The sequence below is a fragment of the Rosa rugosa genome, chromosome 2, assembly GCF_958449725.1.
Source record: "Rosa rugosa chromosome 2, drRosRugo1.1, whole genome shotgun sequence".
Taxonomy (NCBI): Eukaryota; Viridiplantae; Streptophyta; class Magnoliopsida; order Rosales; family Rosaceae; genus Rosa; species Rosa rugosa.
In genome coordinates, this window is record NC_084821.1 from 25,255,524 (window position 1) to 25,324,355 (window position 68,832).

Here is a 68,832-nt window from a genome sequence, read left to right on the forward strand (position 1 = left end):
AGGAGCAGATAAAAGAGGCAGGGTACCATGGTTGAAGTCTTTTAGTCCTGACGAGATAACCCCTTTTCTGGATACCAAATTCATATATGGAGAGCAATGGCTTAGACTATAGTTTTGTAACTTTTTTCATAATTCTTTTTTCTTTTGTATCTTCCATTCTTTTATCCACCTCAGTGCCAGTAGGGTAGATAAACGACTTAATCTCAAGCAGCATCCAACAGGGAAATTTGTGTACTTATTTTTTCAATATTTAATTTGATTTCCTCATTTTTTATCCCTCAAGTATGAAAGACAGCATGACCATTAAGATTCGTGGAATCCGTTCAAACTTGAACAAGGGTTTAAATTTCATCGAAATTACTGAAATTTTCGCAACTTTATCTTATCAATATTCAAGATATCTTCAAAACTAGATATACATTTGAAATTTACATTTTTTTCAGAATTTGATGCACACGAGTACAAAAGGGAAAGTTTTCACCACTATTGTTGACCAAACAAAAAAAAAAGTTTTCACCACTATAATTTCCAGAACTGAATTCTCAGGTTTAAGTTCTACACAACATGGAGCCAAGAAAATAATTATTTAACATTACAAGAGACTTCTCATCTTTGATACAAGTTACAAGCAGTAATTAACAACAGCACTAAGGTGGAAGAACTGACTCATTCAGAAGGCACACGGTGAGCAAAGCATAAGAACCTGTACTTGGGATGGAAACAGCTGAAATCAGCTGCTAATCCATCGACCTCCCCCATCTTTCTCCAACCCAACAAGATTCTAATCTAAGGACCTGAATTCTGAGCTTCTAATTCTAAGTATCAGAATTCTAACAAGTCACTGAAAACCAGAACAAAACAATTATAGAACTCTACTCCCATTACTGTACATCCCTGAAGGCCACCAGCTCCAATTGCAGTGAGCTTCCCCCAACATCTGTGTAACTATTTACATAAATCCAAGTGAGACACTTTGAATATTAGCCAACAACAATAACTCATCAACTATCTACGGCAAAGTCGGACATATTATGATGTCACTGCCATGATTTCTACAGCTCTAGGACTCTTCCCTGGAGTTTCAAACACCTCCATGCCTTCTTGCCCCTCATCAACACCATTGTGGTCATCTTTGTCATCATCGTCATCATTACCTTGGACATGTATATCACCAGAACTGTCATTGCCATCAACACCTTCAGTACCAATGTCCTTTATTGATGGTGACTTCTTATCATTGACCAAGTCCATTTTTTCAGGAAAATGATCAGAACTGGGAGATGCGCCTAGTTCATCTTTTTCATGTCTAGAACTAGAAGGAAGTTCAGAACATGACAAAGTATTAGCACCACAATCAACATCCTCAACATCCTTGGCAATGTTGGATGACACAAAGGGCCTAGTGCAAGAGCTAATTGTTGAAGATATGGCTGAGAGGACATCAGGCTTCGCCTCAATATCAACCCACTGGTCCCCCAACCAATCTCTAGATATTCTTAGATCCTTTTTGTCCATGTTCAAGAGTAAGCTTTCCCCTAATAGCACCACAGTAATTATTAATAATATAGCCCAAAGGGAAAAAAAAGAAAGAAAAAAGGAAAAATATAACAGAAAGATTAACATAAAAAAGTAAAACCATATTCAATTCTACTCAGCATACCCGGAAAGTAAACTTGAAAATTATCATCACAGCTGCCAAATCCAGTTATAATCCCTTCCCACCAGCCATCGCTCCACCATGCATCAATTGCAGCTCCAACCTCAAGAGGAAGGTCCATTTGCACCTCAGGAGGGGCTGGCCGTATCATTGGACGGCCTAGATGCCGCATGCCAATCTTATCAGGCTTAGCCAGTCTAAAAGCAGGGATCCATTCCTACAAGTTAACAGAGTCAAGCCACAAAATAAACTTCACAAACCATAGGAAATCAAGATAACACAGAACAATTACTCAATAAAATACAGGACTTTAAGATCGAAATTTGCTGAATCACTCTCAATAGCTGCAAAACTGCCAAAGATGAGTTGAGATATAATTGCAATACGAATGTGAATGAGAGCTAATTAAAAAAGAATCTTGAATGGAAGTATTGTGTACCTAACTTACTCAAAATCCTGGTTACTTCTACTACTCATGAGTACTGACTTGCAGTTAAAAGTACAGGTCACCCAAAGAAACAAAAAAAAAGAGCATAAATCAGTGGTAAGAATACCTCAAGATTGCCACATCCTTCCTCATCTAGCAAATCATTGTATTGGACTCTAATCTGCTTTCGAGATGTCTGCAAGACTGTACACCTAAACCAGCAGCCCCGAATGCCACTATCTTGGCATAGCAATTCTATCTTTTCATCAACCTTAAACAGTGGGGTATACCAAGAAAGCAACCTCCTGTCCAGAAAACCAAAGTTTGAGTTTTGATTAGTTGGAACCCTCTGGCATGGCCTTCCATTTCTAGTCCTCTTAGTTCCCAGCTTTACATAGTCACTTGGGCCCAACTTATCTTCTTTTCCAATCAGACTACCACTTATACACTCTGAATTTGGTAAAAAGTTGGGACTCAAATAAGAGAGAATCGGCTGAACAAAATAGCCATGCATCTTACTCAAATCAAATGGCTTCACCCTTTTACTTTTAAACTGCCTGTAGCAAAGATGTACTTTGGCCAATAAAGCCTGAGGAAACACAAGTGCGCACTTTTCATAATGTTCACGAGTTAAAACTGTTGCAGGACCATCAACACACTCTGCACTAATGACCTGCACATATGGCGTGATGAAAACTTCCTTTGGGTGAGGATTTTGCAGAGGAATTACCCCCTTAACTTCCTGATTACGGTGAAACCACCTCACTTTGACCTTTTTTTGACCCCTTTTGTCTTCATACATATCTTCCATATAAGCAACATACCGATTTTCTCCCTTTGCCATGACGAATACAAAGGACTTAATCTGGATTGCAAGGGGAAGAGAAAACAATTAGAGTAATTACAATGACAGTAAAAATCTGAATAGCATGTTGATTATACCATTATAGAATGTAGGCATTAGTAGTTACACGAAAAGGTAATAACCTCGAGGCGGTCTTTAAACTAAATCTGTTGAGTTCATGCAACAATATGTCAACTCTGATAAGATGTACTTTCCTAGGGTATCAAGCATATCAGATATCCAATGCACTACGGGCATCAAGAGGCAGTTAGTGTATCGCATATGCGACCACGAGGTATGCTTAAGTATATATCAAAAGCAACCACTGTGCAACTTAATCTTCTAAACTGGAAATGAAGACTTGATTTAGCCAATGTAATGTCTTTGAAGTAACCATTTAGGAAATATACTGATAAAGTTCAAATTTAGGGTCAGGATCATAGGAAAAAGCTTTCACATAACTTCACTCTCTATTTAGCTCTTGGGTTTAATTACATCTAACAGTCTTAAATAAGAGATGAAGTGACAACCAGTAAACTACAAATGATTTGGCAATGACAACACAATGAACTTAATTAGTTTCAATTAAATTATATTTAAGAGAAAACATCCAAAGAAAACATCTTTATTCTGTAGGGCCTTTCTTTCCTTTTGCACCTGCAATCCCTCTGCTATAGAAGAAAATTTGAATGGCATGCAGGAGAGAAGAAAAAAGCAAACAAACAAACATAACATAACCTAAGGATTAACATGAAAGGAACAGAAGCAATAGTAATAAACCATGGTGGATTATTAATAATGATACCCGACTCCTCCCAATAGTAATATAACCCTAGGCCTATGCAAAAAAAATGCCAAACAGCCAGAGATAGTCCCAATCTTAATTAAAGAACCTAACAGTGATCCATGAAAATGCGACATGAATAGATGGGTTTAATGCCATTGAATTCTCCAATCTGCCAAGTAAAAAATCAAAATCAACACAAATTTGTGCCTAAATGTAGATGCTGGAGCATCCCTCACCTGAATTCCTTGGGAGGCATGCTGATATCTCGTGGAAGGTCTGGTAGTCAGACCAGTTCATTAGTAATCTGCCATGGCTAATTTGTACACCCACAATCTAATCTTTCCCGTTATGATCATGATCATAAATGTCACACTCCCCATTTCACTTGCACTCCTCCTTTACATCAAATTCCAAAACTACCCCTTCTCCCTTTGTCACTTATCCCACTCTTTCTCTGCTTTCTATCAACAAATCAGACCAAGATATGGAAACCGAATCCATTTCTGGCAAACTAGTACTCTCAGCTTTATCCTCGAATCTTATTTTTTCTTTATGAAATGTCTTTCTCATTAGCAAATTACCTAAAATTGTTTCTTCAGAAACTATTCCCAGTTACTATACCTGCTTCTTTCTCCCATGCAGACACTTCTACTGCCCGACAATAAAGTTTGCACTGTAAGTTGCTGACCCAAAATAAAGATTTATTGTTCATCACATTGACTTTTATTCAGCTTACTCTTGTTTCTTAATCTAGTGTATGCATGCAGTGAAGTAAATATGCTTCTAATTTTGAGTCAAATGATGTTATTAGCGTAAATATTTGAAAATCTGAAATCTATTAACCTACAGATAAGTACAGAAAGTCAGTGGAAGGACTTTTTTGTTAAAAAAAGGTGGCAAAAATAAGTACAAGGTACAGGCCATTTAAAAGGTCCACGTGCGAAAACGTTTTCCGCATGTTCTGCTTCCTCAAATGACTTTTTAGCCCAAAACAAAAATCTGTCATTCTTCTCCAAATCATAACCCAATGGTGAAGAAGTTTAGCTCAAGACTTGGAATCAATGGATCACAGAGTAATTATCAGTCGAGCAAATCCGATACGCCATGGGAGGACTAGTGGGACTACAACAATAACAAGCAGCGATGGCAGAACTGCAGTCAAGCGCAAGCCAAAGGTTGGTGAAGGCTTCAAGATGTCAAGAATGACCTTCCTCTAGCTACGGGTGGACAAAGATAAGTCCCACAACTTTCAATAAATGTTATAATTGATGATCATCTTGAATTTCTAGATTAATCCGCTGATTTAATTCGCCTCTGTACAAAACATGACTTGCATGCTTTTCATCTCATGAATCATTAATATCTAACTATTCTTCTGTTTCATGAATGATGATGAATGTCTTTGATTTCTGTTTGGTTTGCAGATCCTCATTTGATTTGGGGAAGAAAAGTAATAGAGAAGCTTAGATATGACAGAGGTGAGAACATATAAGTAAAAAAAAAAACTAAAAAGGACTGCAACTAGTAAAATGAGCAATCACTACCCTATTTTTTTGATTGAGAAAACTTTCATGTTAATCAAATTTCATTTATGGCAGAGGGGTTCCAGATGTCAGTCTAAAGAATATGGAGGACTTACAGAAGAAAAATAAGGAAGAATAATAGCTGTCCGTTTATTTATCAAAACTACCTTAATTGAAGTAAATTAATGTTATTGCCAGGTTCCTGGCAAATCATTAGCATTTCTTACATAACTTTCTTTTTAAAATTTGAAATTTTGAAACAGCAAGGAGAATTATACCATGCACAGCTCTACTGCATGCACATAAAAGTGAAACACCTCAGAAATGGATTAACTTTAATTACTAAATGCTTACCTCTATTTTAATCCCATTCCTACAGAATGCAGGAAAATGCTTGAGCTGTTTACCACATGTCCATGAAACACCTGACCAAACAATGTCTGGACTGTTCATCTTGAAGTTCTTTGCAAGATGACCCTGACAATATGTTTCAGCGTGACTCTCAGACAAAATTTGAAAAGCATACTCAAGAAAATAAGCAACTTAAAGGATAGCAACAGAAGAATACCGAGTATTTGGAAACTTGGATCTGGGGACCACTAATTGCATTAGTTGGATATTCGGGAGTACCTAAAGCTTGTGATGAATCATGTTGAAGTGACTCTGTTATCAAATACGTATTGAGATAACAACATTTAGTAACACATAATTGGCAGATCCTCATTGAGTAAGCTACTGCAAATGAATATTGGTTTCTTATCAAGTAACTTTGCACGGACACTCAGAAGTGGTAAATGATATCCTATTTCAATTATCAGTTACCAAAATTATTATCAATTCATACTAGGCTGTAAAGTCAAAATCTTTCCCTTACACGATCCATCATGGTTCTAACATCTCCAAAGCAATTTCAGAAATACCTTGACAACATTACATGCATACATATAAGGAACTTAAAATTACATAGAGGGCAACACATACCAAGCATATCTCCATGTAAATGCTGCTTGGACAGCATAGATGTAAGCCAATCCACGACCTCCCTTCTCGACCTCCATTTGTAGTTGGAATTAGCCGAGTTTTCCTTTCCGTGCACTAGCAAAAACTCCTCGGCAACAACATAGAACATGTGCCTAACACTCCTCTCCGTACCTATAACTGCAAGTATGGATTCTCCACCAGAATCCTTCAAGAAATAATGAACCACACGGTTGCCCCTCTCCTGTGAAACAAAGTGTTCTTTCCATTCTACGAAACAGTGCTCATTTCCAGACATTCTGGCCTAATGAAACACAACACACCTACTTGAATCTCTAATTACAAAGCCGAAAATGCCCCAAATGCTACAACCATAACCTATCTTACCCCATGAATAAGAAAATGGGTCTACGATAAAACAGACCACAACACCAGAAAGCTTAAGACTTGAAGACCTAGAGAGCCCTAGGAAGATCAAAGGTCCAAACTTTACAGCTAAAAAAATGCTCAGAAACCACACCCAACAGTTTCAATTATCTACAAACTCAGCAACCCAACATAAACAACACAATTTTGATGAAAACTAACTCTACCCTGAAATTTTCTGCTGCAGATGGAAAGACTTGAGCCACAAAGATCTGTGCTTTTGACGATCCAAAGGCAGATCAGAACCCCCTATACTCAAACACAACTCAGCCTCAGCTTCAAAGAGGAACAACCCATTGCCTTGACTAGAGTCATCGTAACAAGAAATTGAAAGGGCGTCTCAGTTTGGGCCAGAACAAAACGCTAAAGGTTTCGAAAAGGTCAAAGCTTTACAGAGAAGAGAGTAAGCGGTGTTGGTGGTGGAGGGTTTCAAGAGAAGGGTGAGAAGACAAAGGCTTGTGCTTGTTTTGGTGGGTGCAAGGAAGAGTAGAGAAAGAGAGGGAGTTGAGGTGGAGATGATGAAGGGAGAGGAAAGAAAAGAAGAGTTGTTGGAAAGGCCATGGACATGAAAACTGTGAGAGTTGCAGAGGAGGTCTGGAAATGTGTGTGCAGCTATTGAAACCAGTTCAACAAGAAAAAGGTGAACTATTTGTTGAATTTGTTTATTTACTATTAACAAGAAAAAGTCAAAAGGTTATAGATTGGACCTCCAAGTATGATAAAATTTACTTCTTCCTACATCTGAGGGTGGGTTGGTAAGATTAGACAGGGTGTGGTTGCTATAGTTTCACTAGTTTGGTATGTTAGGCAGACTGGCAGAGTTTGGTAGGTTCTTTTTTTTCTGTAAATATAAACTAATAAAATTGTAAAGTGAAAAAATAAAAATAAAAACCTAAATAAGTTTCATAGGAGCTGATATTTTTTTTTGAAAGGGGTTTGGAACCCAGCCTAGCTGGGAGGCATAGGAGCTGATATTAAATAAAATGGGTTTTGTCCATTTACTCCATTTTTAAGGATTTTTTTTCCCACTTACCCCATTAAGTATTTTTAATTCCCTCTTATCTAAAACACTCTAAGGAGGTCTTCCCTAATACCCCCATTAAATTTTTTTTTTTTTGTTTTTTAATTTTTTTTAGGATTAATTTCAGTTTATCTCCCTGAGGTTTGGGGGTGTCATCATTTCACCCCCTCTACTTTCAATTTTGATTTTTTACCCCCCAAACTTTCCAATTTCAATCAGCCGTGTCCAATTTCTCCTATTTCGTCCAAGTTGAGGACTAAAATGGTCATTTCAAGACAAAAAAAAAACTAAAAATAAAATAAAATAATAATAAAAAATTTAAAAATAAATTTTTTTCTTTTCTGTTTTTCATTTTTTTTTTTCTGTTTTATCTTTTTTTTTTTTTTTAAATTTTGTCTTCAACCTATACACCACAAGTTATAATAGGTTTATAAAAACAAAAAAAAATACTCTAGGTGGTTGAAAGCCGCTCGCTGGTCTACGATATTTGTGATATATCTCCGATAAAGTGAAGAATTTTAGGATATATCCCCAATAAAGTGAAGAAATATCTGTAAAAAATAATTTTACACTTTATCTATAAATAAATATCTGTGTAAAATCATTTTTGATCTACGATATTTGTGATATATCTCCAATAAAGTGAAGAAATATCTGTAAAAAATAATTTTACACTTTATCTGTAAATATCTGTATATCCCCAATACAGTGAAGAAATATCTGTGTAAAATCATTTTTTACAGATATTTATTTACAGATAAAGTGTGAAATTATTTTTTACAGATATTTCTTCACTTTATTGGGGATATATCCTAAAATTCTTCACTTTATCAGAGATATATCACAAATATCGTAGACCAGCAAGTGTGTAAAATGATTTTACACAGATATTTATTTATAGATAAAGTGTAAAATTATTTTTTACAGATATTTCTTCACTTTATTGGGGATATATCCTAAAATTCTTCACTTTATCGGAGATATATCACAAATATCGTAGACTAGCGAGCGGCTTTCAACCAACTAGAGTATTTTTTTTGTTTTTATAAACCTATTATAACTTGTGCTGTATAGGTTGAAGACAAAATTTTAAAAAAAAATTTAAAAACGAAAAAAACAGAAAAAAAAAAAAAAAAAAAAAAAAAAAGGAATTTTTTATTTATTTATTTATTATTATTTTTATTTTTTATTTATTTTTTTATCTTGAAATGACCATTTTAACTCTCAAAGGTCAGAGTTAACGTCCAATTTGGACGGAAAATGAGAAATTGGACACGGCTGATTGAAATTGGAAAGTTTGGGGGGTAAAAAATCAAAATTGAAAGTAGAAGGGGTGAAATGATGACACCCCCAAACCTCAGGGGGGTAAACTGAAATTAATCATTTTTTTTAATACCATTTTACTCTTACTCCTTTATTACTTAGAGAGAGAGAGAGAAAATGGAAGAGAGAAAAACCATAGGAGACTTCGCCGGAGCCGATCACCGGTCGCCGGCTGCCGCCCACAAGAATTTGCTGGAAATCTCACCGAAAAGGTCTTTTTTACCCCATAGACATCTATTGCCCCCCGGATGAGGTGTACATGAGCCTTGTGGTGCACATATATTAATTCTGGACTCGGGTTTGGGCCTATTCACTTAATGAATTGGATTAGTACTAAAACCGGGTTAACAACACTTAAGGCCTGTTTTACTTATAAATAGAAAATATATTTTATTTTATTTTCCAGAAAATAATTTTCACAGTATGGTTTTCTAAAACAAAAACAAAAAACGCATGATATGTGTTTTGTGAAATTCCTAAGCTCTGATACCATTTGTTAGCAAACAAGAAACACACAAGATCATATCACAAATCACATAACACACAACCTGCACAAGAAGCAAAAACAATTATGCAGCACACCAGAAGCATTCCTAGTCGGTTTAGGAATAACCACCTGGATTCACACTTTGGATCCCAACAGCCACAGCTTGTCCAAGAGCATTCATCGAGGCAGACATCTTCAAGGATTTGAAACGAGCAGCTGCACTATGGAGGAAGGTCTTCTATGCTTCAACACTTTATGCTTCAGAATGGGACTGAGAATATATGCAAAAGGCAGTGTTGAACTTAGGGACTTTCTTCTCCTTATATATTGGCCAAAAGCTCATCCCGGACTCATCCCATAAGGAGTCCTAGTTTTACTTCATGTTTATCAGATAGGAGACTTAAGCTTTATCACAATTCTTTATGTTAATCAGGTCTTTAACAATGAGAGTCCTACTCCTATCAAGAGATATACATCTCGATGGCTAACTGGTATTAGAATTACATTTACATATTTCTTGTTATTCATTTAGTTAAATCAATTGTTCTATTTACTTAATGCTTTTAGATAATGTTAAGTCCACTTTATTCCAACACAACACCCTAAAAATAACAAAGCACTACAAAACTCTCAAACTCTTGTCTTACAATCCTACAAAACACAGCTAATCAAAAGCCTAAAAAAATTGACTTTAAACTCAAACCCTAGTTTTCTTTCCCACAAATCAATCTTCTGCATAAATCCCAATAAACCCCTTAAGCAATTGAAACCCCTTAAAATAAAATAGACATCTGGGTTTTCTTGAATAAAAATTATAGAAAATTACATGTAAGTGTCATTTTGAGACTTATATTAGTCATAAAGCCACCTGCATTTTTTTGTACAAATAAGGCCATCTGCATCCACATATTATTTTGTTTGTGACGATTTTACCCTTCTACCCAATAAACTCAATTCCATCCTCATGATCGATCTGTAATCGCTCTCTCTCCTCAATCACAGTCTCTCTCTCTCATAGATCACAGGTCTTCACGTTCTGGTCTCCGCCTCCGATTCCGCCTCTGATTTCGGCGACCACCGGCACGGTGCTCCCCCGCCTCCCTCTCCCTCTCTCTCCTCGATCACAGTTCTTCACATCTCGGTCTCCGACTCCAATTCTGGATAGCACCGGCACGGTGCTCTCTCTCCTCGATCACATACAGATCTTCACGATGCTGGTTCACTCTAATTCCACCGCCTTATTTCGGTTGATGACTGGGAGGATGCAGCTCCGGCGACCGGAATTGGATTGGGGAATTTGAACAATTCGGCCGGAAGGACCCCGCTCTACCGTTTTTTGTTCGATCTGATGCTCTTCGATCTTCGTCGAGTTCAAATCTATGAGATTTTGTACAATTTTTTTGTTTGAATTCCCCTGAATTTCAGTCGTGCAGAAGACGACGGCGACGAACAAGCTCCGATTGGAGCTACCTTACTAGAGGCAAACTCGAACTCAGATCTCTCTGATTCACTACTCTACTCATATCTCGGCTATCGGAAAGTTGCAAGAGGTCCTTGCACTTAATTCCAGCGTGCACTTGTGCTCGGAAGAAGCGAGATTGTTGGAGAAGGAGACTGACAGTGAAAGACGACGGTAACAAAGCACCAATTTCAGAATTTCGATTTCAGTAGACGTTTGATTTGTGCATTTGTTCTCTTATATGTCTAGAAGTACTGGTTAATTTTGTGATTTGATTAGTTAGTTTCTTAAGTTCGACGATGAGGTGGAACAGAGTTATCAGATGCTATTTGCAATATGACGCTACTTGATTAATCTGCAAGTACAGTACCATTTCAAATCATGCTGAGCAATTGAGAGTTTGTAATATGATGCTACTGTAAACTTAATTTAGAGTTTTGTCAGACTTCTTATATGTTCTGGATGAAATTGGATCTTAATTGTATGCATCATTGTTCAATTTTGATGTTATGGTATCTATGTTTCTGATAGTGTTGTATTCTGGTTTGTGTCTTTGTTTTTTTGGTTGAATTCTGGCAATATTTGTCTTGCATCATTTCAGAAAGAGAGCAAGTGAAGCGGTTTTTAATGCTAGTGAGAATAGCTTTCGGAGTTGGTGAGAGTAGCTTTCGGTTTTGGTGAAAGTAGCTTTTTGTTGTTGGTGAGAAGAGTTTTTGATGTTGATGAGAGTATTTTTTGTTGTTGGTAAGAGTAACTTTTGGTGGTGGTGATTGTAGCATTTTGTGGTGATGATAGTTATTTTTGACGTTGGTGAGAGTAGCTTTTGTTGGCAGTAAATGTAGCTTTTGGTGATAGTAGCTTTTTACGGTGGTGATAGTAGCTTTTTGCGTCAGTGATAGTAGCTTTTGTTGATGGCTAGAGTAGCTTTTGATACTGGAGTAGCTCTCTAGTGTTAGTGAGAGTAGCTTTTGTTGGCAGTAAAGGTAGCTTTTGGTGATAGTAGCTTTTTACGGTGGTGATAGTAGCTTTTTGCGTCAGTGATAGTAGCTTTTGTTGATGGCTAGAGTAGCTTTTGATACTGGAGTAGCTCTCTAGTGTTAGTGAGAGTAGCTCTGTGGTGTTGGTGAGAGTAACTTTTGTCGTTGGTGAGAGTTGCTTTTGGTGTTGGTGAGAGTAGCTTTCGCTGTTGGTGAGAGTAGTTTTTTGTTGCTTGGGAAAGTAGCGTTTGTTTCTAGTGAGAGTAGCTTTTGGTGTTGGTGATAGTAGCTTTTGGTAGTGGGGATAGTAGCTTTTGGTTTTGGGGAGAATACGTTTTTTTTGGTAAGGAGTAGCTTTTGTTGCTAGTGATAGTAGCTTTTGTCATCTCACCGGAGGTTGCCAGAAATCTCACCAGAGTAGCTTTTGTTGCCAGCGACAGTAGCTTTTCATGTTAGTGACAGTAGCTTTTGTGGTCGCCGGAGTTGGCCGGAGGTCGACCGGAAGTTGACCAGAGTTCGCCGGAAGTTGGCCGAAGTTCGCCGGGGGTCGGCCGGAGACCCGTCGAAGTTGACCGGAGACCCGCCGGAGTTGGCCAGAGACCTCGCCGGAGAGGGATAGAAGATGATTGTTGACTTTTTACTCTAGTGGCATTGATGTAAATATGTTGATTTTTATATCCAAAATTTAACACATTTTTTAATCTACTGGCCTTATGAGGGAAAAAAATAGTTGGCGGCCTTATGACTAAAAAAAATTCAAATATGCACTTATATGTAATTAACCCTAAAAACTACAACCCCAATAAACAGATATTTAAACTTCTACAAACCCATAACTCACCACCAAATCAAACCCAAACCCAGAATTTTTTTTTACTTTCTTGAATGAAATAAAAAAATGGATTAAATTCAGTTTAGTCCCTCAAACTTTAAGCCTAAAATCACTTTGGTCCCTGACTTTTTTTTTTAATCAAGATGGTCCCTGCACTTCCAATTTCCATCAGCCTAGTCCAAAATTTGATTTTGACTCTAATCGTGACGTCATACGCTGAGTTGGCACCGACAAGCATGGCCCACTGTTCAGTTTTTTACTCTCAATTTGGACGAAATGTCCAAACTACCCTCTTCTCCTCTCTCCTCTCCTAAATCCCACAACCCTCTCTCTAACCCTAAAAACCCAGATCTCTTTGCAGCTCTGCTCAACCGCCTCCATAAGCGCAACCACATCCGCTCAACCGCCATCATGAGTGCAACCCAATCCTCCTCTCCTACCTCACTTCCTGCTCTCAATCCTCTTCACCATCAAAACCAGTCTCCGACTACACTATCTCTCTCTCTGTTCTCCCTCATCTTCCAATCTCCCCAAACCCACCATCTCTGTACTCTCCAGAGGCATTCCCACCACCACCCAAACCATCAAAACCATATTTCACTTCATCTTCGCCACCCAAAATCAAAATCGTAAAAAGCATCCAATCCAACCCGACCTTGTGATAAAACCCAGATGAGCCAGCTTCAAATCATTGCAAAATCCAGCAGCAGAAACCAGAAATCCACACCAGAAGAAAAAAAAAAAAAAAAAAAAACCTAGAAATTCACATCAAATCCGACAACCCTGTGATTGAAATTTCTGTAGTTCTTCGAAATGGTGGACGATCGCGACAACAACCTCTGCAGGCATCTCCACCTCATCACAAACACCCTCTCCCTTGTCACTTCTTAAACCCGTCAATTCACAAATCAAACACACACCCATCTCAGATTACCAAAAGCCCATCAAAAATTTCCAAGCTTTCAACAGACCTAACTCAGATTATCAAAAACCCATCAAGATTATCACATGAAATAAGAAAACAAAAAAACATACCTGAATTTTATGAGCAAAAAAAAAAAATCACAAAACTCACCAACCATACTAATAAAATTCAAAATAAAATAAAATCATGAATGAGTGAACCTCTATAATCAAAAGCAACCCAGCTCAAATCACAAGATGTAGCACCAAATTGGAGCTTGTTTTGCTGAAAATCAAAAAAAAAAGAAAAAAAAAAAGGGTTTTGGGATCGCAAAGGGTGAGGGGGAGAGAGAGAGAGAGATAGAGGCTTCTAGGCATCGCCAGACGACGTGGAGGCTGGGTTTGACTCGTCGGAGACCGGGGAGCATGGTTGTGGTGGAGGTGAGCGCTGTGGTGCTTAGAGACCAGCGGTGAAGGAGAGAGAATTCTAGATTTACTTTCTCTTTCCTCGAACTCTCTCTCATACAGAAACCCAGCAAAATTTGCTTCACAATCTGTTCTCTTCTTATCATTCTCCCGCTTCCCGGTGCATCTTCTGGGCGTCGTCGATGCTGCGCCTACCTACTTGAAGACAAGCGGTGGTGTTTGGGGATGTCTCGCTTCCTGAAGCCGCCGATATGAGTGGAGAGGTGGTGAGTACCGCTGTCGTAGTCGACGGAGACATGCTTCTGGAAAGAGGACATGGGTTGGAGTTATTGTGTCGTGATCTAAGGCCGAAGAGGACGTGGTGGAGGAGGGAGGGAAAGGGGGAGAGAGAGAGAGACAGAGAGACAGAGACAGAGAGAGAGAGGAGGAGCTCTCGGGTTTCAGGAAGAGAGATGAGCAAAAGAGTATTAAGGGGTAGTTTGGACATTTCATCCAAACTGAGAGTCAAAAACTGAACAGTGGGCCATGCTTGTCGGTGCCAACTCAGCGTATGACGTCACGATTAGAGGCAAAGTCAAATTTTAGACTAGGCTGATGAAAATTGGAAGTGCAGGGACCATCTTGATTAAAAAAAAAGTCAGGGACCAAAGTGATTTTAGGCCTAAAGTTCGAGGGACTAAACTGAATTTAATCCTAAAAAAATCAAATAGATTAAACCACTTGCAGATCAAAATGCTGGGCAGAGAAAATTGGGTGTTAGATTGAGAAAGAGATGGGAAATTTGGAAGGGAAATAGAAAAGGGTATGATGGGGGTTTGGCATTTATAGACAAAAAATGGTAAGAGATTAAAGAGCCATGCATGGAGAAATTACAGATGGGGAACGACGGTGGAGGAAGACAGAGAGTGTGGTGGGAGAGGGATTTACATTCAGAGTTTGGGTTGGCTTTTTTGAGGTGTTGGTTTAGGGTTTCAAGAGTGAGAAATCAAAGTAAGAGAGGTAGAGGCCGAGAAGCTGGCCAATCAATGGAGAAGAGAGAGACATGGATCAGAAACAGAGAGTGGACGAGGGAGAGAGGGGGTTGCACTTTTGGTAGATCTGGTTTTAATTTAGGTCTGACTCTCAAGTCTAAATTAGAGAGAGAGAGAGAGGAGTAAACTTAAGAATATGTGTGGGAAAAAGAAGTGGGAAGTTTAACTTTTGGCAAAAAAATTCGAGAAATTTTAAATACACACTCCAAATTACTTAATACACATCCCTATTATTTTATATTTCAAATTAGATTTTATAGGTAGATTAAATGACCAAAATAGACATCAATGTATTAGAAGAAAAATAATAATAATCATATCTTCCATATAGTATTCTATAATTATAAAACACAATGAATTTCTATACATGGCATCCTCATTTAAAACAAAAATGAAACCATCTAATTTAATTTTTTCTTAAATAAATTGTAATTAAATGGGGTGAGAGAACATATAATTTTGAATTTTGAAATTAATGGCATTAAATGTTTTTAAAACATATCGCTTTACTACCACTTTTTAGTTCATTTTTTTTTCTTTCTAAAAGTTATGATTAGTCAATTTCTTATCTAATATAAAACATCACAAGTATAAAACTTTGTAATTGTTAATTTGTTTGACCATCCAATGACAACTTCATAGTTCCGCCATTGTGGAGAAATTACTGATGCAATTTTGGTTGAATGTTTGACTCAAAATTTTATAGTTGATTAATAGGGTGTTTGGTGGATGAGAACTCAAATAATACAAAACATATTTCTAAGAATCTATTTGAAGGAACAATAATGAATCCTTATGGATTTCTCAATAACTAACACAAGTAAGGGTTTTCTCCTAGAGCCTAGAGGGGCGGTAGAATACCCTCCTTGGTTTTCTCCGATCTCCGTCTGAACTAGCAACGCTGCGGCTTCTCGTTGTGGGTGTTGGGCTACCGTTGTCGAGCGGTTTTAGTGTTTTCATTAATTTTCTTCTTCGCTTTGCTGGATTTGCAGAGAAGACCGTAGACCGGCGGTTTTCTAATCATCTAGCAGGGTAGTCAATCAAGTGCAGGCTCCGTTTATCGGGGTCGGTTTGTTGACAAGGTTTAGTGAGGAGGAGTTCATCCTTGGTTTCTCGAAAAGGTCGGCAGAATTGATTCTCGGGCTGTGGAATCGGGATTTTGATCGGAAATCAATTCTGGTGTTGTGGAATCAAGGAGCTGCTCGATCGGGTTTTTTCGCTGACTATTCGCGTCGGCGTCGATCGAGCTTAGTTGCAGAGGGGAAGCGACATTGATGCTGGGTTGGAAGGGCAGGCCACCGAAAAGCTTGCCGGCGGCAGCAATGGTTTGGCATGAGGGATTTAGGGCTTCTGCTCACTTAGCTCGGGTTTGGGTTTGGGCCATTGGGCCTGGGCCCATTCCGAGTCAGAAGAATGCAAACAAAAGCAAGAAGACCAACTTGTTGCCCAGGTTGTTGGCTGCTGAGGAGCCTGAAACTAGTACTAGCTCTAACCCTACGGGGAAAGAGACGGTACTTGCTTAAGGTACCAAATTTCAAGACATTCTGAACTTCAAGCCTTCTCAAGTGGGAGTGATTTCTATATACTTTCTAAGATGTTTCTAGTTGATATGTGTACCACAATTGAGTGCTGGCAGATTAGACTAGATGAATGATTTTGCTTTAGGAAGTGCGATTATTCTTGCTTAGTTTGTTGGCTTGCTGTTTCAGCGAGCGACCATTTAGATTTTAATGAGTTTAGGTGTGACTTAGATAGGACATCCAGTTTGTTCCGGCTCTTCTTATGTAAGTTCTGTTAGACTCTGGCCTGTTTGTTCATGGCTTTGATATCTAATAAAATCAAATCCTTTCAAAAAAAAAATAACTAACACAAGTAATTAATATGGTCAATTATATATACTAATCAAATTAAATAGTAGCCTTAATGTAGTTAAATAATAGTGTATTTCATGGTTTTTTAGTTTAAGGATATTTTGGGTAATTTGGGTTGTGTATTTAGTAAAATATTAGAATGAGAAATTAAATGGTAAGTGTATTGAGTAAGGAGTGTGTATTAAGTAATTAGGGGTGTGTATTTAAAACTTCTCAAAAAATTCAGCGAGGGCTCTTGTTTTTTTTTTTTTTTCTTTAGTCATCCTCATAAGGTTATTAGGACACTCAGATAAAAATGTGTTCTTATAGGGTGCTCTTGTAGCTAATATTAGTGTTTTGAATACTTTTGTACTTTCATTCATTTTTAAAAGTCTTAATTGAATACCCCTAGACTTTGATTTCGTGAAGTTTTTTTAAAATCCTGATTGAGTACCTTGAGACTTTCATGAACTGCTAAAAGTCTATATTGAATACACTCAGCCATGGATTTCTTTAAAAGTTCCACTAATTCCATATACAATAGACCCCCCCCTTAGATTGACTATTTAAACAATAAATTACATATATAAATCCCTAATACCCAACTCTTTCTTAATGACCCTATTTTCTTAAAATTATTGGACCGTTTTGCCCTTTTTATAACTGTCAGTGTACTAAATTGAAACAAAATTTGCCATTTTAGAGAAAGCAGCTATGCCATTTTAGAGAGAGAGAGAGAGAAGCTCTGTGATTTCTAGAGAGAGAAGTGTTCTATGATTATCACCATGGACAACGATCGAGCTCTTGTTTGTTTTCCGCCTTCATTGCGGTTTGATTCTTTCTTCTTTGATCTGTAATAATTTTTGTTTGATTTTAGCTCGGTTTTATCTGTTTGATTTGAATTTCTACAGTTTGTTAGTTTTGAATTGCTATGTTAACTTCAAACTGATTTTGGTGAATTTGAGCTTCATGTTAAGTTTGAACTAGATTTTTTTTTTTAAAATTTCATCTTTGATTCGTTTCGTTTTGCTGTCTTTTGGATGTATTTGTTGATTCTGTTTGTTCTGAAACACTTAGGGGGGTGTATTCATTTAAGAGTCTACAAGATTTTTTTGTATTTTGAAAGTCTATGGGTATTCAATTGAGATTTTAAATAATCCTTTAAAATCTTGATGTATTCAATTAATATTTAAAATTATCCATTCAAATCTGCAGATATTCAAAAGTATAAGGATTTTTAAGGATTTCATTACATGCTGGATTTTAGAGGATTTTATAGTGTTTTTTTATACATATCAAAACTCAAAAACAATCCAACCACTTTCCAAGAGATTTTGATGGATTCTTTCTCACTCAAAAAATGAAGAAGCTCTCCACCAAAAAACAAAAAAGAAGAAGAAGAAGCAGCTCTCAATAGGTGACACTCATTCATTTTGTCTTCCCACTATCCTCCTCTGCCTTTGCTCTCATCTAATAATTTTTTTATTTTTATCACTATAACTCTGGAAGCCTTAATCCTTCTAGCTAATTAAGCTCACTTTGAATGGTATTGTTAAGATGATACATACACACATGTTTTTTTTTTTTTTTTTGAATCAAACCCGAAGCCGGGTGCTGATATATATACATATATTCATCTAAAACCATAATAGGCCGTTACATACACACGTGTTTCTTTTGTAAATTAGATATGAAATAAATTATGTCATTAGTTTACTACTTTATTTTTTGTGTAACATTTTGTTGATTAGTTTTCTCTTATTATTCATATATCATTATACACAACATAAATAATGGTAGATTGCCACACACACACACACATACTTTTTTGTCACTGATATAGCATTATAGTTGGATCCATACATCCATTGCTTTTAAAGAAGAAGAAGAAGAAAAAAAATTAACCTACCAAAAACATCATAAGGACTTGTAAAATCTAAACAAATACTAGTAAATCAATCCATTAGAATCAATCAGAGTCCATATAGAACTTAAACAATCCTTGGATTAAGTAAATCTATGAATTATAAAAATTCAAACAAAATCTTTTAAAATCTGAATTGAATACACCCCCCTTAGATTCTATATTTTTTAGTTTTGATGAACTGTTACTTATTTTATTGGTGAGCAATAATAGTGAGTGTCAATGATGTTTTTCTTTGTGTTCAGAGTAATTTGTTACTGTTTTTGAAGTGGTTTGGTAGTTCTGACTATATTATTGGGGGCAATAATATAGTCAAATTATTATACATTGTCAATGATTATTGTTTAGTGATTTTTTGTTTCGTATCCACAGTAATTTTTTTTTTCTGTTCTTGAAGTGATTTGGTAGATTTGATTATTATTAGGGGCAAGAATATACCCAATAATATGGTTGAATTGTTATGCAATGTCAATGATTGTTGTTCAGTAGTATTCTGTTTCGTGTTTAGAGTAATTTTTTCTGCTTTTGAAGTGGTTTGGGATAGTTTTGACTTTATGATTGAGGGTAATAATATTTATTGGGGGCAATAATAGATTTGTTTTGTTATTTTTTGCAAGAATATGGATGGTTCTTTTGTTGTTAGGTGTAGTTATTCTGAAAAAGATTTTATGATTCATCTGAATCAATCTATGTGCTATTCTAACTTGTATGTTAGATTTTATGAAGACATTTTACAAAGATTCAAGTTTTTGGCAAGTGTTGTTATTGAGCTTTTGTATTCACTTCCTGGTTGTGAAGTTTGTTTTCTTCATTTTGATGGTGATTTCAGATGCACGTTGTTCTATGGTGTTAGGATATGTAAAGTTAGGCTGTGTTGAGATTTCTGTTTTGAAGATTTGTGGAAGTTGCAACCGAATGTGTTCAGTGGATAGTTGTTCGGGGGTATTTGATGAAGACGATTATTTGGGTGAAACATTTAGGACTGAAGTTTACAAGTCCTATTTTTTTGATGAGTGGAGTTCATATATTTATCATGTTGGGCAGAAATATCATGGTGCAGCTGAGTTTCGTGAGAAACTTAGTAAGTATGCAATTGAAGTTGGTTTCCGGTTTGTGTTTTTGAGAAATGATTTTGACCGTATTCATGCAGTTTGTTCGGATATTGGAATAGAATGTTGTCATTGCCATGTTCGTGCTCTTGCATATTATCTGCCAATGGATGCCTTTATATAAGAGAGTTGAATAATGTACGTAGTTGTAAAGGTGTATTTAGGACTCAAAAGCACAAAATTTTGAGATCCAGGGTTGTGAAGACATGCATTACTTCGGACGTTAGCTATAATCTTTCATTGAAGCCAAATGAAATTATGAATAAGTTCAAGTCAACATATGGGTTTGATATTTCCTACAAGGTTGCTTTGAAAGCAAAGTAAAGGGCTAAGGAAAGGATTTATATATATATGATTCTGATGCGGATTCATTCAACATGTTATCTAGGTATAAGGAAGTTGTTTTGGGGAGTAATCCAGGCTCTTCTTTTGTGTTGGAAGTTGATCCCTTTACTAATCTGTTTAAGAGGCTTTTCTTCGCTTATGGAGGCTGTGTTGAAGGCTTTCAATTCTGCTTGCCAGTATTGTATGTGGATGCGACATTTTCTAAGAGCATTTACAAGAGTCAGATTCTTACTGCAACTGGAAGAAATGGAAATCAAGGAAACTTCATGGGCAATAAAATCCCAATAAACTCTATTTAGTTTTTTTACTGCCCCCCAATAATTTTTTTCTTTTGGTTTCTTTTTCTTGTTTTAGGTTTTTTCATTGTTTTTTTTTTTCAAATTTAGGAGCAGCACGCTCCCTTTGGAGATACAATGACACGCAGCAATAATTTTTATTGCCCAATAACCTGACTTTCTTGTTTTCTGCTTTATGCAGGTTTCTACCTAGTCATGTGTGTTTGTGATTATGAGACAGATGCAAATTTGACATTCTTTTTCGAGCATTTGAAGAGTTTGCTTGAACCTTAAGAAAGAGTCATTACGTTTATTAGTGATCGGGGTAATGGACTCTAAAGTGCTTTTGATGAGGTATTTCCTGGTAATCCTCATCTGTTTTGCTACAAGCACTCGATGTTTAACCTTACCAATAGATACAGGGATCGAAGTAATTTTGTTTTGATAGAAGAGATTAGAAAGAAGTTTTTTAAGCTGGGCTTATTCCTCTGTTGAGACGGAATATCATTTTAATTATAGTTGCTTAGAGAAGATGGTGGTGCTGAGATTATTGACACTTTTCTTGCTGAAATTTCAGTAGAAAATTGGTGTCGTTCATTTTTTACCTGTTGCCGTTATGGAATTATGGCAAATGGGATTGTCGAATCATTTAATTCTTAGATTGCACTTGAGCGTTGGGTATATTGTCTGTTGAATCATACCAGAATAAAACAAATGCAGCAGATGGGGGAGAGGAGATAAGAGGCAGAAAGTTGGACCAAAAAAATTACTCCCAAAATGGAGGATAAACTGAAGGATGAGATGGAGAAATCCTGTCTTTTTTAGTGTTCATTACTCTAGTAATGGTGTTTATAAGGTTCTATCTGAATTTTCATATGAAGTTAATTAACATTTGTAATCATTCATGTTCATGTAGGAAATGGCAAATCAATTGCTTTCCTCCTTGTCCTCATGGCCTTGCTACAATACAAGCTGCCTCTGCAAATGTCTATGACTATATTGATAAGTATTTTCATGTTGATCAGTTCAAGAAGAGCTATGGATTTGTTATTCGTCCAATAACGAATGTTGATATGTCATCTTTTGAATCTTCTACTGACTTTATATTACCTCCTCTTACAAAGAGGCCACTTGGGAGGCCTAGGGTAAAACGGTTCAAGTCTAGTGGAGAGTGTGAAAAGAAGTCAACTCGTTGCGGTCGTTGTAGAAAAATGGGCAATCATAACAAGTTGACCTGCACAGAACTTCTTGGAGGCAGTAGTACATGTTTTTTTTTTTTTTTTTTTTTGGGGGGGGTGGGGTGTATGGCAGTAATAGGTTTGATAGATTTTATTGGGGGCCACTAATAAGTTTATTGGAGAGCAATAATTGTTTTTATTAGGCTCATTGAAACATTTTTATGTTGAGGATGATTGAGATTGACTTTTATTTTGTGTTTTGTTGTTTTTTGAGAAATGGATTAATTTTTGAACTTGACAGAGTTCTTGCTGATCATTTCACAAGGCTTTATTGGAGACTTAATTTTACCAAGTATTGAATTTGAATACACTAGGCCAAAAAACGAAACAGACGACTGGGGAAAAACATTGTGCCATATGGACAGTCTCCGTTGTGCATCGAAGCATTGTATGTAGAAAAATGGCACAACAGTACTGCACCGTTGTATGACATAAACACTCAACATTTTTTTGTTATCAGCGTTGTGCCTTCCCTTGGCAGATTCTAGGCACAACTGCCACGCATAGCAGGTGAATGCTTCAGATAACAAACCTTGTTTCCAAGCTATTGTTGGAAAGCATTTTCAGACAACATTTTTTAGAATTTCACTATCTTCTGATTTCTCCTCACACTTCAATTGTAGATTGTGGTTGTTGTGTGGCTTAATTTTAGACAACGTATTTCAATTTTTACAGTTGTGTGAGTGTAAATATATGAGAAGACATATTTTTTGTGAAACCATTGTGTGATATATAAGAATGCATTGTGTGAGTATCCAGATTTTGTGTATTGAGACAACGTGACATGGTTATTATATAAAATCAATTGTATGACAATTTTCATTTCCTGTATTTTGCACATTACTAATAATGCTCCATTAGACCTAATGAACAGTGATCAATTGAAAAGAAACCATATTGCACACTATCAAATGTGGAATCCAACCCATATTATAAACCTTAAGGCCTTGTTAATTTGTTTTCCTTCATATAAGGACTAGATAGGAAAACAAAAATCAAATCTGACCACTTCTCATGTTTTGAGGCCCAGATATGGTTGAGCCGGAAATCTTGTGTCCTATCAGAGATGGATAACAAATCCAGTTAGAATGGTATCATAAAACAAATCCAGCTTCTTATTTCTCTCTTTCGAATCATCCCGACAACTCAAAAAGCTCGAGACCTTCATCTTGCTAATCTCATCGTACCTGCTCCATCCCAATTTTCCGGCTATTTTCAACTGCTTCCAACCGTCTCCGATCTCATTCTGCTGTCTTTTAAGTAAATTTCTCTTTGATTTTAACTCTTGTTTGTGTTTCTCGATCTGTAGCTGCTATATATTTTCTCTATGAGATTCAATTTTAGTCATATGTAATGGATCTTTCTCTCTAATTTGCAATGTTCTAAAAAACGGCCGCCCAGGCCGCCTAGGCGCTGGGCGGCAGCAGGCCGACTCGAGTAATGGGTAATTGGAGGCATTGGGCGGACATGATTTAGGCGGGCGCCTGGGCGGGTTGGGCTGGCGGCCGAGGCGGCTAGGCGATTTTAGGCGTTGAAATTCATCAAATGATTTAGATCTGAGATCTCAATGATTTTCGAAGCAAATGGAATTCATCTTTACATCTACATTTGAGATCTCATTGAAACTCTGAATTCTGAAACACTTAATGACCTCATGTTTAATTGATCAAAAGATCTCAATTATCAATGCTTAGGATGATGAGGAGGAGGAGTTATCAATCTGGGATTCTGGGAAGGTAGATAGAATGAAAGAGAAGATAGACGAATTGAACTTTGTCTTTTAAAAAAAGAAAAAGAAAGATGGTTATGGGTTTTTTAGTCTTCTTAACCCACTGTTTTTTTTTTCCTGAGAATATTCTTAACCCACTGTTATGCTAAAGTGCTAAGGTGACCTAGCAAATTGACCCACGAATCAACAATATATGATTAAATGAAATAGAAATTCTAGTAAATATAAACTCTTCTAAGTAGTTATTTAAACTCTTCTTTATATATATTTTATATATAATTATATGATATAAAAATAAAATAAAAATTAAGAAAATAAAAACCGCCTGGGCGCTAGTCCCCTGGCCACCGCCCGACTAGCGCCTAGCGATTTTTCGAACCTTGCTAATTTGATGGGTTTTCTTTCCCTGTTATATGGGATTGTAAATTTAATTCATGGGTAATATGAATTTTTGATTAATTGAGATTTTGTTTATAATTATTCCACGGTGAATTGAAATAAGCTTGTGTTCTGTTGGTTACAGGGTCTGGACTCATGGCATCAAGTTCTCGCAATGGTTTATCTTCTGGTAAGCTCTCTCTTCCTGATTCTCTGCGACTGCATTAGTGCTAGCTTGCTAGTCGTGGTTTATATTGTTTTGATGTAAGTTTTTGGTTCTATATGTTAATTGCCATCATCATTCTTTAAGATGTAGATGAAAGTGTTTTCATTGTCACTTTAATTGCATCACACACCAAGAGTAAATTGGTTTTTGTTGCTTTCTCAGACATAAAACATATTCTTAGTCTTGGCACTTATCATCACCATTATATAGAAACAACACTTTTTGATCGCCATTGTAGTCGTGTAGTTGATATTTTAAGTGCAAAGCAAGATTCTCTAGCATTGGCCACGGCTGGCCTGTTTTTGTAGTTATTACAGGTTAATAAGCATCATAGCCTAGCAGGACAATTCAATTCAAGCCTAAAAATTTATTTGTTCATAGGTACTCTCTTTATGTTGAAGCTATTTCTTGTCAAAATTGGTTTCATCACATTATGGAGGCTTTTATAAAACATTTAAACGTGCCTTGAAGTGGAAATCTACCTGAACTTTTTTCATTTGCATTTTTTTTCAAGGGGTTTGAATTGATGGGGTCTTGGAATGCTATCCACATGGACATCATGGAGTAGATAAGGATTTAGGTCGTCTACATGGCAGATAGACTTGGTAAAGTTGACACTAATAGCTTGATTTTAAACTTAATGATTGTGCCTACTCTTAACTTATCATTGTAGTTGTTGCATGTTTTACTAGGTAAATACCCTTACGCTAATATTGGCCTTAACAAGAGTTGAGATGAAACTAGATGGTCCAAATTTGCCGATAGATTGACTCATTGACAGGTAACTGTTTCTTACTGAACTCTATATTAAGTTGGTCAATTGAGAGATTTGCATTCTAAGTGGACATTTGTCTATTCTCAAAGCAATTAGTATCTCAGGGCAAGCGGATTATCTACTTAATTGACAAGCATGTATAAAGGTGGACAAGTGGTTTCAAAGAGGACTTTGCATTCTTGGTAGCTAGTTTTGCTGCAATGGATACATCCATATGTCGATTAAGTCAGTTCTCGGTATGTTGTTACGTACACCATTACTCTCTGTCTTCTAAGATCTTGAGTTCCTCTTTTCTTTACTGGTAAATTGGGTAACGTGGTTGTCCCGTTCTCTTGGCACTTATATATGGCCTACAAAGTAAAAGTACCTTGGTTGGCATTACGACTAGAGATGATTGAGTGGTTGAGTTGCTATTGTCTGATTATGGCAATTTTGTTACCTTCATGTAGGATGCTACAGATTTTTAAGGCCCTGGAAATTTGATGTTGCGAAAACAAAGAAAATGTGGGCGATATGATATGCTCACAAGCTTGTCATGCAAATGCGACAAACTATGGATGATAATTTTGAGAGGTCCTCTGTGTATATATTTATTTCCAGTTCTATTGTGGCAGAGAAACACTTTGATCATATACTACCAACAATTTGGATGCATGTATACAAGTGGTTTAGTTACAGTCTATCTTTTTGGGCTTTTCTTTGTAAATATATATATATTTTTTTAAACTAGGTACTAAACATGATGCTTTGTTGGACTGAAGGAGAGCTGCGAATTTGATGAAACTTGATGGTCACAATATATATGCATGGCTGAAGACAGGTAATTGTTTCTTCTAGAGCTCTGCATTTGGTTAGTGAATTGGCTAGCATTAACGTATGCATGCCACGTTAAAGTAAATTTTACTAGCTTGAGAATGAGGCCTTTTTTTTTTTGGGTTCCACTTGTGGCAGAAACTGTTTTGCTTTTGATTGTTTTTCATTTTATTTTATATTTTATTTTTATTATTTTTTTTTTTAAGAGTATCAAATGATTTCACTCTTACCCCCATAGTGACTCGAACCCATGACCTCGATCTTAGGTAGTGGGTACTCTAACCATTGAGCTAACTGTTTTGCTTTTGGTTGTGTTTGTTGGGTTTTGGAAATGGTTCAAAAACGATAAGTCTTGGATCTTGGCAAGTTGGTAGGACTATTGTTTCAAGCTTTTTAAAAGTAAATATTCCATCTAGTACTCTTAAATTCACTTTGTGATGTTGATTCACTATGTATGAGAAAAGATCTTAAATTCCCTATGTTGATTCACTCTTAAAAGCTTTTTTTCTTTTCTTTGTAACTTGGGTTTGTGCTATTGTAATGCTTGATGGTACATGATTACTGATTGTAAAATTTTCCATATTAAGAATTTATCATTTTTGTTTTCAGCATCCTTGGATGGAGGGGCAAACCATTCCCACGTTATGAAACATTTGCTCATATATTTGGAGTGGACCATGCTATTGGAAAGGTCGCCAAAGTACCCGCTGCAATAGTAGAGGAAGTTAATGAAGAGCTTGTGTAGGTACAATTCTTGTACATTCGTATTGGCATTCCCATACAAAGCTATGACAAAGTCCCTTTATTGATCTCAGAGAATCATCAGGTAAATGCATCTGCATAAGCATGGGATTGCAACATGTGTTGCAATCCCCGAGTCTGTAGTCAGTTTTATTTGGAGTCCGATTTTGGAAAGTAGGTCTTGGGTTTTATGTATTTACGTTTTTAAAGATTTTTCTGACTGTTAAAATCGTGGTGTTGATGTCATAGGGTCTTTAGGACTTGTCTATTCCTAATTGATTTTCCTTAAGATTTGTTGGATTTCTTATATGGAAAGTTTATTTCCTAATTAAAGGAGAATTATGGTAGAATCTTTGGGGTCAGAGGTTTGGCCGTTGGTCCTTCTTATATTCACGGTCAATATGTTTGCATCTAGGAACGCAAGAATTAGTTGGTGAGTCTTGATTGTTTGCCTAAGATAAAATATTCACGAGAGTCAAAACACTTGGTCCATGTTTAAGTGTTCGTGATCATTGTTTCATATGCATAACTTCTCTTGAGATCAGTGGAGGAGCTGTGAAGAAAGGAGAGCCATATTTGGAGATCGTTCAAGTGAAGAAGGAATTCAAGAAGGAAGACAAACTTTGGATTAGTTTTTGTCTAATCATTGTAGCCGAGCTAGTGCTATTCAAGTTTGTAAAGAACATATCCTTCATATAAGTTTATTCTTATTTTGGGTTCTCAAGAGTAAGAGCCCCGCAGTGTTTTTAATCTCATGATTGAGGTTTTCACTACGTAACCAAAAATCTGGTGTTCTGTGTATTATTTTTGGTTTATGCCCAGTAAGGATTGATACGTGCCTTGCAATCCCCGTTTTCCAAAAAACACATTATGTCCTTGTATTTTCACTTGGCATCAGAGCAGGTTCTACAGCTTTTTAGTTGATCCGTGGTCAAGGATAGAACGTGAATATAACAGAGCCTCCAGTTCGATAAATTGCCCCCCTTTGTTTGATGGTGAAGATTACTCACAATGGAAGATCATGATGAGGGCATTCCAATACTCTCAGGATGAAAATATGTGGAATATAGTTGAGACTGGATGGGAACACCCCACCAAGGCTGAAGACTCAAAGAAAGTATAAGGGACATCTGCAAGAGTTCCTAAGCCTAGGAAGGAATGGACAGAAGAGGAGGCTCGCTCGACACTACACCAATTTTTCAATCAGACGACAGTTTTTCACTGTCGTCTGAGTATAAGGTTTGCTGTTGTCTATCTCAATGCGGTCTGATATATGAATCAGACAATACCAGAAAACTGTCGTCTGATAAAATTTAGTACAACAGCAGTTACTACCCAGTCTGTTGTCTGAATACCACAAAGAACAACAGCGGCTTATATACTTACTGTTGTCTGAATTCTGTGCCAGACAACAGGGGCTTATATGCTTGCTGTTGTCTGAATGTTGTGCCAGACAACAGGGGCTTATATTCTTGCTGTTGTCTGAAGGCTGTGCCAGACAACAGGGGCTTATATGCTTGCTGTTGTCTGAAGGCTTAGTCAGACAATATGTACTTGCAAATCCCATTGTCCATCTATTACTGATACTATAGATTTCTCTAAAAAACTGTTGTTTGTTGTTTTACTGGACAATGACTTTCTCGTTCTTTTAGTCCTTATAGTATTATAGTTAGATGGCTCATACAACAGTTTTTGTTAGGCATTTTGCGATGATCAATTTTGTTAAACATCATCTCAAACAAATAAGTTCAATATGCTTATTCCATATTTCCATACAACAAAAAATAAACTTGGTTGAAAGTTGGAATAAAGTAGCACAAATCTGGACAGTATAATTTCAGAGATGCCAAAAGACTTGCACCATACAAGATATGGTATACAAGATATGGACTTGTATAAATATAACAATTGTTCCATATATGGGAAGCAGTCAGCTTGCAGGGCCTGCTTTTCCTCTATGACAAGCAGCTTGCTTCCTTGGAAGAAATCAGCTGCCAACAATAATAACCAGAATTGTGTTATTCATGGAAACAAGAAAGTTCTACTCTGTTAACTTTTGCAATGAGAAAACTAAAAGATAGAGTGTAACAGGGAGTGAAACATGAGCTAGATTTGACAAATGAAAGGTGTATCCAGTTATGTTTTTTCTAGTTTATTTGCAATGACAATTCTTCTTGAGCAGAAACCAAAATGAGAATAAAAACCTATCTAAAGGAGAAACTTGCAAGTTACCACTAGAAGTAATTGTGTTCTTACCATTATTTTGTTCGAGGAAATGGCTCCAAGTTTATGTAATGCTTTCTTCAAGTCACGAGTGCCACTGTTGGTGGGCAACTTCTGTTCTCCATCAGTAGCCACCAGAATTGTAAGCTGATCATCAAAATTCAACGAGAGAGAAAAGAATAACATTTCCAAGCCTGTGTGCTGAACCATCCTAGAACTAGCCAACTCAGATCAAAACAATAGAAATGATGCAGACTGATCTGGATCTTACCACTATATATTCTTTGTGGATTGCATTAGGTGACTGGCTTTTTGAGCGCTTTTTGAAGTTGTTCACATTGGCAAGGGTCACTTCGTCAAATTTAGCCGCCTCTTCCAAAGAAAAAAGTTTGAAGCATTCCTCTACATCCTCTATCTCAGATTTTCGTATAACCTACAAACACGTGAGATAATTCATTTCATCAACATTTCTAAGATCTAGTTATATATTCTGTTTTGATCCATACATATCAACGACGGTTTATTCTCAAACTCCAGGAGATGAATTGAACTTACAGATGAATAGCTTGAGATGCAATGATCAAGATTTCGAAGCAAAGCCGTCATTGCCCCTGAAACCAAAGGAGTAAAAATTGCATTAGGAAAGAAAAATAGAAGTAAAAAGAGTAGCTTACTGGCTTAACTTTTTGAGTATGGGACTCCTTATCAGAAACTAATCCTAAAAGCTCCTTGCAAATTGTATTATGTCAATTTTACAAGAAAGAGATCAGTAGAAGTATACTTCAGGGGTTCACATTTTATGGGACTTATCAGTTATCAACAGTGTGCGGTCATCAGATCCATGATATACGTGTCACTACAAATGAGTCAATAAGCTGAAACAGGAATAATGTAGACAGGGAGACAAAACCTTCTGGATCTTCCCACAAAGCAATGAACCAGCACACTGCCACCAGATCTTTTAGCTTCCTCAATGTAATCGAAACACTCATCAAAGTGCTGTTTTATGTTCGTACTTGGTCCGTCAGAAACTACCTCAATTTTGAAAAAGCATCATAAAGTAAAAAGAAATTTCAGTTCCAGAAGTCCACCTTTGCTTGAAACAATATCAAACTTATGTTTTATAGGGTTCAGAAACGCTTATAGGTTCAAGGCATTAGATACTTGTATGGAGTTCTGAGGGATTGTCATGATGTAAAGGCTGGTGAGAACGGGCCATAATGAAGTGGGAAAAGTACTGCAGAATGCCTTCTCATGTGTGAGAACAGACTATACCAAAGGAGAACTATTTATATTTTATAGGAAAAGATATGATGCAAAAAAAATTAAAAGCTAAAGGATCATCCCAGCTATACAAAACAAATGGTTAGATAACACGAGTAGTAGACTGAGTGCAAGAAATAAGAAACTAGGAGACTAGACTAAAGGAAATTATCTCAAAAACATAGACTCTGGTTTAAAAGCCAAAAGACATTCCCAGGAAAAAAAAAACACGAAAAGAAGATAATTAACTTATTTCACCACAGCACAGAAGAATGTTCCCATCTTTTAAAACCTTATAGACAAAATCATTTGGATATGCAGGAGGCATTGCACTACCCACTGTCAAAATGTGAGTAATGTTCAACCTGTTTAGTTCTTCCTCGTCATTTGCAGCTCCAAAAGAACCCAAGAAGAGACCCTACAAATTGAAAAGAAAGAAGAACAAATGATATCCTAGCTGCATAAAACAGTGCAAAAAAAAAAAAAACAATGCAAAGCGGTAACAATACAAGTACTCTTTGTTGTGAAATTAAAATCTAATAACCTCTTCAATCTGGCAGGGGATATTGTCCTCTTTATAGTATCCCCCATTCATAGCTTGCAACAATTCAACAGCTTGTTTCCGAAGGTAATCATCTACCTAAGCCATTGCTAGTCACAAGAAATTTTCAACTCCTCTACGCTTACTGTCCTGCAAATCATTAACAAACAGAATCAAGTATAGATAAAGTAAAAACCATTTTAGTTGCATTGCATCAGATTCCCACAAAACCATATCCAGTCCCATACTCAAAGTTGGCATTAATCAAAATCCAAAACTTACGTTGGAGTACGCAGCAGATCTGAACTTCTTGATTCCACCGTTGGGTCGAACGTCTTCAATGTTGTATCCGATAGGTGCTTCGTAGAATAAGGATTTACCACTGCTAGACTTTTTACCATCTTTAGACTCCATTAGAACATTCAGTCATTCCTAACAAAATTCCACACTCAAATCCCTAACAAAATTCCACATTCAATCGTAAACTGAATCCGCTCCCCAAAATTCCACACTCAAATCCCTAACAAGATCAATATAACCCTAATATACACGATTAAACAATAAATACAGATCATATCAAAAATTAACAATTTTAGGGGAAACAAGAACTCACTGGTATGAAATTACAGAACCCAAAATCCATAATCAACAATCCAAGGATTCCAAGGCAAACCCACTATCAGTAGCAATAATTAAGCGAGCGAAGGAAAAAACAACTTGAAAAATAGTACCGTGAAGAGAGTCGAAGCTCTGAGAGGGGAAGAGAAATAGGCGTACCAATCGGAATCAGAAATGCGCGGACAACGAGCCTCACCGAGCTTGGAGACGGCTTTGCGGAGAATAAGGCTGACGAAAGCATGGTCGAGCTAAGATCGAGTGGGACTGTGGGACGAAGACTGCAGATCTGAGCGGAGGAGAAGTCTTTTCTCTCGTCGGCGAGTTCGGTTCCGAAGAGAAGAGATTGAAGCTGATTTAGGTTATCGTCGACTTGCATATATTAAAATCTGGAAAAGACACCGGCTTGGCTTTTGCATAGTTAATCGAAGGCAGGGGGTGAGGGTTTGGTTTTTTTTTCTCTATTTTTAGTGGAGACTGAGAAGCAAAAAACACAGAAGAAGAGAAGAATGGAGAGTTGATCTGGACTCTACAGAGATAAGTTAGAATTTGGCGTCAGTTTCTAGGAGGGAAATTAGAATTTGGCTAAAAATTTGAGTCAATTAACCAGCGCGCCAGCATATTGAATCCTAAAACTCAGACAACATCAATTTCAGTACATTGTCTGAAAGAGAGTAGCACAATAGACAACTAAAAAACTGTTGTGTGAATCAGAACAATCAAACAACATCTTTCACCAGGCATTGACTTAAAAGCTATCAGACAACAGACACCTAAAATAAAATAAAACAGCTGTGTGACTGAAAATAATCAGACAACAGCAAAAATAAACCATTGTATAAATGAACCTTGGACAATATTACATAATAACTGTTGTCTGAATTGACTCATTCAGACAACATCAAAAAAATCAACCATTGTCTGAAATGCTTTTGCACAAGAGCCAAGAAAAAACCATTGTTGGATTCAAAAACTTAGACGACATAATATTTCTTGCTGTCGTCTGATTATTTCAGACGACAGTTAAAATGGTTGCTGTCATCTGATATGTGTTGTCTGATTCCGAAATTGGTGTAGTGGAAATAGAAGTTGTGATTTCAAGGCACGGAATTCCTTATACATAGCTTTATCCAAGAAGGAGAGGGTGAGAATCAACCACTGTGACATGGCAAAACAGGCATGGGATCTTCTTGAGGTCACTTATGAAGGCAACAAAAAGGTTAGAGGCCAGAAACTTCAGAGACTTGCCTTAGAGTTTGAAAACATGCAAATGGGGGAGGATGAATCAGTAGATGACTTTCATGCTCGTCTTATGAATGTGACAAGTCAGTGTCACAGTCTTGGTGATCCTTTTGAAGAGCATCGGATTGTCAAGAAAATTCTTAGGTCTCTTTCATCAAAGTTTCAATCCAAACAGACAGCTATAGAGGAGACTCCTCTTGACGAACTTATTGGTAATCTCAAGACCTTTGAGATGAGGATCAAGCCCAAGAAAAAGGTAAAAAATATTACTTTCTCTTCTGTTAAAAAGAAAGATGATGTTGATTATGGTTATGTGGATTTATCGCTGTTGACAAAAGAGTTCAAAAATTTTCTGAAAAACAAAAAATCCTTTGGAAACTCTTCGAAAATTGTTCCTAACAAACCTAAATGCTTTGAGTGTGGTGGAATTGGACACCTTGCTACTGATTGTGGCAATAAGAGGTATAATTTGTGTGGAAACAAGGCTCTAAAATCTACTTGGAGTGACAGTGATGAAGGCTCTCAATCCGATGACAAAGAGGTAAATTTTGCTCTTACTTCCTCTTTTGATTCTAGATTATCTGATGTTTCTGATTTAGAAGATGATACTCTTGATGAAGAAACAAGTGAAAAGTGTAAGCAATTGTATAATGCTTCAAAAATTGTTCGAAAAAATTACAAACTTGAAAAAGAAGTTGAATCATTGAGAGTGGAAAAAGAAAAAATTGAGCAAAATTTTGAAATTTCTTTGAGAGATTGGGAAGAAGAGCGTGCTAACCTTGTTGATAAGATCAAAGTTTTGCAGGGTAAGGCCGGGTCTCAAGATTGGGACAAGGAACATGATGAGCTTACTAACAAAATCAAAGTTTTGCAGGTTGAAATAAAAGCTCAATCTAATCTAAATGTTTCACTAACTCTTGAAAATGAGAAGTTGCAGGATGAATTATTGAGGGTCAAGGAAAGCTTGAACAAGTTCTCTATAGGGTCTGAAAAAAGTCTAAAAAATGATTGGATTAGGCAAAGCTCATTGCAACAAAGAGGGATTAGGATACAATGGTGAGACCTGCAAGCCTTTGAGGTTTGTAAAAGGTGTGGAATGTGAAAGCTCATTAAGTTAGCCACAAAGTTCTTGTGAAAATGGGTCTGGTTCCAAGTTGCTTGCAAAATCAAAACCACGTGTGGCTCACCAAACACTTCAGAAAAGCTCCTCGGTAAGCCCTAACAAACTTTGTCAGCCCAGGTATATTCACAACCCCAAAAACTTCATTCCTACTTGTCATTATTGTGGAAAATTAGGACACATACGTCCTAGGTGCAATATGCTTCGCAGGGTTACTCAAAATTAGAGGAAAACGTTAAGAATTAACTCACCTGCCTCGTTGCAAGCTGAGTTGAAAGAGGGTCTGAATCTGATCGCCATGATTGCAAAGCTGGCTTCAATCCCCGTGGATCTTGAAACAAAAACAAAGCAGAAGCAAATCTAGATTAAAAAAGGTTCAAATAATCATTTTTCTACTCATACGGATAATCTTGATAATATGCTTGAGCTTGCTTTCGTTCCTACTGAACACAAATTGGCTAATTCGTTTACTAGGCCGTTAGACAGAACTCAATTTGAATTATTTAGAAGCACTGTTGGTGGATGCTCTAAGTATTGATACTCTCACTTCATTTGATCCATTTGCATGCATTCATGGTGTATGTCTTCATGATAGTATAGGTGCATTTTCTTTACGTTTCTGCATTGTTAGATTCAGTTTCTGGAAATTTAGGATTGAAAAATGGTGGTTTGTATCCCCGAGTGTCTGACAGATTATTTTGAACTTAGATTGACAAGGGCCATACTCTTTTCCTTAAATCTGTGTGCAATGAGGTACCTAGCCTGTTTTGAATTTGCTCTTGCATCACTCTGTAATTGTGAGCTTGAACAACATATTCTCTATCACTTTGAATCCTCACATGCACACATACTCTAAGTGGTGGTAAGTCATATTTGTTGGTTGGCCTGTTCTCAATTCTCATGTTCGAAATGATTCCTTTTTTGTTGCTCCTTGATTAAAAAAAATTATTAAAAAAATGATGAATGAATGATTTATGGAGCTTGGCCAGGCTATTCCCAAAGTAAACAGGCCTCGGTTGTGACGAATGATATGAGAATTGGGAAGAAACGGGAATGGTTTGGTCACCCCGGTGGATTGTGAAACTATTGACTCGAGTAGATGTGCTCTTTGGGATGTCCTTGTTACATCTAGTACCCTAAAGTCATATGACTTGGGAGCTGCTAGCATAATACTTGTTACATGGGTCGTAGTCTTCTTGAGCAAAAATGTTACTTTGTGTGAAAGGCCAAAAGAAAAAAATCCAAAACCATGCCCACACGGTGTTATAAGGGGGAATATAGTTTACGTGCTTACATTTGTTTCGTTCGTGAGCGTTGCTTTTCAGGTTTCCACAAATATTACACACCCCATCTTGAGATTTGTTCACTCTTCACAACAAGAGGTATAGAATACTCGATCAACCTCTATCTTACCTTGTGATTGTCCGAATCAATTCACTCGTGTGAACTTATTTTGTTGCACTCTTGTTTATGGTTAAGTGGTATTGCTCTTGTTGGAAAAGCTATGCGAATTAAATCTGTTCTTAGCATTTGGATACAACCCACTCATTGTGTGTTTACATTTCATTCCTGCATCTTTCATAACATGATCACACTTAGGGGGAGTATTAATACTTGGACTATCTTCCTCTGATTGATTCGACTTGGGCTAGTGTCTACTGTGCACCATCTATTTGTGATCCTCTTTCTACATTGCTTCCGCTATGTATGTTACCTTTGTCATTCCTATTCAAAAAGGGGGAGAAATTAGATGTGTGACTGTGATAACGTTATTCTATCTTATGCATTTTACCAATGTGTGATAAGTGTTTCAGGAAAAGTATGGATTGTGATTCTCTCCTCCTGTACTTGTTGAGGGGGAGTTTGCGTTGATTAGATGTGTTTTGTATAGGAATGCCAAAGGGGGAGATTGCAGGTACAATTCTTGTACATTCGTATTGGCATTCCCATACAAAGCTATGACAAAGTCCCTTTACTAATCTCGGAGAATCATCAGATAAATGCATCTGCATAAGCATGGGATTGCAACATGTGTTGCAATCCCCGAGTCTGTAGTCAGTTTTATTTGGAGTCCGATTTTGGAAAGTAGGTCTTGGGTTTTATATATTTATGTTTTTAAAGATTTTTCTGATTGTTAAAATCGTGGTGTTGATGTCCTAGAGTTTTTAGGACTTGTCTATTCCTAATTGATTTTCCTTAAGATTTGTTGGATTTCTTATATGGAAAGTTTCTTTCCTAATTAAAGGAGAATTAGGGTAGAATCTTTGGGGTTAGAGGTTTGGCCGTTGGTCCTTCTTATATTCAGAAATATACACGGTCAATATGTTTGCATCTAGGAACGCAAGAATTAGTTGGTGAGTCTTGATTGTTTGCCTAAGATAAAATATTCACGAGAGTCAAAACACTTGGTCCATGTTTAAGTGTTCGTGATCATTGTTTCATGTGCATAACTTCTCTTGAGATCAGTGGAGGTGCTGTGAAGAAAGGAGAGCCATATTTGGAGATCGTTCAAGTGAAGAAGGAATTCAAGAAGGAAGACAAACTTTGGATTAGTTTTTGTCTAATCATTGTAGCCGAGCTAGTGCTATTCAAGTTTCTAAAGAACATATCCTTCATATAAGTTAATTCTTATTTTGGGTTCTCAAGAGTAAGAGCCCCACACTGTTTTTAATCTCATGATTGAGGTTTTCACTGCGTAACCAAAAATCTAGTGTTCTGTGTATTATTTTTGGTTTCTACCCAGTAAGGATTGATACGTGCCTTGCAATCCCCGTTTTCCAGAAAACACATTTTGTCCTTGTATTTTCAGCTTGAAAACCTGAGCTGAAAGCTAATCATATTGATTTATGTCCTCTTTCCATGATCTTAGATGACATAGTATTTTTGAGAAAGTACTTGGAGTTCTTTAGCTTATCTCTCTTGAAATGATTCTATACTGTTGATATGTTTCCTTCTTGTAACTTGGTATGGTGAAATCCTTTTGACTTGTTATATTATTTACAGTTTCGCATTAGTTTGGGCATCATAAATTTATTGATAATATTAATATAGTAATTGTACTTGCTAGTATAAGCCTATAAGGTATATCATATTTGTTTTTTTAGGAGATTGATTTATTAAATCCTATGTCCAGAATTATTGTTGTAAATTTCATATTTTAGTTTGAGTGCATTTATTTTTATTTGGATTAATTTCAGTTTAGTACCCTGTGGTTTGGGGGTAACATCATGTCAGTCCCTGCTCTTTCAATTTGATCAGCAACACCCCTGTGCTTTCAATTTCAATCAGCCGTGCCCAAATTTTACTGTTCCGCCAATTTGAATGGTAACTTTGACTATGGGGCCCACTTTGGGGGCTAAAATGTCATTTCATATACATTTTCTTCTTTTCTCCTCCTCTCTCTCACCTCGATGGTTTCACTTTCTCTCTCTTTCTCTCCTCCTTCTCTCTTTGGGCCGCACGACCTTCTCTCTCTCTCTCACCCACACACTGCCACTGCCGGAAATCATGGCGTCCGGCCACCGATTCTTAACATCGCCATTACTACTCGAACCACAGCACAAACCCGACCCAAACCCAAAGAGAATCGATGATTGGCACAAACCCAGCCACCATACACTACTCGCCATCTCTCCCTCTCCTCAAGTCTCGCCGCCTCTCCGCCCAAACCTCCACCCTCAGATTCGCTCCCACACGTGTCTCCTCAAGCTTTCCTACAGCAGCAAGCTTCTGATGCAGAGCGACCTGGACAACCTTGCCGCTAAGTTCTATTTCCACGCCGGAAGCTTCTCGGAGATCTACAAATCAAGCTTCCTATCTGTTTCTTTAAAATTTTCTGGGTATAAAAATCAAAGCTTTTGAAGAATTATGTCACGTGTCTGTCTGGGTCTATTGAATTATTGGCTTCTGAATTATGGGTTTTGATTGGTTTTGGTCTGGGGTGTTATATTTTTTCGAAGGGGGAGAATTGGGTTTTGAAGGTTTGCGCTTTGGAATTTCTCCCTTATTTATATCGAAGAATCACTTCGATTTTCAATCCAATTGTGATAGTTTGGCTTCTGGGTTTCAATTTATATCTGTTTCGCAGTTAATTGGTACCTAATTTGCAACTGTGATATATACATTTTTGTGATTTTAGGAGGAAGGAGCCATTTTCGTCGAAATGAAGTGTGTGAACAATGAATTCGGTGTTGGTATTGTGACGGGGATGACCAGTCGTTGTGTTCTTTGTTTAGAAAGCAAAGGCAGTAGCTCAAAGAGCAATCTTGAATTCGTTTGTCTGAGGTAAGATGGAGATTGTGGTTATTGTTTGAACTTTGGTTGTTTCGTCCAGATATAGTTTTGAATGGTGAACTTGATGTGCCATGTTCTTCTGTAAGTTTAGTTATTGACGATTAAGAATTGAAGTTGAATGGGTTACTATTAGATTTGATCTTTGTGTTTATGTTTTGATTGCAAAATCGATAGAGGTTATGGTGGAGGATTTATGGTGCAAATTGAGAGTGGGTTGTCAGGTTTGGAGAGGAGGGAAGTGGAGGAAGACGACGAGCCTTATAGGGAGATGAGCTTGCTGGGTTATTCGGAGTTAACCATCGGAGCTTAGAGAGAGAGAGAGAGAGGGTCGTGCGGCCCAGAGAGAGAGGGACGAGAGAAAGAGAAACCATCGAGCTGAGAGAGAGGAGGAGAAAAGAAGAAAATGTATATGAAATGACATTTTTAGCCCCCAAAGTGGGCCCCACAATCAAAGTTAACGTTCAAATTGGACAGAACAGTAAAATTTGAGCACGGCTGATTGAAATTGAAAGCACAGGGGTGTTGCTGATCAAATTGAAAGAGCAGGGACTGACATGATGTTACCCCCAAACCACAGGGTACTAAACTGAAATTAATCTTTTTTATTTTTATATCAAATCTTTATGAGTGCTTGACAAGAGAATATAAAAAATGATAATAAAAAGAAAATGTTCAAAATGGCTGTTTTTGACTTATCCAATCAGCCTAAATATATGCCTACCAAACGTGGTATTTGAAAGGTGCAGGACTTCTCCAATCCAATGTAAATCAAGTCTGATCAGGATTGGATTTAATCCAATCCAATTCATGGTATCAAACAGAGCCTAAAGGTTTTTCGTTGAATGGGAGGACAAAGTTGATTCATCTAGGTCAAATATATGATCGTCATATGGCAAGATGAAGATTTTTTGTTGAAGAAGAAGGAGAAGGAGAAGACAAAGGTTATCATCATCATCAAAAAATGGCCATTGAAAATATTTGCACGGGAGGAGATAACCTCTAGTTAATTAATATATCAAATTTTTGTTAAATAAATAATATCTTTAGTAAACGGGGTTAACCTGGTGTTAATAATGACACGTGTCGTGATAATATGTAAGTGACAAAATTGTGACACAAAACACAGAAATCTGGGACAGATGATTTCCTCCCCCATACACTTGCCCACTTGCTTCTTCTCATAAGATTTTTCTAATTTATTCTCATATATTCATCACAAGCCAGAATAGGCCGTTACATACCCTTCCGTTGCCATTTAAGGACATAGACAGACAAGAAGATAGTGTTAGTATCCACAGTGGTACATAGAAATAAACATACTCATTATACATTCAAATACGTAGTGGTAGCGGGGATCCTCCATTGGTACTACGCCGAAGACGCTAGAGATCTAGGTTCCTAATACAAGGAAAATTATTGTAATTAGATAAAAAAAAAAGCTAAAAACATAGGGTTGGGCCAAAAGCCTAAACCCTAGCCCAAATTAACAATAGACTAGGGCAGAACCTCAGCCTAAAACTTGAGGCCCAATAGGGTAGTCACCAAGGAGATCACCCAGGCCCATCATCCTGGTTCGGGCAAGTCCACCAGCTCCTCCCATCACCCCCGTCGTACATCACAGTCTGGCCAAGTTCCGTCCAACCCACGTCGCTACGATTCGCACCGCCACGCCATCTCAGTTCCGCGATCCAAAACGTCCTAACCCACGCCGCCGCAACCTGCATCACCACAGAACACCATCCCTGATCCAGGCCTCGCAATCCCCCACCGCCATCGATCCAAGAAGAACCCATTAACAAGGTTCGATTACCACCCTGTGTATCGCACGACCACCGCCTTCACCACCGAACCATCTGACAAAACCCGAGAAAATCCCTCCGACGAAGTCCCATGGGCAATAGATCTCTCGTCCAGCAGCAAACCCCAAGACGACGGCGAGGCCGGAGGCTAGTCCCGACATCCGGCGCCGCCGGACGAGAAATTGGAGAGCCCAGCCTAGGGTTTCTCAAGGTGAGAGATAAAAAAGCTATATTTTAATTTCTCTCAACTTATATAAGAACAAAAGAACCCAAAATATAACATAGCTGAATTTTTCTAATTTCTTCTCTCAACTTATATAATAACAAAAAACCCAAAACACAACATAAGTGAATTAAAATAAAAACATTTGACATACTCATAGCGTGAAAAGGCTAGAAATACAACAAACTAGCCCAGAAAATGACAAAGCCCCATAATTTTGTTGATAGCTTACGAAACACGTTGCTTTTTCTTGGGACATTCTGGGTCACCATCCTAGTGGTCACTTCCCCGACAACAATTAAAATAATACTTGCGGATAGCAAATCCCTCCCACTTTTGACCAGGGTGGCCATCCTTGGTACCACAACACTTACAAGCTCTGTCATAACCACGAGGAAGAGTTATGTGATGTGGCAAATGAATCAAGTAGGGGCAGCTTGCAGCATAGTGAGATACGGTCTGACCACAAAGCTCACATCTTGCAAGAGGTCCGTCAAACCCGTCATCAGCAAGAGAAATTCTTAGGTGGGGGTTTCCCCACCACGTGTCTTTACGGCCCCCCAATCAAAAGAGAGGAAATTTTCTATCTTTTCCAAAACTACCCCTGCTCCCTGAAGTGCAATACCCAAAACACCCCCCTGCTGGGCAGTGATTGGCCCTCCCCACCACGTGTCCGTGCGGGTGCCCTACGCAAGATTCTCTCCATCAGCAAATGGTACTCCTGCATAGTATTTGCTATCTAGATCAGTTTGTTATTGTTAATATACATAATTGTATGGTTATAAAACATTTAGCCAACTTCGATACTCAGGCAAATATTCCAAGCACAACAAGCGTCCAAGAAATGACATATCAAATAAGTCATTTCACTTCCACCCTTTGAGTGTTTTCAATCGAAGTATCTTTGACCCAAAAAAAAAAGAAAAAAGAAGCCATTTCACATTTATATTATCTTTTACTAGTGAGATCTTTGTTAAATAATGCAAACAGAAAAGACACTATTTACTTGGTAGCACATGCAATAATAAATTTGGGTCAATTTTAATCCACCTCCTCGAACTTTACACCAAAAATCATCTGTTCTTGTGCTTTTGATTTCATCAATGATACTCCTATGCTCTCCAATTTCACTTAATTTACAACTGCTTGTGTTTCCATCAAATTAGCAACTAAATGCTGACACGTATGTGGGGGACCCCACTTGGCAAGCGTCATTAGGTAAACTTTTAGCAGTGCACAAGACTCACCATGTCAGCACCAGGTTTTGAATATTAACCTGATGTGAACACATTGCAAAAGTTGACTTGATGAGGCTCACAACATCAGCGCTAAGGTGCCCAACACACGTCAGTATTTACGAGTTCATTTGATGGAAGCATAAACGGCTGGACTATGTGAAATGTAGGAGTATCATTGATGAAACTGACGCACAGGTATAAAAGGGATTTTGAGTGTAAAGCTAGAGGAGATGAGATGAAATTTTCCTAGAATCCTAATCTATTTCTAAAAATTATTTCCAAATATAATCAAGTTAGCAAACTGTTTTGCAAAAACGAAATTTAGTACATACCAATAGAGAGAAAGAGAGAGAGGATTCTCATACACAAACCAATTAAAAAAAAAGGGTTATTATCACAAATGGTACCTAAACTTATCTTCTATTTTATCGATGGTACCTGAACTTCAATTTTGATCACAACCAGTACCCGAACTTTTCGATTTCATTCTAAATGGTACCTAAGGCCACCTTCGGTCACTATTCCGGCCAAAAAAGCCAAATCTAAAAAAAAAAAAAAAACAAGTTCAAGGCAAGTCTATTACCAAAAAATCATCACTATATATGATTGCAACCCTTGAAATCATCAAAAATCATCACTATGATTGCCTCCCATGCCGTTTTTAGTCGGAATAGTGACCGGAGGTGGCTCTAGGTACCATTTAAAATGAAATCGAAAAGTTCGGGTACTGGTTGTGATCAAAATTGAAGTTCAGGTACCATCGATAAGATTGAGGTATAGTTCAGGTACCATTTGTGATAATAACCCAAAAAAAAAAAACACTTTTTTCCCCAACGTACAACACGGAGCCCAAGCAAGAATTTGTCATATAATATTCCTTGAAAACCCCAAGACAGAAGCCAAAAGCATACCATATATGTGAAGGAGCATATCATCATCTGATTCATCTTCCCAACTCCTTGCAGGAGGATTATCTGTACTTTTACCACTACCACCAGCTGTTAACAAACATATCAATATTAAGTCATTGAAGAATATTAACAGACAACCTCTAGGCAAACCTAAATTGAGATTGAGGGACTCGAGTGCTGACTGTAATTCTGTTGGGAATTAAGGAACCTCAAGCCCCCTAGAAGGGGGAACAGCAAACCAGTTCTTCCACCAAAAAAAAAAAACCATGCATGAAGTTGTAAGATTAAGCCAAAAACACAAATGCCTGGCAACTGGGTAAGAAAAGCATATAGGGCAAACATACTGACTCATACAGTGAGTATATTATAAGCCTAAACTTTCCTGTTCTCACATTGAAATACATCAAAGGAACAAGAAAAGACAAATTACTGCTTAAAGCTTAGTAACAGTACAGTATCATAGTGCACAGTAGCTGGCACATGTAAGAAAGAGAGAAGGTGGGATTGAAAACTCCAACCTGTATGTATTGTCAAAATGGTTAAGTAAATCGGCATAAAGCAGGCATGACCCAACGCCACTCATGGCCCAATGAGCTCAACAGGAGTAAATGGTTGGTTGCAGCGGTACCAATATACCCACTACATAGAGACTGGCATCATGGACCAGGTGGGATAGCCGAGGAAGTAACTCCTAGCTCAAATTGGCAACTATCCTACTCATATCTGAAGCAAATTCCACAATCAAATGTTCCAAACCTTGATATGGGTGAGTATGGCGGGGCGCCAGACGGTTAAACAGAAAAGTAAAGTCATTTTTCACACAACAGTCTATGGAGTCATTTTCACAAGTACCCCATTCTCCTCTTGGATGTTGAATTATGTGCTAAAGGTTACATAATTGTCCCCTTCATTAAGAAGACTGTTGTGCGGACTACAGTTCCAGCCAATGAATGATTTCCCAGTGCAATTAGTTTTTGTTGCCTTTTGTACCTCGTAGGTCAGAGAAAGGGAAAAGGCATCACTGCCTATAACCAATAGGAAGTAGTTATTATTCCTATATAAAGAGGTTAGGCTCAGAATCAATAGAAAACAGCAGGAGCAGAACACAGGCTGCTGAGGATACCACTCCAATTTGAGAGTCATGGGATTCCATTCACAAGGAGAGAGAGTGAGGCCAAGCAAGGCAATCAAGTACTGTGGCACATGCTGCAAGGAAGAGGGAATTCCTCTCCAATGGGAGACTTACAGAATACCCCTCCAAGGAGAGAGTGAGGGAGAATAGAGCGACTAGCAAAAGGCAAGCAGCAGGAGTGGCAGTCAGGATGCCAAGAATACCACTGCAATGAGAGTGATGAAATTCCACTTCAAGGAGAAACTGAGGAGAAAGCTCTGCAGTAGAGAGTGGTAGATTACCACTCAAAGGTTGAGTGAAGGAGTTCCAGGAATATTGGAGGGCAAAGTGCCCAGGATATTGGTGGTGTTCCTGTCTCTATGTTTGATTCTCTATTAGCTGTGTTTTAGTTGATTTTGATTTCCTAATTCTAACCGATCACAACAAAGGAACTTGTTCCAAAAGTAAATATATTCTGGAGAATTTTCACAAAAAAAAAAAAAAAAAGATTAAATACTTGTTACTCCTCAAACTTTTCCCTGAAAAACAATTTAGTCCCTCGCCTTTCAAATTAAACTGGATAGTCCTTATTCTCTTTAATTCTCACACAACAGGTCCAAAACAGGTCTAAAATGACTATTATACCCCTGAGATCCTTTTTTTTATTATTTTTTTTCTCTTTTTAATTTTTTTTTTTCTGGTTCTCTCTCTCTCTCTCTCCTCTCTATCTCTCTTTGGGATTCAGGATCCTTTGCCATGGCCTTCATGACAAGACCCATAAATGCTCCGACTACTCCTGCAACTCATCTTCTTCATGTCTCCTTCTTGATTTTATCTCCTTCACATGAAAATCAAGCAATTAAGTTGCTGGGTTTCAATTTGACAGAAAATTGAATATTGATTAAATAAGATGCAAAAGCATACCTTCAATATTGATCTCCGGGTCCTTATCGATCTGCTGGGTTGGATTCTCGCCCTGACCGTGACCATGACCATGACCGTAACCTGATTTCACGTATCTGAATTTCTCCTGCCAGTCTTCCACCGTCAGTACTCCTCCTACATAAACCACAAGTAAAAATATTCAAAGGAAGAATCATACACACAAATATAAGGTATAAAAGAAACAACATAACCAAACAATTGAAATTCCAGATAATAACACAAGCACACCTTGAATATTGATCTCCCGGGGCCTAGAGATTTGCAGGGAATTCGAACTCTTCTGGCTCAGGTCGGATCTTAATTTCAAAATGACTTCTTCCACCTTGACTTCTCGTGCTCCCCTGCTGTAGCTAATCTGCGTGGGCATGGTGTGGAAGGCTTGGTTTTGTATTGATGGAGAGACGGGTTTAGTTGCAGGAAGAAAAGGATGGAACAAAAACTAAATCCTGCCGTAACTCGGTAGTGTGAGGAATTGAGGATCCTGTCCCTTTTTATGGGTCTTGCTTCTGCAGCGACAAAAACTCGCCGTAAATAAGTTTTTTTTTTTTTTTTTAGGGTCTTGCTAAATAAACCCAGCATAAATAAACCCTTTGATCATCTTTTTAAAAAAAATGAAGAAAAAAATACTCAGCAAATATCTATGTATATCTAGCATAAAAAAAAATTGTCCTATATTTCCGGTTTTACCCTTACCTTTTCAAAAAGCCTTCTAGCCGTACCCAACTTCCTTCCCCGACTGTTTTTTTTTTTCTTTGATCTGGTCCTTCCCCAACTCTGCATCAAATTTTCTTGGTGGCTTTCTTGACTATCACTCTCCACTGGGTAGTTTAACTTTTTCATCGTTTAGAATATTGGGTTTCTGAGTTGTTTCATAGGGTTGCGAACAATAATTGTTTGGAATTGCAAAACTAGTTAAAGAAAATAAAGAATGATGGTGGGTTCAATCAACACCATGAAACCATGAATATAATTATCATCTGGTAGCAAAAGAGAAACTAAGCCAACTGCCCAGGCAGGAGAGAGGGAGAGAGAGAAAGATCATAAAAGGGTAGTTAATTGAGCCGTCGCTCATCATGCGGTCGCAACGATCGCTGTCGCAAAGGAGGCTGCGGAGGTCTGATTTTCGCAGTTCTGACCTCATATTAATGTTCACTAATAGAATTGCCATATGTGGTTGATTTTCACAGTTTTGTTTGGGTATTGGAGAGTTCGGTTGTTTGCCTTATGGTTTTCACAGAGGGAGGAAGAAAATGCTGCTGGAGATGAGGGGAAAGGGTCAGCGGCGACGGTTGGCTGAGGAACTGCACGCGTGGTGTTTTTTTTCCCCCCCAACTGTAAAAGGACAAAGTTGGAACAATATGACATAAAATATTATTGCTGGGTCTACTTAGAAATATGCTGGGTACATATAGAAAGGGATCCGGCTTCTCTGCTAGAAAAAGGATTGCTAGGATCTGCTTGGATAATTATGTGAGCCCGCCACGTCAGCTCAACTCAATCCAATGGTTGTTAAACTGACAACAAATATGGATAAGAAAAAAGCCATCAGCACCTCTCTCCCACCTTCCAAGCTCCTTAGCCAAAGTGGCTCATCAGTCTGAGCCACCTTCACAAGCTCATCCATGGCCGCCAAAGCTAGCTCCAAAAACATAGTCCTCTCGTCGAGCCCTCCCGCCACCGGCCTAGTGTGAGCCATAATAGACATGCCACCCCCAAGTACCGCTCCGAAATCGAGTCCCAATGGCATTGTTGTAGCCACTGAGCTCATCCCACCGAACCCATTGTTCCTAACTCCGAGTTCTAGAGCTGAACTCGGCAGTGGCGGCCCCATTGACGGACCAAGAGACGAAATTGGGCGGCCCAAGAACTTGTCGGCAAGTGCACAAGTGCACAAACCCGGTCTAACTCTTCCTTTAACCGGGCATTGTCGATCCTGAGATGTTGCTCTTCAATAGAAATGACAGGACCCGCCCCGAATTTCACCCTGAAATCCGAGGTGGCTCTGTGGGGCCCCGAATTTTAGAGTCACCCCTAAAATGGACTACCCGAAACCTGTAGAAACACATTCACACTTCTAAACAACCCTCCAAAAACTCTTGGAGCCACCCTGCTCCCGAAATCGAACAACTCCACAATTTAGAGTATCAAAATTATCCAAGCAACTCAAATTACAACCAAGTCATAGGTTACAATATTAATACAAAAGTCTCATGGTTATAAGAGCAGTCTAAAGCCACAAAAATAACGGTATACAAAGTAGGTTAGCAAGTAACCTACGAAGGATAGATGGCAGTGGTGGTGGTGGTGCTAAGCCTCAACTCCTAAAGCTAAACAGCTACACTGCGAACTGGGCATTTGAAACCGAAGGGCCCAGGGGGAAAATACATAAAAACGTTTATAACGTCCCGAACCTGAATTTACCGATTTACTAGTCATTTGGACGGTAAACGACTTTTACTTTCACTTTTACTGTCGTTTCGGTACTTTTAGGGAGCCCTAAAATATGACTTTTTGTTCGGGTCAAAATTTGAGAAAATTTTCTTCATGAAAGTCGTAGAGGACGTTAAACCGAGTTCGTAGACATGTGGCACGTTAAAATCGGAGTTTGTATGCGAAAGTTTTGGGTATTTTTGTTTTGATGGCATTTTAGTCATTTCACCTTGTCCCTAACTTCATTAAATCAGCCATCTTCTTCTACTATTCATGTAATCACGTTCAGAACCAGAAAGGAAGGAAGAGAGAGAGAGAAAGAGAAGGAGAAAGAGAAAGAAAGAAGGAAAGAAAGAAAGAAAGGGAGATCCGTCCAAACCGTCGATATTTTGGAGAAACCTCAAGGTATAAAGTTGTTCTTTACCTCATGATCTTTCTTTTGAGTATAATTTTGCATATATATTGGAGGATTTTAGAGATTGAAAATCCGGCACTATTCACAAATTGGGGTTTACTGTTTTCTTAATTGTTGAGGTAGTTCTAGTTGTTTTCTGAACTTGGTGTAGTTGAGAAAAATGCTAGGAAGGTTGAGATGAAGCTGCTGCCAAAATCTGGTGATCATCGGAGATGTTGGCCGCCGCGTGAACAGTGGCGCCGCGTGAATAGTGCAGCGCGTGATTAGTGACTTAAATTCTGTTTTTATCTAATTAAATCACATAATTGAGGTAGAGTTTGTATATGTGATTTTGGTGAAGATTGGAGGAGTTTTGAATCTATTATAAATTTCTGAAATTTAGAATTTCGATTATCGATTTACGAGAATCCGACCGTCGGATTTCTCTCGAATTTGCCCTAGAACTTGTAAATTAATGGAATGATGTTAGTGGTAAAGTTTGGGTTGGATCGGAGAAGGAAATAGAGATGTTGGCTTGAGAGGATTGATTTTGGGATTCGTATTTAATTGCCGAACCGTTATTCATGAATTATATTTATGTACAGGGCGACGTACCGAGCTATTGCTCGACAAAGAAACTCGCACGCTTGATCGCCTAAATAGTACTGTGAGTGGACTTTTGTTTTCAAAGAATGATGCATGCATTTATTTTTCCGAAATGATGATTGGTTTATTTAATTATTTATCGTTCTATTTATTAAGTATAATATTTGGCTTTGGACTATACTTTTGGGCATTGTTTTTCCGTATGAGTTTCGGAATTTAATTTTATTATACTCGGATTTGGATTTAAGATTTATTTTTCGGGAGTATGATTTGATTTTCGGGAATTGATTAATCCATCTCGAGTATGAGTTGGGAAATGAATTTGTGAGTTATGTGATGATCGATGAAGATTTTTCCGAGGAGAACTCCAGAAATTTTATTACATCTTATTCGGCGATTTTAAGATTTTTCTACCATAATATCGTACTTGAGGTTTTCGGAAGGATTCTTTCCTATTTGATTATGTTTTCGAGAATATTTTGACGTGCGGGGTCACGTCATTGGAATATATATATTTTTCTCGTGAGAGATTGGGGAAGCCTTTCAGATTTTATGGATTTTGAATGTTTTCCTTCACCATACCGGGGTCCAATTACTAGGTCTCCTCCTCACTTACTTTGTGTTTGTGAGTGGCAGTTGAGGTAGCTTATTCTCCTCCTCACTTACTTTGTGTTTGTGAGTGGCAGTCGAGGTTTCTCCTCCTCACGTGAGTGGTAGTCGAGGTTATTAGTCTCCTCCTCACACAATCTATATGTGGTGGCAGTCGAGGTTAGGGGTTCCTTTACCGTATGGTGACATCCCTTCCCCATATCCTTTTATTTGTTACTTGACTAGCGGGGCTAGTCCGATTTTTTAGCCAGCGGGGACTGGTATGTTTTCACGAGACTCCGAGTTTTAAACACATACGTTTTATAAACATTGCATGCATCGAAGTTTTATGAATTTAAATTCGTGGGAAAGTAATACAGCTTCTTCTCTTTAAAATTATTCATTTATTTGTTTATTTTTGTCCACTCACTCTAACATGTTTTTCAATTACTTTCCCCTGGGCCCTTCGGTTTCAAATGCCCAGTTTGCAGGCGAAATTAGTTGAGGTCGGGCGTACACTGGAGTTGAGGCATAGTCAACAGCATGGCTTCCGCGTTTTTCTCTTTGTTTTAGGTTTTCCTTGACTACCCTTGCTATTAGAATTGCTCTGATCACCTGAGGAATTAATGTTATTTAAGTTGTGATTTGTGTTATGTGAATTGGGATGGTGTTGATTTGGGGAGCAGGGTGGCTTCAGGAGAATAAGGATGGATGGTTTAGAAGTGTAAATGTTTTTCTACAGGTTTTGGGTAGTCCATTTTAGAGGAAGTTCTGCCAAATTTTTGGTAGAATTTCTTCTAAGGTGGGCCCCGCAGGGCTACTTCGGATTTCAGGGTAAAATCCGGGGCGGGTCCTGTCAGTTGGTATCAGAGCATTAGGTTGTCAGATTCTGTAGACTTGTTTATATCCTGTTACCTTATACGCTTGATGTTACACAGTACCTCCCGAGTGATGGCCCGACTGCAGCGGTTCCCCATCATATACTCTTCGGTGCTGATGTATTCATCAAGTGTGTACGGTACATGTCTAATTGGTTTTCCTTTAGGTGCTATGCCTCTTGTACGCCGACCTCATAGGGTTTTCGCTGCGTAGCGGAATGTTTACAGGTCCTACAGCTTTCCCTGATGATGGTAGAGTAAGACTACTCTACAGATTCGAGTTGTGCTATGAAGTGTGAGTCGAGGAAATGTTGTGGTTATTACTTCCTCGATGCCAGTAAGTTTGTTGGATAAGAGTTTAAGGTGCGAGTACGGAGTTCGATTCCGTGCTTAAGTGAACGAGACGAGTGACTATAGCTTTGGGTCGTCTCCGAATACCTAGAATCACAATGGTTATTTTAAGTGGGACAAATTGAAATAGTGGTTATGACTTTGAACCGAGTTTCAGGAGATGTGTCACATAGACGTGGTTGGTGTTGTGAGCATCATCTTGAAACGATACCATGCAATTCACAAAGGAAACCGGATTGGAAATTTCCTCCATTTGGACCCCATGGGCTGTTGACCTGACCATGACTTGCGGACATAGTTTTAATCAAGTGAAGGAAATTGATTTTTGTGGCTCTTTGTGTTATGAATTGGTTTTCTTAAGTTTTGGATCGTAGTGAGTATGGAGATGTACATGAGTGAGTTTTTGAAGTCATTTTGTGTTTTAAGTTTAAGTAGGCGGGACGCTTAAAGTTTTGCAATGGAGTTGATCTTGGTCGGTAAATAATGGAGAGGATTAGAACCAACTCTTTGTAAATGATATTGTGCATGAGTGTGTGTCTTTGGTTTTTTTTATTTTAGGTGAAATGGTTTAATGCAATTTCGGGGAGTGACAGTAGTAAGTTCTTGATGGAGCAATTGATAGATTGACATGGTTGAGATTTTATAAGAGTAGTACGTAGAGTAACTCTAAGGACATGGGTTTTCCTAGTTGACTCAGGAAGTATTTCAGGTCATATTTTGACCGGAGTTCTAAGTTATATTTTGAGTAAAACTTCTTATGGGTTGAACTTGGAAATTTGATCGTAATGTGGTGGGACCACTGCTGGATCTTGGTATCGCTAGGGATGATACATGATGTTGGACGGGTGTCCATCTTAAAATTTGTAATGTTGTCAGGGGAGGATGGCCCCGTGTAGCGAGAATTTGGAACCAATTAAGAGTGCAAAAAGGGAGGTATTGAAGTTTTGAAAGGTTTCGGAAATCAAAGACTTTCGGATCATCTTACAATGGTTTCGATCACTTTTATTGCGCATGAAGGTACCATATTTTGACGGGCTTTCGTGATCCCATCACGTCGCCACAAAGGCGGACTCACTGCTAGCATGATAAAAATCACCCCAAAGTATGGCTCAATAAAACATATTCAAAAATCCAGTAAATCTATAAATCCATAAAGCTTCCCCAAACTCTCACAAATGAATTTCCAACGATGTGTCTCACACGCCAAAATCAATCTCGAATCAATAAACAAAATAGGCGAGATTAGACAAAATCATATATCTCAATCCGAAATCATTACTAAGGCATTCCCAATGCCAAAACCGAAAGTCGATAAATAAACAAGAAATATAATTTCATCGAAATCTCATTTCGAAAATCTTTCAGAAATCTCAAAATCGACGAATGAAAAGATAATATGCAATTCCGGAAATCACCTAGGAAAATAATTCGTCGAAAATCAATATAAATCATAAATCAAAATTCGAGCATAACAAATTCATATCCGAAATTCATAACCGAGATAAATCATTATCAATCTCTGAAAATCATCATTGAAAGCAATTCCACGAGATAAATCGAAATCAAATTTCGAAATCAAATCATATGCTCGAAAAGTAATATGATAATTAAATAAAGCATTAATTCGAGAAATAAATGCATGCATCATTATTTAAAACAAAAGTCCACTCACAGTATACGGCTTACGTGGTACCCAAGCGTAAGGATCCTCGTCAAGCGATGGGTCGGTACCTCGTCCTGTGCACAATTATATTCCGTAAACAACAATTCAACGAATAAATACGATTCTAAAACGAAACCCGAAAACCTCTCGTAAACCAACATCTCCATTTCTTTCCGGATTCAAGCAAAACTTCACCACTAATATCAATCCATCGATTAAAGTATTCCATAGCGGAAATAAGGGAAATCCGAAGGTCGGATTCCCACAAATCGACATCCGAAACTCCCAAACTTCGGAAATTCACAATCAATGTCAAATTTCTCCAAAATTTACCAAAATCACATATTCAACCTCTACAACAATTATAGGATTTAATTAGCTAAAAATAAAAATTAAAAAGCTGCCCTACGCGCCGCCACCAGCTCCAATGGCCACCAAATTTTGGCAGCACTACCTACTCAACAAACCCAACATTTTTCTCAACTACAACAAGTTCCAATTTTACCTTGAAGGGCTTGAAATCGGCTGGTGAAAATTTTCCAGAAATTTCAAAACCCTAGTATCGGGTTTTTGCTTGATTCTCCCTCCACACTGCAAATTGATGCATGAAACTTTAGGGGAAAGATAAATGGCCCGAGGCGCTCCTATTGGACTTGGTTTGGTGGCCGGAGATGGCTGGAATTGGAAGAATTGGCCGGAAACACCAAATTGCTATAGTGAGGGTTTTTGCTTCGAATTGGGGTTTTTCGGCCAAATCGCTGCAACCCACAATCACTAGTGTGTAGAGGAGGAAGAGGCGCTCCTAGGATGACCGGTTGCACACCGTTTGGTGGCCGGACGACGGTGAATCGAAGGGAAGAAGGGAGAGGCCGACGGAGAGAGGAAAGAGAGAGAGAGTTACCGTGTGGGTTTCCGGTAATGGAAACCTACCGTGGTAACTTTCCATATATATACTCAATTTACCATGAACAGTAACTTTCGTATTTCACTCATAACTTTCGTATACGAACTCCGATTTTTACGTACCACATATGCACGCGCTCAATTTAATGTCCTCTACAACTTTCATGAAGGAAATTTTCTCAAATTTTGACTCAAACAAAAAGTCAACTTTTAAGGCCATTAAAAGTATCGAAACAAGTAAAAAGTGAAAGTAGTTGTCGTTTACCGTCCAAATGACTAGTAAACGGGTAATTGAGATACGAGACGTTACAAGAAATATCGCCTTTCATGGCCGGAGCAGTTTGTGCAAATTGGGTTCCTCATGGCATCCCTGATTGAAATGTTTTCGGCTCGAAGCTTATCGTTCTCTTGCCTCAGCAAAGAGTTCTCATGCCGTTTAAGTCGAGTCTGAAACACCCAAAATGACCAAAACATCTCAGTGCTTGGCTTTTTTCTTATCCATATTTGCTGTCAGTTTGACAACCATTGAATTGAGTTGGGCTGACGTGGCGGGCTCACATAATTATCCAAGCAGATCCTAGCAATCATTTTTCTAGCAGAGAAGCCGGATCCAAAAGAAAGACCCTTTTTTTAATGTGTGACGGCCCAATAAGAAGGTGCTAGCGGGATTTTGCGATGATATCGGTCGATCTCCGCCGTCTTTCACACCATGGCGAGCGGAGAACTCAAAGACGAGAAACCTAGACGCCACCCGGAATCAGGATCTGTCAACCAGGGCGAGAATCTGCCCCAGAAGATCGATAAGGACTGGGAGATTCTTAATCAAGGTACGCTTTTGCTTTAGTTTTAGTTTGTGATGAAGATTATCAAGATTCTCCTTTTAGATTATATTTACTATTGGTTTATCAGGATACAACCAGGGCGAGAATAAGGACATAAAGTTCTTCATTGAAGGTATGCCTTTTATCTTTGTTTTAGGGTTTGTGATGGAAATTATCTGGAATTTCAGCCCCATCTTTTTTTTTTTTTTTTTGGTTTACGTTTTCTACTATATTTTTGTGTATCAACATTTTTTCTTCACAACATATTTACTTTTGGTTTATGCAGAACGAGAACTCGTAGCGGTAGAATCCAAAGAGATATACAAATTCCACCTGGGACCAGGAGACAAGAATCTATCCCTGCAGATCGATAAGGACCTGTTGTTCCATATTCAAGGCATGCTTTTGGTCTTTGGTTTTGGGTTTGTGAAGATCATCTGGAATTTTGTACCTATATATATTTCTTTGGTTAGTTTAAACCTATTTTTTTTGTGTATAAAGTTTCTAACCTTAAAAAATATCTACGTTTGGTTTATGTAGGAGGAGAAGTAAGGGTGGTAGATCTCAGAGAGAAATTCAGGATTCCCCTGGCTGATGCCAGGCAGGGCGAGAATCTGGCCCAGCAGATCTGTATTGACCAAGAGATCCATATTCCGGGTATGCTTTTGTTATTGTTTAGGTTTGATGCAGAATTTCTGGAATTTTATTCGTATATTTTTTCTTTCGTTACATCTTATACCTATGTTTTTGTATATCAAGATTCTCCCTTCATGTTTACTTTTTGTTTATGTAGGAGAACCAATGAATGAAGAACTCAAAGAGCAACCCAGATGCCTTCTGGGATCAGGACCCAGCAAGAGCGAGATCAACAGGGACCAGGAGATCCATATTCCAGGTATGCTTTTTAATATTTGTTTTAGGGTTTGAATTATCTGGAATTTTATATATTTATTCTTCTTTCTATATGTCATGTCGAATTCTTAGTTTTCATGTCAAATTATTTATATTATTACTCGATCAACAAACTTTTTTTCCTTATGTGTCAATATAATAACCAGTATCTTCAACAAGAAACGGAACTTATTCCTTCTTCAATTTTAAGAAAGGAGCCATTAAATGTCCGTAACCACGAGCACATAATCTGACACTGAAGAAGAGAATGAATACCTACAGAAATGATTCCTTAATGTGTAGAATGTTGCAGAAAGAATTTCATTACTTCTGTGTTCAATAGCCCGGTCCCCACCCACATCCGTGTGTGGAATATGAGCAGTATATGCTTAGTTGATGATGGTATAGAGGAAAATAAGGTTAATCTTTCTATATGCACGAACGCTTGTGTTCCAAGTTCCATCATCCCACTTTTTCTATAATATATGATCACCATCATCAAATTATGGTCACTTTAGTGGGATAGTCAGCCAATTTGATGATGGAATTATTCTCTTGGCTATCAAATTCTTCATTTCCACTAGTCGATGATGTCTCTCTCTAATCATGTGTATATGAGTATGTTTTAACCAACCAGTCCGCCGGCCATTGAGCTGATTAGCCCTTAGAGGCATCAGTTCATGCCTGATTAATTCATTCTGTGAAAGGAAATAATCGCATTTATCTGTCAAAGTCAAGTCATTATGTGTTGGTGGGAAAAAGACTTGAAATGTTGATATTAAGGATCATTACCAATGTTACCTATTGATTGGAATCGGAAATGGGCACGAATTTCTACTGTGTCCCTTTTTGGTTTGTTTTATATATATTTGGAAAAGTACAACCTATTTGGAACATCCAAATTTTGGAAAGAAGTAAATAATGTTGTTATGTTGGAAATTAGAACATAATGGAAGTTAGTTATTAGATATAGAGACAACTGTCATTAAATACATGATAGAGGTGCTTTAAAAAGGGAGATGTAAATTATAGGAATGAACAGACTGCAGTTTCTTCTCCCTCAACACTAGTGACGGTCCTCTACTCGAGTATCCTTTCTGGTTTGCTGCTTCAAACTCTCCCTTTCTATTTTTCTTCTGCTTTCAAAATCAATTTTAGTCTGGGGTCTTCCAAACCTGGCTAGTTCTTTAACATTTCTAAGTTTGAAGCCCTATGTCGGGTTTATATCATGTTGTCTTATCTTTTTTCTATTTGGTCTAATGTTACAACTCATACATGCATTTAAGTTTGCATCGCATGAAATGTTCAACTCTAGGGGGCCTTGAGATGCTCCCTCCTTCATTAATAGAGAGCAGATGCTGACTTAGGAACATATTGAAATGACGAAGAAATAAAAGAAGTAGATTTGCTGGAGTTTTCTAGTTGTTGTAGTCTTTCGTGTGTCTTCTAGATGTTTCATTTAGGTTGCATGTTCTTTGTATCGAGTCATGTTTTAGTTTTCCCAAGACATTTTGCTTTAGGCATCCAAGAGCTATTAATGTGGGTGTTTCAAGTATCCACTGTAGCTCTATATAAAACAGCCTCTTTGACTTCTCAAACTCAGAGTGAATGAGATTGATTGTGTTAATGTTTTGAGAATTCTTGGTGTGATGCCAAGAATATTTATGGTGATATTCCAGAATTTTTCTTTCTTAGTTTCTTTTCTTTCTATCCCAGACATCTATCCACAACACCCTCCTTCACACTACAGATTACAACACTAAACTTCACCCTTACAAGACTTTCAACACAATACCCCTACTTTGTCCTATATTATTCGTCCCGAAAACCAGTACAGTCCGTACTCTTTAGACCTTAACTGTTGGTTTGCCTAGAGATTATCTGTTTATGTTCTTCAATAACATAATATCAATGTATTTGTTAACAGCTGGTGGTAGTGGTAAGAGTACAGATGCTACTCCCACGACAAGGTTTTATCTGCCAGATGCATCAGATGATGAGATGCCATCTGGTATGTTTTTTATTTCTGCCATCTTGTGTTTGAGAATTCCCCCTCTTTTTTTTAATTCAATTGCGAAATACATTATCTTGATATATTTGATTTAGGAAAACTATTTAATAAATTAGGAAATAAAAATTGACGTCTTTGTTTCTCCTGTTTGTTAATTATGTCTAGTTCTCAACAAAGTTTCACTGTTAAGTTTGGGTAAAAGTTTGAAATGGTCTCTATGGTCTGGGGTCATAATCAATCTTGTCCTTGTGGTTTTTAATATTTGATTATAGTCTTGTGGTTTAAACTATTACTCAATTTTGGTCCTAAACCTTTCCCGATTCTGTCAATAGAGACATGTTCCCCTCACGATGAGGTGTTGAAATCGTCCTTTCAGTATTTAAACAGCAGAACCCTCCTTCACCCCATTTAGACCTACGCAGATTTTCATCTCCAACTATGGTCGTTCTGGTTTTATATGCAGGTTATCAATTAAGCAAGCACATGATCAACCCAAAAAGTTAAAACAAGCGTATGATGAATATGATCAACTAAAGTTAATTTTATCGTGCACTTATACACACTCAAACGTATCCACATCTTCTCTCATTCTATTCTCTTTCACTGGGTGATTTTATTTTTTGAATAAGGTCTGGGCTGGTTTTGAAACTATGGGTTCCTCCTAGTTCAAGATCAAAGTGACAATTAGCAGAAATCCTCCAAGTCATTCTCTTTGGAATCTGTTCTTTCTTCTTTGCATATCCTCTTGCTTATTACCAATGTATGAACCAATATGTGAAAAAAAAAAAAAAAAAAAAAAAACTAGGTTTCTAACTTAATTGAAATGCTGTCAGGTATGTTCCCTTCCTGAGCCATTTTTCTGCCAAGGAGAGATGCAAGTAAAGTGATTTGGTTACAGTGGTAGGGATAACCAGTGTCATCAATATTTTGCAAACTCAACACTGAAGGAGGGATAAAACCAACTTGTTACATAATATGCTGAAAAGATGATTTGAACCGCTCATGTCAGAGGCACATGCTTTCTTGTTGACTATAATTAAACATTTTGAAACCGCAAAGGCAAAATTGTTTGTGACCCAAAACCACAAGGACTTTCTTACTTTTGCCCTGAAAGCTGTTCTCTTATCTTTGGGACTATACAAAGAGAAAGGGCCATTATATAAATTTTAATTAGCCTCCCCATGGTCTGAGTCCATTATATAAATATGGAATGGCTTATATCATAAAGTTTTTTCTGGCTTACCTACTGTGTTTGGAGTTGGCCTGATGTTTTATTAGTACACGTATCAAGTATATGGCTGATTTTATTTTATTTTGCATACTTGTGATGCAGACGGTCCGACGCACTAGGTGGGAAAGGTATAAATGGCGTGATCGGCCCCTTTGTTTTAGGGCCAGTTTGGTCTAGATTAATTAGTCCGTTCTGTCCTGAAGCCGTGAATGTAAATTAAATCAGTTTTTGTCCTGTTAATTATTTCAACTGATCTGTGCCAGAAGAATTGTCGACTTTACATTACCATCGAGTGCAAACACTTGATGAATATGATCAATTAGGCACTTATACCTTAAAACGTGAGAAATTTTCAGAAAACAACCCATTTTGGGATACCAAGACAGTTTTTGACCTTGTTTTTCAAAGGACTGAATGCAATACTTATAAATGTTCCTCCAACTCTCAATTTTCACACAATAAATTCTTGCCGTTAACTCTGTTAAAATCTCAGTTAAATTGTTGACGTAGCCCCCTTTCACGCCAAAATGTCTATTATATACCATCACATAAATTTTTTTTAACTTATTTTTTTTTTCTTTTCTTGTTAGGGAAAATTTCAAGAAGAGTACATCAAGTATTGGCCGTTCTAACCTTTCGTGAATCAAGTTTTGTTAAAATCAAAACGGTACATCAAGTTCAAATTTCTACCCAATTTGGGTACATGCCGTTACGAGTTCCGTTAGTTAATGTGATTTTGGTCAAATTTGTAGGGACAAATCCGTCTCCTCAAGGATTGATAAAAAAATAAAATAAAATAAAAACAAATATTAGAGGATCATCTCCCACATGTGGTGGAGACGACGGCGACTTTGACGGGCTTCTAGGTTGCTGTGGTGGAGCTATTTCAGAGACAACGGCGGCGTTTACTCCACGATTCACAAGGCTGATTTCAATTCCTCATGAAGAATAAGCTCATCTTATCATTCATTGGAATTTCCAACAGTGAACATCAGCGAGCTCTCCAACTCAAATCATTCACGAATCATGTCCAGCCAAGTATCAATTTGAGGTCTAGGACTAGAACAACTGCCAAAAACGAATCAAGGAGCTCTAGAAAAGTCGCCGGAAACCACGAATACAGTGACAACCGACGCTACCCAAAAACACCAATTATTCAAAACCCAATCAAAACTTGAAATTGATCACACCAGAAGATAAGGCATGAAGAGTAGAAGGATTCTCACCACATGCATCTCAAAACATCGCCGGAATTTTCCCAGAAACCAGTTGAAGATCAAAACTTGCGGGCTTAGTTCCGTCGCCGTCCGTCATCGCACGGGAAAACTGAGGCCATGGTTCGCTCCACGCCGCCAAGACGGTTTAACCGCCACCAGTCCGATCACTTGAGGTGACCGGAATCGGAAACGGAAATTGCAATCCCAAACAATCAAATCCAGAAGCTTTTGCATACCTTTTTCAAGTATATAGCTCGACTATCAAAGATAGAGTCATAGAGAGTAGGGGGAGAGAGAGAGTTGGAGAACTGTGTGTATTTGTTAAAAGTGGTTTGGACCTCGAATAAGAGGAGCTTGAGATTGAGGGGAAGGGTTGTGAGGCTTTATATTCTTGGTGGTGCCGGAATGGATTCGAGGACAGGGCCAGATCGGATCCAGATTGGAGGAGACTAGGAGGTGCTGCTGGCCTGCCGTACCGGTGCCGTCGACTGTCGAAGAGACTAGGAGAGACTGAGAGACTGAGCTTCTGAGTCTTTAGATAGAGAGAAGGAGGGGGAGGAGAGAGAGAGAGAGAGAGAGAGAGAGAGAGAGAGAGAGAGAGAGAGAGAGAGAGAGAGAGAGAGAGAGAGAGAGAGAGAGAGAGAGAGAGAGAGAGAGAGAGAGAGAGAGAGAGAGAGAGAGAGAGAGAGGAGAGGAGCTAGTCTGAGATACTGAGAATGTCTGAGAGGGCCGAGAGAGAGAGAGAGAGGAAACTGTAAAAATCCTATTTTACCCTTTAATTATTTGACAATGGCAGCCATTGAAACGGAACCCGTAACGGCATGTACCCAAATTGGGTAGAAATTTAAACTTGATGTACCGTTTTGATTTTAACAAAACTTGATTCACGAAAGGTTAGAACGGCCAATACTTGATGTACTCTTCTTAAAATTTTCCCTTCTTGTTACCTCTTCTTCTTCCATCTCTCTCCTCAGCGCTGGTATATTTGGGACTCATATGGTGGCCACGTAGCTTGTGGCCCCAGCAGCCACAAGATTTCACCCCTCCGGAACTCCAAACCTTCCATCACCAAAAATTTCCGCAATCAAACCGCAATCAAATTCAACGCAAGTATAATTATCAAAGTTGCGTATATAACAAAGACGCAACTCAAAACTCAACGAAGTGACTGATCGGCGACGATGAACTGGGCAAAAGACCCAAGCGCGGCGATGGAGCAAACAGCGTTGCTGACTCTGAACTTGGAGACAGCAGGGCCGACGGCGTCGACGAAGTCGGAGTAATTGGAGCCGGGGATGAAAGGCAGAAGTTGGAGTAACCGGAGTCGGGGATGAAAGGTAGAGGCGGCTTCTCTTGCTATTTTCTCCCTCTCTTCTTTTCCCTTTCCTTCCCCAATTCAAAGCCTTACAGGTTCTCACTCTTATACCCTAATTCACTCCAACTTCCATTACTCAATTTCCCCAATTCAATTTTCAAAATATCCCGGCGTTGCCGCCCACGATGCTCAAAACGCCGTCGTTCAAGGCGCCAATGTCTTCATGTTGCGGAAGCTGGTCCCGTCGGAGATTTTTGACACGCTTCACGACGCGCTCAAGCTCAATGGCACCAATGTCGTCTTCTGCTTCGACCCCTCGCGCTCCGGCCCCGAAGACTTCCACGTCATCGTTCCGACCTTCACTTTGGTTTCTGATTTGTGTTTCTTTTTTTGGTTTTGCAGGAAATGTACTTGCCTCTAGTTTTGAGGCAGAAGAAAGGTATTGAGCCTCCGGTATTGCCTCTAGTTTTGAACTTGCTGAATGATTTAGGGGTATTAGGAGTAATGCATGTTACTTATCTTTGATGATCACTCATTTGAAGTTTATCATTGACTGACATAAAGTTGTAGTTGTATTTCGGTCGGTGGCCACCATATGAGTCCCAGAGATACAAGCGCTGAGGAGAGAGATGGAAGAAGAAGAGGTAAAAATGGAATACTTGATGAGGATACGATTGGCCGGTGGTCTGATCCGGGGAGTCCCAAAGCTCGATGATGGCACTAATGGTTAATCCGATTTCGTTCGCGTAGAGGTCACCTCAAAGCAGACCTAGACTCGGTCGAAGAAGTGAGCTTCACGTGATCATTGAGAGGCCACCTCTTGTATGACCTGGATTTGGCGGTGTCGAAGATCAATCAATCATGACAGTTACAATTCGTCTGTGCTTGAAGCACCACGACCAGGCCTGTTGTGCACAGATCCCTACGGAATGTGCAGTCAAGTGATGGGCTCGCCATGGGGAGGCTGCGTCCAGATGCAGGGAGAAGACCACAACAGCTGCGCGTTGTGACGGTGCACGTTAACGACGCTGGCGTTGACCGGAAGATAGTGGTGGTACTGGTGGAGCAAGGTGCCAGTGTTGGGTGCCCTCAGTTGTTTAGGTGTCCAGATCAATTTGGAATTCCAATTCAATATGGGTGTCCAAACCAATTTGGGTACTCAAGCTGATTTCTAATCTGAAGGCCAACGTGATGAGTTCAGGTCCTATGAGGTTTCACATTTGAGATCTAGGAGACAAACGAGATTGACTCAGCTAATCACTCTTTTCTTTATGTTTTGGGTGGGTCTATGTACTATGGTTATTTCATAGTTTTATAGGCTCACTTTTGATAAGTGAGCATTAATTGTATAATTAGTAGTGCTACCATATCACTTTCTTACTTGCCCGTTGTGTTGGCAGTGGAAGGTATGTATTCGTGCCGTTCTGGCTTTAGATGAATGAGAAACTACTATGTCTTGATTAAAAAAAAAAAAATATCATGTCTGGAGGGAAGCAAATTTTCTGATTGATGCAACCCACTCTACTAGTATTGCTACTTGGATTTATTCTCGTCCTTTGTCTGCTGCTAATGCTCGTTTTTAATGGTTTGGGTTTAGGATGTTGGAGGCTCTTTATAGCCTTGTTCTTTTTTCTTGTACCGAAGAAAACATAGAAGCACCAACGTATTCTCAAGGCACCTAGTCAAAATGCAACTGCTGTTACAAATTTACAGTTGACACAGAACAACATAATTGTTGACATTCTTACAGCACAGAACAGAAGAAGAAATAGATCAAGCTTTTATAAAAAGCAGGTCAAAACAAACCTACCCTAAAACAACAGAGGCGCTGATCATACTATGACAGCTTACGAACCTTGATCTTTGGACCATCTGCGTCATAAGTCCAGTGCAAGGAAAAAAAAAATAGCCAACATTACTCAAGAGTTGTTAAACATCAAGCCAACTACTCAATACTCCACAACTATTCCAAACACCAAAGTAAGCAGTAAATAATGTATTAGCCATTAGGAAAGTCATACCAAGATACTCCAAAAAGGAAATGCACTAATTCAAGTTCGAATAGAAAAGTGATTGAAGTATTCCAGAACGAAAGGAAAAAAATTGGTAGCAATTAGATTTCAAGGATAGTCACTCCCAAAAATAAAAGCAAAACTTTAACAATGAAATTTTGTTGAGAATTAGACTCAATTAGCAATCTGGAAAAACAAACACACACACACACACATATAGAGAGAGAGATATATAGATATTCTCATACACAAACCACTACAAAGTACAAACACAACACTTTATTTTCCTCAACAGACAGAGCCCAAGCAAATTTCATACAATACTTCTCGCATAGCCTAAGACAGAAATCAAAAGCATACCAGATGTGTGACACAGGTCAGTATCATCATCATCATCTGCAAAACGGAACCTCTTTGCCGGATGATTTGCAAAAGCTGTTAAGAAACATATCAATATTACATTGTTGCAGATCAAAACTAGATAACCTCTAGGCAAACCTAAAATTGAGGGCAGGGAGACTGGTCAATTAAAATGGTAACTATATACACACATGACCAGAGTGAAATTATGGACTAGTGGAGATCAGGAAGTTGAAAATGTATATAGAGAAAATGTATGATTATAGAACTTGGAACCCAAGCTTTCCAGACTATAAAAAGACCAAACTTATTTTCCCTACTCTACCACCATCAATTCATACTCTGGAGCACATACTACTAATTACAAACTTGGATGAGCACATACTACCAAGTAATGGAATTCTTTCTGCAACGTTCTATAAATCAACGAGTCATTTTTGCAGGTACCGTATTCTATTCTTCAATGTCGGATTATGTGCTAGTGGTTATGGACATTTAATGTCCCCTTTGTTATTGCTGGAGAAGGAATTTGTACCATTTATTTTTAAAGATACTGGTTAGTTTTTTCCTACTATATAAATTAAAAACTATTTTAATCAAATAAAATAATGATGTTCTCCTACATGAACAAAATTCTACTACTTAAACCAAAAGTAAAATATATTCTAAAGGGACTTGATATGCACAAATAAAAATGCAACAAAATAAAAGTATATGTATAAAATTCCAGATAATGTCAATCGCCAACCATAAAACAAATCTGGATTATGGATCTCGTTATTGATCTGCTGGGCTGGATTCTCGCCCTGCCAGGATGATCCTATGGGGCGTCTAAATTTCTCTTTGAGTTGTACAACCCTGACTTCTTTTCCTGCATAAACCAAAAGTAAATATATTATAAAGGAAGAGACTTCAATCACTTCATACACAAAATTATAGTTGAAATTAAAGTACAACTAATGAAATATATAGGTACAAAGTTCCAGATAATCTTCATCACAAAACCCAAAACAAAGATCAAAAGCATACCTTGAATATGGATCAACAGGTCCTTATCAATCCGCAGGGTTAGATTCTCGTCATCTGGTCCCAGGTGGAATTTGTATATCTCTTTGGGTTCTACCCCTATGAGTTCTTTCTCTACACGAACCAAAAGTGAATTTATTCCAAAGGAAGAATCTTAATACACAGAAGTATAGGTATAAAACCTAACCACACAAAAAAGATGGGTATGAAAGTCCAGATAATATTCATTATAAACCCTAAAACAAAGATCAAAAGCATACCTTCTATGTAGATTTTTAGGTCCTTATACTTGCCCTGGTGGTCAGTGGGTTTCTCTTTGAGTTTACCTCCTACATAGACCAATAGTAAATATCTTCTAAAGGGAGAATGTTGATACAAAAATACAAGGTAGACAACATTATCAAGGAAACTTATAGATGAAAAATTCACATAATCGTCAGCACAAACCCTAAAACAAATTCAAAAACACCCCTAATTAGATGACTCGAGTACTTACTGTACTAGTGTTGGGGAAGAAATAAGAAGCATCTCAAGTGGAACAGTTAAATATTTTTTTGCAACACAGACTTAAATACATGTATGAAGTTGCAACATTAAGCCAAATAGACAAATACTCGGAAGAACCCCTATTTGGTATGATTACTTCGCCTGGGGATCCATACCCATACGAGAGCTATGGTTTTTCTCCAAGAGTTTGGAGCACCAGCATAAGCTAGAGAAGCATATAAGGAAGTATATGAATTTAAGCATAGGCCTTATCTTTCCTATTCTCTCATTCAAATACTTGAAAACTTAACAAGAACCACTGTTTCAAGCTTAGATTGAAGTCCTTAGCCATTTTTTTACAAGTGGGCATAATTTTTATCTGACTTATTCCCAGCAAAGAACAAATTTGTTCCATTTCAGGCTTGGCAAACCGACAACAACCCCTTTTTTTTGAGAGAAAAAGAAATTTATTCAATCACGGAAATCATACATTCGGGGAGGGGGGTGGTTGGGGTTCGGACATAGACCAAAACCCCAAAGAGAAGGCAGTTACAGGTACCATGAGCCAATAAGGGCTGAACTATAACCACAATACGCCCATTTACAAGGCTACTTAAATCACATATACCCGAGATTCTTAGTAAAATCCCGTAATCAAGAGCATAAAAGACTACGTCCTCTTCTACACCATGCCTCAAAACTACCAAGACCACATGCAAGGATGGCATATCAGCAGATTGACCACAAGAGTACACCAAACATAAGTCTAATCGTCCCCCGGATGACGCCATAACCATGGCAGCGCAACGTGACCCAACCCCAGCTCAAAGGAGTTGGGCCTTATTAACAGTAACCAAAAAACCTAACAAAAAATAAAAACCAGCCGCCTGGCTGCAACCACCATACTCCGACTAGGCAGAGAGCCTTAGTCAGCGTTGGGGCGCCGCCGGACAACAGAAACCAACGCAAGAGACACCCAAAGTTTTACTCGGGACTTTTGTGGAACTAAACCCAACCGACCATAAACCCTAAATTATCCTAAATGAACAAAATTCAACCACATAAACCAAAAGAAAATACATAATCAGAATTTTGGGACACAAAAACATAGCCAAAGAATAATATAGATACGAAATTCCAGATGATCCTCATCACAAACCCAAAAAGCTCAAAAAAGCATACCTTGAGTGTGGGTGTCTTGCTCAGCTTGGACCGGATTCTCGCTGTGGACGGATCCTGAGTCCATGGTGTGGAAGACGGCCGAGAGATCTGAACTTCCGAGATAAAAGATTTTCCGGATTGAATGTGATCGTCACATTGTATGAGATCGTAAAGACTAAATGCGTGGCCTTTTGGGCCCAAATGTTTAAGGATCCTGCGCCTTTTCTTGCCTTCCCGTCGAACTGTTTACCTTTCTTGCTAAATTTGAACGGTTATTCTGGGTGTCTCTATCTTTTTTTTTTTTTTTTTTTTTGGAGAATGACATACTAATCTACTCTCTACATCTCTTCCCTAAAACATAAATCTGATTATATATCATGGTCCTTTTAGTAAGGGATCCATTTTTTGGGTTTTTTCTAAGGATAGGGCATTAGACTAATTTTTTTATCATATTTTTGCATCTCAACCGTTCAGTTTTTAGGTCCTAATGTGTAGATCACTTCTGCAAATTTTCAGCCAAATTGATTATCGTTAAGGCATTCAAAATGGCAATTTAAGATTATAAGTATGAACGGTTCAAGTTTGACAGATTTGGTTCGTCTGTTGATTTAATCTAATTTGATACCTTAATGATCACCGATTTGGCTGAAAATTTGCATAAATGGTCTACACATTAGGACCTAAAAGCTGAACGGTTGATATGCCGAAATGTGATTGAAAAGTTGGTCTAATGCCCTATCCTTAGAAAAAAAAAAAATGATCCCTTAGTGGAAGGGCCCTCGATTATATATAATTCTAACTATCACATCTTTTCAATTAATTATGTAATGTAATGTAATTATTATTTTTTTTGAATAATATATTTATACTATTATTAAGAGAATAGAGTTTGTCAGCCAAAACAGAAAATTTTTACCAAAATATCCCTAAAATATTAAAAAACATTTGAACTGAAATATTTGAGAAAGATAAAATGGTTAATTCACAAATAAAAGAAAAACAAAAGAAATTTAACAAAAAAAAATCAAAAATAAAAAACAAAATATATGCAGCAATTTTTTCACATTCTGTGGAATAACTTCTCCGGAGAGGATCTCTCCTAATCTTCTATTTTGCCTATCCTACCTAAGCTTTGAAGAAAATTAAGACACGTGTCGGTACCCAATCCAATGGCCTACAACTAACTCATGCTTTGTTTTTTCCTTTCACTGCCCACATCCTTCTTTTGTCTTTCTCTCTCCTTCGTAGTATTCCTCTTTATTGAAAACCATCAGTGATTGACCATTGTCAATGTATCCTATCTTGTCGCCTATCTTATATAATTGAAATCTCCAACACTTTTTCCTTCCCTCCCTCCTCTTCTTCTTTTCTTTCTTTCTTCTTCTTCTTCCCCTCGTGTTTCTTCCTTTCTCCGTCAGCGTATTGGAATGCCGGAGTCGACTGAGCATCAGCAACTGGCGGCCATTCTCGGTCCTGAGCCCGCCGCCACTTTCCAAACCGTAATCTCCCACTTAATCTCCTCCCCCTCCTCTTTGCAAACCCTAATCTCCGACCTCACTTCCTCCGAGAAGCGGTCCGAGGCCGAGCACGTCTTCAACATCTGCAAGCGGGCCGATCACGAGTCGCTTTCTCTCAAACTCGCTCAGCTTCTCCAGGTCTCTCCCGACGAGAAGACCCGAACCATGTGCTCCATTCTCCTCCGGAAGCAACTACTCACCCGCGACCTGTGGCGAAGACTCTCTCGTAACACCAAATCCACCCTCAAACATACTCTATTATCTTGTATTCAACGCGACGACACCCCAACATCGATTTCGAAGGCCATCTGCTACGCCGTGTCGGAGCTCGCCTCCGCAGTGTTGTTCGTCGAAGGCTGGCCGGAGCTCTTGCCCTTTCAGTTCCAATCTACCTCCTACGATGCGCCGCCGAAGCTTCAGGAATGCTCCTTCTTGATTTTCGATCAGCTCGCGTACTTCTTTACCCCGTTTAAGAAGGAATTACACACCGTCTTCTTGTACTGCTTGAGCTCCTCCACAAGGTCAGATGAAGTTAAGATAGCTGCGTTTAGTGCTGTGGTCAATTTCATTCGGTGTTTGCCCTACTCTGAAGATGAGGATAGGTTTCACGACGTCTTGATAGAAATGATGAGAACAGTGATGGGGGAATTGAACAAAGGGAAGGAGATCATGGCACAGGAAGCGATCAAGTTGTTCATTGAATTGGCCGGGACCCATCCGACGTTGCTCAGCTGCAACGGACAGATCATCCGGGCTATGCTGCAGATTGCTGAAGCCATAGATGTCTTGGAACAAGGGACGAGGCACTTGGCCATTGAGTTTCTGATTACTCTGGCCGAGGCCAGAGAGCGTGCACCATGGATAATGAGGAGGTGTCGGGAGTTTGTTGGTCTACTTTTTCCCATTTTAATGAGGATGGTTTCAAATGTCAAGGATGATCCCTCATGGCATACAGCTGAGACTGATGATGACATTGCCTTGGGTGTAAGTGGTGATTACTGTGTTGGGCAGGAGTGTTTGCATAGGCTTGCCATTGCCTTGGGTGGCAATAACATTGTTCCAATTGCGTTAGAACACTTTACTTCCCATTTTGCTGCACTCGAGTGGCCCAAGCATCATGCAGCATTGATTGCCCTTGCTCAAATTGCTGAGGGTTGCTCTGAGGTATCAACCCTGAATCCTGCATAGAATTGAAACATATTGTCACTGGTCTTCGTAATGAATTGAGATTGAAATAGTTGTCAACTCATGAACTTCACTTGGCCATGCTGCATAATTGGAAAGACGGGGCACTGTGAAAATAATTATTTTGTATTTGATATATCCTGCATAGATCTGAAAGTAATGACCTCATATGTTATTTGGTAACAAATCAAGCTTGGACTAGTTGTTAACTCATAAACTTCACGTGCCCATGCTGCGTAATTGGAAAGACGGGGCACTGTGAAAATACATACTAATCAACCAAAATAAAGATGATTGTCTTGATGAGATGCACGCACACTCATATAACGATTCTTGATGCAGTTTCCAAGTGGTCTCTTACTCACTTCTATATCAATAATGTGAAAAGTTCAGCGCAGCAAAGTATTTATTTTTTTATGCATCATACCACCTGTTGCAGTGAAATGTATTCAAGTTATCTTATTGTATATCTTTTCTTTTTTCTATTCGCTGCAGGTAATGATAAAAGATTTGGAGCAAGTGGTGGCAATGGTTTTGAACTCCCTTGAACATCCACATATTCGGGTAAGGTGGTCAGCTATTAATGCAGTTGGCCAGTTGTCTACTTATTTGGCCCCAGACCTGCAAGTTCAATATCATCAACAGGTGTTTTCTGCACTGAATGCCACTATATATGGTTTGCAGAACCGTCGTCTACTGGTAAGTTAATGTCTGACAAGATTGTTTAATCCTAATCGGGAATTTTTGACTGGTGATGATTTTGCTTCTTGCCATGCTTGTTTCTATGAAGTAATGAGAATCTAAAAGTTCACTTTTGAGTAAAGAAATTGACAGCTTTTTGTGTTAGACAACATTGGTTTTTGTACTTGGGAATTGTGTGGCTCTGGAGGATATTGAATATGCTGGCATTTTCTTTATTTGGCTCATTTGTGGAGTTCTTTTTGTCAGACATGCTCATTGTCAAGACCATGTTATTTGAAGGAAGCTTGTCCTTTTCTTTTGCTAGGAAATCAATGGCTAATAATTGTTACTTCATGTAATTTGATATCTGCAGGCACATGCTGCTTCAGCACTGCGAAAATTCGTTGAGAAATGTGCTAGGGATATCTTGACACCTTATTTGGATGAAGTGGTTTCCCAATTGGTTGTACTTTTGCAGGTAATTGCTTATATAAACCGTACCACATTGATGATGCTGGACTTGCATGTTCTTTTGAAGTACTATTTTACATGTCTCAACTTTGATCTCTTTTGCAGAGTGAGATACGTATGGTGCAAGTAGAAGCATTGACTGCTTTGGCATCAGTTGTTGTTTCATTTCCGGTATTTTTCTCTATAATATGTTCTTCTAGTTGAATGTTTGTGTTATGGATGATTCAATTGGATGGTAATGGGATCTGTAGGAGCAATTCCAAAAATACTATGAAGTTGTCATGATTCCCCTGAGAGTTATGTTGTTGGATGCCACTAATAACCCAGTTTGGTCCAAGTCCGTGGAGTGTATTAGCTTGGTTGGTATGGCTGTTGGAAAGGAGAAATTCAGGGATGATGCTAAGAAAGTAAGTCATTTATATGAAACCACTTGTTGCATCGGTGCTTCCCCATTTTGGAATTTACATGAGATATGTATCTTGCTACCAATGGTTATTGATAGGACGGATTTAATTTTCTTCTTCATGCATATTTATTGCATATAGTATATTCTGTTTTCCAGATGAGAAATTAAAATTTGAGCATCTTCATTTTTTACTTAACCAA

At 38.2% G+C, this 68,832-nt stretch overlaps 7 protein-coding genes and 2 long non-coding RNA genes across 26 annotated transcripts in view; 5 read left to right on the plus strand and 4 right to left on the minus strand.

Moving 5' to 3' along the window:
- The window catches only part of LOC133729080 (pectinesterase QRT1), a 2,340-nt gene extending 2,127 nt beyond the window's left edge, over nucleotides 1-213 (plus strand). The window contains exon 5 of the mRNA XM_062156552.1: nucleotides 1-213. This exon is cut by the window's left edge and continues 36 nt beyond it. Coding sequence (XP_062012536.1) covers nucleotides 1-112 — 112 coding nt within the window. The 3' untranslated portion in view covers nucleotides 113-213.
- A 287-nt stretch (nucleotides 214-500) lies between these two features.
- LOC133728782 (uncharacterized) lies at nucleotides 501-7,286 on the minus strand. The gene is made up of 6 exons (XM_062156226.1): nucleotides 6,220-7,286; nucleotides 5,807-5,901; nucleotides 5,593-5,715; nucleotides 2,212-2,949; nucleotides 1,661-1,874; nucleotides 501-1,535 (listed from the first exon to the last, which is right to left on the minus strand). The coding sequence occupies exons 1-6, from the start codon at nucleotides 6,512-6,514 to the stop codon at nucleotides 1,030-1,032; spliced, it is 1,971 nt and encodes a 656-aa protein (XP_062012210.1). The 5' UTR covers nucleotides 6,515-7,286; the 3' UTR covers nucleotides 501-1,029.
- Nucleotides 7,287-22,996: 15,710 nt separating this feature from the next.
- On the plus strand, nucleotides 22,997-24,955 carry LOC133731837 (uncharacterized). Its single transcript, XR_009856836.1, has 4 exons — nucleotides 22,997-23,102; nucleotides 24,095-24,139; nucleotides 24,690-24,780; nucleotides 24,868-24,955. It is a non-coding gene; the product is annotated as an uncharacterized LOC133731837 (long non-coding RNA).
- A 4,389-nt stretch (nucleotides 24,956-29,344) lies between these two features.
- On the minus strand, nucleotides 29,345-31,740 carry LOC133730579 (dual specificity protein phosphatase 1-like). The gene is made up of 4 exons (XM_062158140.1): nucleotides 30,814-31,740; nucleotides 30,535-30,681; nucleotides 30,240-30,408; nucleotides 29,345-29,782 (listed from the first exon to the last, which is right to left on the minus strand). Exons 2-4 carry the CDS (start codon nucleotides 30,583-30,585, stop codon nucleotides 29,595-29,597), a joined length of 408 nt encoding a protein of 135 aa, XP_062014124.1. The 5' UTR covers nucleotides 30,586-30,681; nucleotides 30,814-31,740; the 3' UTR covers nucleotides 29,345-29,594.
- An 8,195-nt stretch (nucleotides 31,741-39,935) lies between these two features.
- On the minus strand, nucleotides 39,936-44,590 carry LOC133732828 (uncharacterized). The gene is made up of 5 exons (XM_062160418.1): nucleotides 44,257-44,590; nucleotides 44,008-44,142; nucleotides 41,973-42,059; nucleotides 40,527-40,544; nucleotides 39,936-40,326 (listed from the first exon to the last, which is right to left on the minus strand). Exons 1-5 carry the CDS (start codon nucleotides 44,393-44,395, stop codon nucleotides 40,097-40,099), a joined length of 609 nt encoding a protein of 202 aa, XP_062016402.1. The 5' UTR covers nucleotides 44,396-44,590; the 3' UTR covers nucleotides 39,936-40,096.
- A 2,160-nt stretch (nucleotides 44,591-46,750) lies between these two features.
- On the plus strand, nucleotides 46,751-48,692 carry LOC133733869 (uncharacterized). Its single transcript, XR_009857949.1, has 2 exons — nucleotides 46,751-46,863; nucleotides 48,531-48,692. It is a non-coding gene; the product is annotated as an uncharacterized LOC133733869 (long non-coding RNA).
- Nucleotides 48,693-52,423: 3,731 nt separating this feature from the next.
- Nucleotides 52,424-57,195, plus strand: LOC133733868 (uncharacterized). 5 transcript variants are annotated; one of them, XM_062161513.1, is made up of 7 exons: nucleotides 52,424-52,668; nucleotides 52,751-52,795; nucleotides 52,949-53,059; nucleotides 53,203-53,319; nucleotides 53,456-53,557; nucleotides 55,481-55,564; nucleotides 56,028-56,312. In XM_062161513.1, exons 1-7 carry the CDS (start codon nucleotides 52,551-52,553, stop codon nucleotides 56,066-56,068), a joined length of 618 nt encoding a protein of 205 aa, XP_062017497.1. In that variant the 5' UTR covers nucleotides 52,424-52,550; the 3' UTR covers nucleotides 56,069-56,312. The 5 variants fall into 5 exon arrangements, with proteins under 5 accessions (XP_062017497.1, XP_062017498.1, XP_062017499.1 ...); XM_062161514.1 differs by lacking the exon at nucleotides 56,028-56,312 and adding an exon at nucleotides 56,898-57,195 and having other exon boundaries at nucleotides 52,432-52,668; XM_062161515.1 differs by lacking the exon at nucleotides 56,028-56,312 and adding an exon at nucleotides 56,398-56,677 and having other exon boundaries at nucleotides 52,432-52,668.
- Nucleotides 57,196-60,979: 3,784 nt separating this feature from the next.
- LOC133734766 (uncharacterized) lies at nucleotides 60,980-64,704 on the minus strand. Of its 8 annotated transcripts, none has more exons than XR_009858560.1 (7): nucleotides 64,394-64,701; nucleotides 62,986-63,054; nucleotides 62,729-62,839; nucleotides 62,448-62,570; nucleotides 61,700-61,774; nucleotides 61,138-61,218; nucleotides 60,980-61,005 (listed from the first exon to the last, which is right to left on the minus strand). XR_009858560.1 is itself a non-coding variant. In XM_062162376.1 (7 exons), the coding sequence occupies exons 1-6, from the start codon at nucleotides 64,455-64,457 to the stop codon at nucleotides 61,165-61,167; spliced, it is 477 nt and encodes a 158-aa protein (XP_062018360.1). In that variant the 5' UTR covers nucleotides 64,458-64,704; the 3' UTR covers nucleotides 60,980-61,005; nucleotides 61,138-61,164. The 8 variants fall into 8 exon arrangements, 5 of the variants coding, with proteins under 5 accessions (XP_062018360.1, XP_062018362.1, XP_062018361.1 ...); XR_009858562.1 differs by having other exon boundaries at nucleotides 60,980-61,020; XR_009858561.1 differs by having other exon boundaries at nucleotides 60,980-61,023.
- A 1,031-nt stretch (nucleotides 64,705-65,735) lies between these two features.
- Nucleotides 65,736-68,832, plus strand: part of LOC133734787 (uncharacterized) — a 6,037-nt gene continuing 2,940 nt past the window's right edge. For 4 of the 7 annotated variants that reach the window (XR_009858575.1, XM_062162405.1, XM_062162402.1 and 1 more), the window contains exons 1-5: nucleotides 65,737-67,053; nucleotides 67,570-67,773; nucleotides 68,129-68,233; nucleotides 68,332-68,397; nucleotides 68,478-68,633. Coding sequence is in view for 5 of the 7 variants with exons in the window: in XM_062162405.1 (XP_062018389.1) it covers nucleotides 65,800-67,053; nucleotides 67,570-67,773; nucleotides 68,129-68,233; nucleotides 68,332-68,397; nucleotides 68,478-68,633 (1,785 nt within the window). In the remaining 2 variants the exon portion in view is untranslated. Of the gene's footprint in view, nucleotides 67,054-67,569; nucleotides 67,774-68,128; nucleotides 68,234-68,331; nucleotides 68,398-68,477; nucleotides 68,634-68,832 lie in introns of all 7 variants that reach the window. The other 3 variants (XR_009858576.1, XM_062162404.1, XM_062162403.1) reach the window with 1 other exon arrangement.

What these genes read in the sequence shown, in the direction of transcription:
- LOC133728782 (XM_062156226.1), bottom strand. Translation starts at nt 6,514, where the DNA reads ATGTCTGGAAATGAGCACTGTTTCGTAGAATGGAAAGAACACTTTGTT. An exon ending in GGAATGGGATTAAAATAGAG is followed by an intron (nt 2,950 to 5,592) that starts GTAAGCATTTAG and finishes CTTGCAATCCAG; the next exon opens with ATTAAGTCCTTTGTATTCGT. An exon ending in AAGGATGTGGCAATCTTGAG is followed by an intron (nt 1,875 to 2,211) that starts GTATTCTTACCA and finishes GTTAACTTGTAG; the next exon opens with GAATGGATCCCTGCTTTTAG.
- LOC133734766 (XM_062162376.1), bottom strand. Translation starts at nt 64,457, where the DNA reads ATGGACTCAGGATCCGTCCACAGCGAGAATCCGGTCCAAGCTGAGCAA. An exon ending in CCTAAAAATCTACATAGAAG is followed by an intron (nt 62,840 to 62,985) that starts GTATGCTTTTGA and finishes TGGTTCGTGTAG; the next exon opens with AGAAAGAACTCATAGGGGTA. An exon ending in CCTGTTGATCCATATTCAAG is followed by an intron (nt 62,571 to 62,728) that starts GTATGCTTTTGA and finishes TGGTTTATGCAG; the next exon opens with GAAAAGAAGTCAGGGTTGTA.
- LOC133730579 (XM_062158140.1), bottom strand. Translation starts at nt 30,585, where the DNA reads ATGAATGGGGGATACTATAAAGAGGACAATATCCCCTGCCAGATTGAA. An exon ending in TCCCCTGCCAGATTGAAGAG is followed by an intron (nt 30,409 to 30,534) that starts GTTATTAGATTT and finishes TTCAATTTGTAG; the next exon opens with GGTCTCTTCTTGGGTTCTTT. An exon ending in TCTGTGCTGTGGTGAAATAA is followed by an intron (nt 29,783 to 30,239) that starts GTTAATTATCTT and finishes TTTTTACTTTAT; the next exon opens with GATGCTTTTTCAAAATTGAG.
- LOC133733868 (XM_062161513.1), top strand. Translation starts at nt 52,551, where the DNA reads ATGGCGAGCGGAGAACTCAAAGACGAGAAACCTAGACGCCACCCGGAA. An exon ending in CTGGGAGATTCTTAATCAAG is followed by an intron (nt 52,669 to 52,750) that starts GTACGCTTTTGC and finishes TTGGTTTATCAG; the next exon opens with GATACAACCAGGGCGAGAAT. An exon ending in CCTGTTGTTCCATATTCAAG is followed by an intron (nt 53,060 to 53,202) that starts GCATGCTTTTGG and finishes TGGTTTATGTAG; the next exon opens with GAGGAGAAGTAAGGGTGGTA.
- LOC133732828 (XM_062160418.1), bottom strand. Translation starts at nt 44,395, where the DNA reads ATGCCCACGCAGATTAGCTACAGCAGGGGAGCACGAGAAGTCAAGGTG. An exon ending in CCGGGAGATCAATATTCAAG is followed by an intron (nt 44,143 to 44,256) that starts GTGTGCTTGTGT and finishes TGGTTTATGTAG; the next exon opens with GAGGAGTACTGACGGTGGAA. An exon ending in CCCGGAGATCAATATTGAAG is followed by an intron (nt 42,060 to 44,007) that starts GTATGCTTTTGC and finishes GTTTGTTAACAG; the next exon opens with CTGGTGGTAGTGGTAAAAGT.